At 42.5% G+C, this 69230-nt stretch overlaps 11 protein-coding genes across 12 annotated transcripts in view; all 11 read right to left on the bottom strand.

Annotated features, from left to right (window-relative positions):
• Positions 1-5970: 5970 nt before the first annotated feature.
• On the bottom strand, positions 5971-6393 carry LOC102254950 (keratin-associated protein 3-1). Its single transcript, XM_005861837.2, has one exon. The coding sequence runs from the start codon at positions 6357-6359 to the stop codon at positions 6063-6065; it is 297 nt and encodes a 98-aa protein (XP_005861899.1). The 5' UTR covers positions 6360-6393; the 3' UTR covers positions 5971-6062.
• Positions 6394-16090: 9697 nt separating this feature from the next.
• Positions 16091-16441, bottom strand: LOC102254653 (keratin-associated protein 9-3-like). The gene has a single exon (XM_005861836.1). It carries the CDS (start codon positions 16439-16441, stop codon positions 16091-16093), a length of 351 nt encoding a protein of 116 aa, XP_005861898.1.
• Positions 16442-18275: 1834 nt separating this feature from the next.
• On the bottom strand, positions 18276-18900 carry LOC106725345 (keratin-associated protein 9-3-like). Its single transcript, XM_014536119.1, has one exon. The coding sequence runs from the start codon at positions 18898-18900 to the stop codon at positions 18520-18522; it is 381 nt and encodes a 126-aa protein (XP_014391605.1). The 3' UTR covers positions 18276-18519.
• A 5699-nt stretch (positions 18901-24599) lies between these two features.
• On the bottom strand, positions 24600-25025 carry LOC102254062 (keratin-associated protein 9-3-like). The gene has a single exon (XM_005861834.2). The coding sequence runs from the start codon at positions 25008-25010 to the stop codon at positions 24600-24602; it is 411 nt and encodes a 136-aa protein (XP_005861896.1). The 5' UTR covers positions 25011-25025.
• Positions 25026-29432: 4407 nt separating this feature from the next.
• Positions 29433-29813, bottom strand: LOC102254362 (keratin-associated protein 9-3-like). The gene has a single exon (XM_005861835.1). The coding sequence runs from the start codon at positions 29811-29813 to the stop codon at positions 29433-29435; it is 381 nt and encodes a 126-aa protein (XP_005861897.1).
• A 3183-nt stretch (positions 29814-32996) lies between these two features.
• On the bottom strand, positions 32997-34610 carry LOC102245787 (keratin-associated protein 10-7). Its single transcript, XM_014536214.1, has one exon. The coding sequence runs from the start codon at positions 34608-34610 to the stop codon at positions 32997-32999; it is 1614 nt and encodes a 537-aa protein (XP_014391700.1).
• A 3406-nt stretch (positions 34611-38016) lies between these two features.
• LOC102253763 (keratin-associated protein 2-4-like) lies at positions 38017-38511 on the bottom strand. Its single transcript, XM_005861833.1, has 2 exons — positions 38280-38511; positions 38017-38186 (listed from the first exon to the last, which is right to left on the bottom strand). Exons 1-2 carry the CDS (start codon positions 38509-38511, stop codon positions 38017-38019), a joined length of 402 nt encoding a protein of 133 aa, XP_005861895.1.
• Positions 38512-42217: 3706 nt separating this feature from the next.
• On the bottom strand, positions 42218-42712 carry LOC102245486 (keratin-associated protein 2-4-like). Its single transcript, XM_005861980.1, has 2 exons — positions 42481-42712; positions 42218-42387 (listed from the first exon to the last, which is right to left on the bottom strand). Exons 1-2 carry the CDS (start codon positions 42710-42712, stop codon positions 42218-42220), a joined length of 402 nt encoding a protein of 133 aa, XP_005862042.1.
• Positions 42713-48895: 6183 nt separating this feature from the next.
• Positions 48896-49297, bottom strand: LOC102253460 (keratin-associated protein 2-4-like). Its single transcript, XM_005861832.1, has one exon. The coding sequence runs from the start codon at positions 49295-49297 to the stop codon at positions 48896-48898; it is 402 nt and encodes a 133-aa protein (XP_005861894.1).
• An 8769-nt stretch (positions 49298-58066) lies between these two features.
• Positions 58067-64462, bottom strand: LOC102245190 (keratin-associated protein 4-6-like). The gene is made up of 3 exons (XM_014536213.1): positions 64445-64462; positions 59426-59623; positions 58067-58448 (listed from the first exon to the last, which is right to left on the bottom strand). Exons 1-3 carry the CDS (start codon positions 64460-64462, stop codon positions 58092-58094), a joined length of 573 nt encoding a protein of 190 aa, XP_014391699.1. The 3' UTR covers positions 58067-58091.
• Positions 64463-65750: 1288 nt separating this feature from the next.
• Positions 65751-69230, bottom strand: part of LOC102244586 (keratin-associated protein 4-12-like) — a 10505-nt gene continuing 7025 nt past the window's right edge. The window contains exon 3 of one of the 2 annotated variants that reach the window (XM_014536116.1): positions 65751-66735. In XM_014536116.1, coding sequence (XP_014391602.1) covers positions 65753-66735 — 983 coding nt within the window. In that variant the 3' untranslated portion in view covers positions 65751-65752. The remainder of the gene's footprint in view (positions 66736-69230) is intronic. The other variant, XM_014536118.1, reaches the window with a different exon arrangement.

Genomic DNA, 69230 nt, shown 5'->3' with positions numbered 1-69230 from the left:
GCCCGGGTTGTGGGCTCGATCCCAAGTCGGGGTCATGTTGGCCTCGGCTTGCCTTCCTGCAGGATGGCAGATGAGGAAGTGGACCTGGATCATCCCCAATGTGGGATAGTCTATGATTCCAAAGTCTTCACATACTCCCCATGGTCAGCACAAAACTATTCAGATAGTGGAATCTAAATTACACAATTTGTTAGGTGGCAAATGGCTGAATAAACCCAAAGTACAGATTAGTTGGTGGGTTGTTTCTGAGGGCACATTCATGAACACCAGCATGGCCTGTTTAAGTGGGAAGAAAGCTGGCTAAACCAAATCAGTGGAAAATCTAAACAGCACTGGTAAATAAGCCTGTACAATTTATGAGAAAAAGAGCTTGTTACTGAAGTTGGTTCGATTTTTGCTTAAATATCAATATTTATCATAAAGTACATCAAATACAAAGGAAGGTTGGAGTCTCATAGGTACTTTACACTTCTGTGATCTTGATCATATTGTTTCTTAAACATGTCCTTCCCCAATTCTCTACTTCTCAACTCTTACCCCTCAAGCATCAGCTCAAATATCTCATAAAGAAACTTTAGGTGGTGGTTCTTGTTGTTTTCATTCTCTTCTGTGTTCTCACAAAGTGTGTTGCCCGTCTTTTCATGTAGTCCTTATTTTATTCTGCTCTATATTATAGTTTTTCACTTATGCTTGTCCTCCTCACGCCAATGCAAACTCCTCAAAAGTGGGAATCTTGTCTTAATCTTCTTTGTCTCTGTCAAGTACCTAGGACAATGCCTGATACATAGGCATTTGATAAATTTGATAAATGTTTATTGAATTGGATTAAATTATAGATTTTACAGCAGCAAAATGATTCATTTCACTTGTGAAGTACTTTACCACTGTCAAAACAGTTTTATATTCAAAACTTCACCTAAATTAGACAATGAAAAAAGGTGGCTCCGTTCAGTCTTTGGGGCCCCTTCTGTGAGTGTTGACCTCTACGTCAGTGTCTCAGCCTCTTTAAGGATGTATGTAAATTACTTAAAGAGGCAGGGGGGAAAATAAAAATTTAAAGTAGGCACTACCACTCAGAATTTAAAGTGATTCTAAGGTTAGAGCTTAATATATTTTATTATCCATACAATTTTCTTCAGGTATTTACATATCCCTGTGAGGCCTCCTTTCTGGATGAGATTTATATTGATGTCATCAGAAAGTGTACTTCCACTGGACACATTCATAGTTCATGATGTATGCATGTGTCAAGAGTTGTGGGGTCATTATAGCATTAAACATTGAGACAGTATGTGGTTTGGGGAGCAGTGGTAGTTATTTTAAAGTACTAAGGAGGTCATGATAGCATTTTTCTCTTCTCATTTGAAATCATCTTTCAAAAACACAGAACAAACACTGCAAAACTGAAGGCACAGAGTCAGAACATTTTCTTCCAGAGCTTCGAATTAAAGACCATTTGCTGAGCAGCCCTTAATGACTATTGCAGTCCCTTGAGGCAATGTGGGCAAGCCCTTTGAAACATCTTTAACTGGCACAAGGTGCTTCACACTCACAGGGCTGGATGCAGGTTGGGACAGAGATCACGCTCAGGTTTGGAGGAGGGTGGTGGCTGTGGAACTGCCAAACAATGGCGCTGGGAGTCAGGAACGCAGCAGGGTGGAGGGCAGGTGTCACAGCAGGTGGGCAGCTGCTGGGAAGGTTGTCTCCAAATTGACAGCACCGGTCAGTGGGGACCCTGTAGCATCCTTGGAGACAAGGCTCCCAGCAAGACATGGGGACAGTGGATCCGGTAGATTTTTGTTGCAAAGGGAGGTTTTGGTCTACAAAGTCGTCCTCGGTGGATCTCTTATATCCACTTGTGTCAGGGACCATGGCTGCCGTCCATCAGGACATCAGAATGTTTTCTTATTGTTTGTATTATCCCATACAGGTAACTCACGAGCTTGCTATTTATCAGCCATGGCATGAGCTCTCCTGCAGTTTTATTTGTGTTGCTATATTCAGACTTGCTTGTTGTTGTCACTCCCTTGCTGATGCTGGTGATTCTGAGGAGATGCAGTGATGCCATTTTTTTTTTAAATTTTATTTTTGGAGTGCAGGAAGAAGCTGGAGACTGGAATCTATTGCTTCTGTCAGATAAAGAACTGTTGCTGGGGCAACAAGACCCTTCATTCTTCCTCAGGCCTTGCAGTCTCTTTCTAGCACCCCGTATTGGTGGAACCTAGTAGAAAACCAGCCAAAGGAGAAACAGAGTCTTCACCTAGGCATCACAGAGTATCACAAATTGGACTTGGAGGTTGACAATTAACACATTCTGTCCCATGGACGGTACCTGGTGTAATTAGATAGTACAGCGTCCCTGTACACCCCTCACTCACTTTCCCTCAATGATGGTATCTTACAATACCATTGTGCATTTGTCAAAAACTAAGAAGCCAACATTGGTATATTGCTATTCACTAAACGTCATACTTTATTCAGATATCACTAGTTTTTTCACGAATGTCACTTTCTGTTCCAGGACCCTATCTGAGGCACCAATTACATTAGTCATCACATCTATTAGTCTTCTCTGGTCTGTGACAAGGTTAGAGCTTAATATATTTTATTAGTTTTTCAGTCTTTCCTTGTTTTTCATCACCTGGGCAGATTTGAGGTATACTCAGGTATTTTTTAGGGTACATACTATTTTTAATCTTATTTAACAGTTGAGGAACCTGAGGCATAGACAAGTTAAATGCCATAACCAAGGACCATAACTAGTGAGTGATAGGTATGGCAGCCTAGTTTTGGAGACCACTCTCTGACCCTTATATAGGGGGCGTTGCTCTGACTAGAATGTAGGCTGCATGTTTCCCCAAGGTTAGTAGCCAGGAAGATTTGTAAAAATGACTATATCAGGTTATCGAGGGCTTTAGAACCACACTGAAGATCTTAGCTTTGATTCAGTAAAAACAGACATCTTGAGTCGTCCTAGAGTTTTGAGCAATTCAGTTTAAACAATATCAGGGACAGGAGCCCTGTCTGACAGGAATATTGTTTGGGAGGAGAAAGGGGCAGAGAATACTGGACTCAAGGACAACTGGGAGACTGTGGTTGTCATCGGGGGAGTGGTGGTCAGGGTCTAGGTTAGGCTAGAGTCAGTGAAGGTGGAAGGAAAGATGTCAGGAATAGTTTGAAAGAAAAATGAAATGACTGGTTTTCTATTAATTGGGTAAATAATTATTTCTATCAAGGGTAAATAATTATTAACTTTAAGGTTAGTTTGTTTTTACCTTGAACTAGGTTATTAAAACTTATCAGAAAATGGAAAATGTGTCTGAGTTGCCGAAGTAACCTTCAATGTAAGGTTAAAGACCCAGCCAGTATTTCTCCTGTACTGATATCGCTAATCAGTATTTAAAGTCTGACTTTAAAAAAAAAAAAAGATCATTTGCTTTCACCTTAGAAATGTAAACAGTTTTTTTTAGACCCATTGTATACACTAGTTTTGTCTTAAGGCACAGAGAGAAAGATGAGTTACTATATACAACCAAAGACACAGTTCAGAGGGAGAGTGGAGAATGTTGCCAAGGGGCATATACATTCTCCTGAGTGAAGAGAGCCACATGTAATCATATTTCTGTCTGCAGAGGAGGCAGATACTTTGGTGAAGTGGAAAGAGAAGGGACTTTGGATTCAGGCAGTTTTAAGTTTAATCCCTTCTCTGTCACAGTTTGTGTAACGTTGGCAAGTAACTTTCTCAGCCTCAGTTTCCTCACCTGTAAAGTGAGGAGAATAATGGTAGGCACCTCTTAGTGTTTCTGTTAGAAATAAAGGACATATGCACATAAAGCACTTATTTGAGTGCCCAGTAGATTCGCCAAATGTTAGCTATGACGAATGAAAGCAGTACAGTTAATAAGGTGGGGTGGGTTTGGTTAATGGTGTGGGGTACTTGTTACTTAAAATGCTCAGGATAATCTAGAACCATAGAATGTCAAAACTAAAGTGACTTTAGAGAGAATCTGGTCAAACAACCCATTTTACTGGTTTAAGACCGGAGACCCAAAGAGTTCAAGGGACTTGCTCGGAGTCATAGAGACAGCCGAGGCAGGGCCCGGACTAGGACACCCTTCTCCTGGTTTGCAGGCGGCTCTTTAACTAGCCTTCAATGCCTGAAGGCCCACAGTGGCAGTCCCAGGACACTTAGAGTTATTTTCAGTATTAAAAATAAAGTCTAAACATTTATCCCTTACAAAGATGTATAACATCAAACTTCTTTGCTTTTGACTGAAAAAAAAAAAAAAGGTAACTTGGCACAGTAACAATAGTTCTATTAATCCTAAAACCCTCACTGATATTTATAAATGTATTTATGAACAAAAATGAAAAAAATGACTAAATTATTATTTTTAAAAGCCATTTGGGAAAATAAAACACTTTTCAAGAAATAAAAGGATGGCCCTAGCCGGTTTGGCTCAGTGGATAGAGCGGCGGCCTGCGGACCGAAGGGTCCCGGGTTTGATTCTGGTCAAGAGCATGTACCTTGGTTGCAGGCTCTTCCCCAGCCCAGGCCTTAGTCAGGGCTCATGCAGGAGGCTACCACATCGATGTTTCTCTCTTTCCCTCTCTCTTCTACTCTCTCTCTCTCTCTCAAAAAAAATCAATGGAAAAATATCCTCGGGTGAGGATTAACTAAAAAAAAAAGAAAACAAACAAACAAAAATAAATAAAAGGAGGTCTTTCGGTGATAAGGCTGGGAACCAGTGTGTGGCAGTAATGGTGGACCCTCTCCCTGTGTCTGGATTGCTGCTGTGGATGCTTTGGGCCATTTGATCCTCACAATAATCCTAGGACATGAGCAGAGAAGAGAGTATTATTTCTGCTGTAATAATGAGGAAGCAGAGGCTGAGAGAGAAGTAAATGGCCCAAGGTCCCAAGGCAAATACAAGACAATACACAACTAGACTGCATTCTGGGTACTTTCTGCAAAAGCCTTACTGCACTTGGATTTTTCCAGGACAACCAAGGAGATGAATTACTGGTCATCATAAAAGTTTGTTGTAGGAGGAAATGTATGTTTTCACTCCCATAATTGTGTGACTATTTCTGGTGTATAGAGAAGACTGCACTAGTCTGATGTTTTTAGTTCATTTCAATGACATGCTATTATATGTCATTTGGACTAGTGAGTTTATAAATATAGTTATGACTAATGGAAGCCAAGCCGAATTTCAGGAAATAAGGAATATTCTATAAATGCTAATATTCATAGAAGACAACATATATAAAGAAATGAATATATATATATATGTATGTATGTATATATATCTATGTATGTATGTGTATATATATATTCCCCAGAATTGCATAGCATTTTGAACTTGGAATTTCATTGATGACTATGACTAAAGGAATTAAAATCATTTCTACATACTAGCAAAGTGATTTGTTTAGTTAGTTAAGGAAGAAAAAAATCACTTTTAGGGGTTATAGAAATTAAAATAAATAAAATATTTAAAAAACATAATAATCTCTAGACTCTAGCATAGTGCTTGGTGCAGTGGTTATCTTAAAAAATATTTGTTGTATAAGAAGATTCTACAAAATGACCTACTGAATTTTTTACTTTTTAACCTACCACAAAGAGCCAGTATCTAATTTTTCAATGATTCCACCATGAAAGCTCTCATTCTGCTGAATGAGAGGGGGAGAGGGGGGGGGTGGGATGAATCTTGGGTAGTAGGATGACCTGCTGTTCAGGTTTAGGTAGGCATTCTACTTTCTCCGAGAGGGAACATGGAATAAAAACCCACAAGGCCATATTTGCTAAGCCAGAATGAAGTTTATTAATGAATAGTCAAAATGGTTATTTCTCAAAGAGCAGTAAAATAGCCTAAAAGACAGAACAAAGGTCTCCAAGTCTTCCCAAAGGAGGAAAGAATTAAGAAGTTGGACTAATTCACGAAAACATGGCCCAGGGAATAGTATGGCTTTAGCCCGCTGTAGCGTGGCGAAGGCTGGGTGATGTGTAGGACGTTGAGCAGCACATCACGGAACCTGTGCAAAGCCGTGGCTGCTTAACAGCAGGGCTCACAGGGATTTTGACAGCACGGCTGGACGCAGGTCGTCACGTTGATCCCGTACAGTCCGGGAGTCGGGTGGCAGGAGTTGAGCAGCCAGCAAGTTGGCACGTAGGTGTCAGGCTCACAGCAGGGCGGGGGGCAGGTGTCACAGCAGGTGGGCTGAAGGAGGCTGATGTCGTGTGGGCAGGTGCTGGGCAGGCAGACTCCACACCGGCAGCATTTGTCCGAGGAGCAGATGGTGGTGGCGGGGCCGGTGGGGACGCTGCAGCAGCAGGGAACACAGCAAGCCATGGTGTCAAGATTTGGGTTTTTGTTGGGTTGAGGAGAGAAGTTTCTTAGTGTCTCAGTGCCTCTCTCTTCTGCTCCGGCTCTTATATACCCACCTCCCTGGGCGTCACCCTATTAGCCAGGTTTTCTTCCCCATGTTTCAGCTTAAAGCTATCTCCATAAAAACCATCTAATTACTTAAGTGTTTATTACCCAAGACACACTCCTCACCTCGTAAAAGGGGGTTCGTTTGTTTTGTTGTCAAATTGGGATTCTTCACGTTGCTGTTTGTCACAGCACCAGCATTTCCTTTCAATCTTCAAAGGCACCAAGTGATTGTCTTCTAATCATTACGCATCCTTAATGACGGCCTGGCATGCTGGCTTTCTTCACGTCACCCCCATGTCTTCTGTCTTTTTTCACATGAAGAGAGAAGTAGGCTTTTTGATTGCTTTTCTTGCTTTTCTACCAGCAACTATGTGATACTTTTGGCTTTTTGGCTTAAAAGTGGTAAGGTTTGTAGATTTATTCTTTATTTATTTGTAGATTTATTCATTTTTGTATTTTAGTTTTCACAGATCAGCTTTATAAGTTAGTGTTCAATGGAACATTCTTGGGAAGATTCCCAAATTACATTTAAACCACTAAGACCTTAATAATACAATTATTGCCCTAGCCCCGTGGTCGGCAAACTGCGGCTCGCGAGCCACATGCAGCTCTTTGGCCCCTTGAGTGTGGCTCTTCCACAAAATACCACAAAATACCATGTGCGGGCGCGCACGTACAGTGCGATTGAAACTTCGTGGCCCATGCGCAGAAGTCGGTATTTTGTGGAAGAGCCACACTCAAGGGGCCAAAGAGCTGCATGTGGCTTGCGAGCCGCAGTTTGCCAACCACTGCCCTAGCCTGTTTGGCTCTCTGGATAGGGCGGCAGTCTGTGGACCAAAGAGTCCCGGGTTTGATTCCAGTCAAGGGCATATACCTTGGTTGCAGACTCCTCCCCAGCCCAGGCCCTGGTCCTGACTCCTTTAGGAGGCAACCAATCAATGTGTTTCTCTCACACCGATGCTTCTCTTTGTCTTTCCCTCTCTCTTCCATTCTCCCTAAAAATCAATGGAAAAATGTCCTCAGGTGAGGATTAACAAATAAATAAAATTACTTAATTTTAAAGACATAAAACAGTATGATGTTTTAGAATTACTTTAAAGTAGGAAAAACAGTAATTGGTAAAATTTTAGATATATGTTAATTTGAAAGTCTTAAAAGTATATATATTTTCTGACCCATCTTCAGATGAAATGGTGCAGGCTTTGAAAAATAATTTAAAATTGCTCAATATAGAGGAGCCAGCAATCAAAGGACATGCAAATCAACAAGATGCAGGATGCAAAGGATGCTTAACATGAAAACTGCTTTCATTTTAGTCATTTTCTTACTAGAATGATATTGCGGTTTGGGATCCCACTGCTGGAAATCAGCTTGTTGTTCACATTGCTTCAACAGATATCTCTTTGTTCAACCAAACACTCATTGGTTGGGCACCTGCTGTAAGTCAGTCAGCATGCAAAAAGGAAGCAAATAGGTTTTTGTCTTTGAGGAGGTCACAGAGAAGAAAACAGAAGTAAACTGCTGATGACAACACAGGGTTGTGCATTCAGGTTTTCCAGGTAAGAAGTGGGAATTTAGAGCTGAGGTCACGGCCTGAAAGATTTGGGGAGAACTTTATGAAAAGAAAACATTTGTGTGGATGCGGAAGCAAGTAAAACAGAGAAGCAAACTGCTATGGTATATGCCTGGGATGGCAGAAGTGTTGGTTGGCGGAGGCACAGATTCTGGGGCTCCGTTTGGGAGCTGTCGGAGGAGAATGATGGGAGACGGCATTGGAAAGTGGGTTAGTGCCACGGTGGAAAGAACTTCGACTGCGTGTAGTGTGCCACACTCAGGATTGTGAAAGACATCCTGTTGGCAATGAGCATTACTGAAAGGGTTTTGAATGTGTATGGGACATGATTGGGTTTGTATTTTAGAAAGACGACTGTAGTTTTTGAATGGAGGCCCATCATCATCATCGTCATCATTATCATCACTTACTAAGTATTAGGTCTTGTGCTGGGTGCTTTATACATATTACACATTTCTCACCACAGCCTTGTGATGTACGTAGTGTTACTTACTGCCTTTGCCATTTCACAGATGAGAAACTTGAGGCGCAGAGAGGCTAAGTAACTAGTGAGTAAGGGATGGAGCTGGTATTTGAAGCAAAGCCGATTCCACGCTCTTAGCCCCTGTGTGTGATTCCACGCTCTTAGCACTCCATGCTGGGTGCTAAGCATATAGAAATAAATAGGTCAGTTAAGGTCCTTGTTGTCAGGGTGCTCATTCTCATGGATGAGACAGAAAACAAACAAACAAATGAATAAATAAGAACTTCAGACAGTGACAAGTCCCAAAAGAAAATAATACAGAGTAAAGTGACAGAGAGTAAAGGCGGGGGGTAGTGCCCCTCAGGGAGCATGTCTGCTTCGGTTTGGGTGGTCAGGGACAGTCTTTGCCAGGTGGCTGGAGTATGTGAAAGGGAAGGAGTGTGTTAGGAGGCTGAGGTCAAGGAGGTGGGCAGGTGCCGGGACAGGTATGGATGTGTAGGTAGTTCTGCAGAATTCAGCTTATTCTCAGGGCATTGAGAATCCACTGGATGATTTATGGCAGGGAGTGGTAAGATGTGAGTTATATTCCATGGAAAAGGAACTGCAGCGGGGCCAGAAGGGAAACAGGCATAACAAGGAAGTGGTGCAGGTGAGAGGATGAACGGGGATGCCGGCGGTTGATGAATGGGTCAGAGGCGGGAGAGTTAGGAGGCATTTTTGTAAGTAGAGGTGGTATATCATGCTGATCAGGAGAGTGGCCAAGGACCATGCTTAGGTGTCAGGTTTACTCATGAGTGAGGGGACCTGAGCCCCAAAGCTGCCATCTAGGGGAGTAGGGGAGGGTCTCACGGTGAGTTCGGTGTGGGGCCTGCAGAGGGTGAGCAGCCTGAAGCCCATGAGAGGGAGCAGGGCTGAAGATTTGTGACTCTCCAGTGCACTCATAAAAATGTCCTTACTGCTAAGTTCCTGACTGAGATCAAAGGTCACTTTTATGTGTGTGAGTCACAGTGTGTCGTGGTCCTCTGTGTGACTTACCAACATCCATCTCCCAACAACTCGGCGGATTTCGGGGCTGCTGTCAGGAAAACCTCCCATGACGGCACCTCCCCCATCAGCAGGCATGTCCGTGTTGGGAGATTACACACTTCAAGAACTCTGTTTCCTTAAGCACTTCATCCCCTCACAAAAGCAGGACACAGGGACCTTTTCAGTTTGTCATCCTAATAAACATGCCTGTAAGTAAACACACTTGGTCTTTATTTCCTGAATTGCACCACCTTTTAAATTTCTGGTGAACTCCTTTATGATATACACACACAGGGAGAAGAAAGGCTGGTATCAGGACTGCCACCGACATCAATGCTTTCATGGCAGCAAGTCCCCCTGGCTGAGCGTGCGGGCAGAGGACTCCGGGTTTAGGTAGAACGGCAGACTTTGGGGGCCTCCTACAGTTGCATCGGGACATTTTTTCCGTGTGTGGTGATAGTGCATGAGCCGGCGCTGAAAACTACTCTCAACTGGATTTCTTTCAAATAAAAGTAGTGCTGGTTTGCCCCTTGAGGACAGCTGATATTGGCTATAGTTTCGTAGGTGTATGTGACCCAACGGGGGTGACCCTTGGGTGCTGCATCACTTGGACATATATGTTCCCATTCCAACATGCCAGGGCGGGTCTCACAGCATGTAAACTCACGGGGCACATGCGAGCTTAGCCTGGTTCCTGCTGGCTGGACGTGTTGCCTCTTTCTCTTGGGGATCTTACGCTTCCAGTTTAAACCTCATATTTTATTTATTGTAAGCTATAGGATATGCAGGTAGTAGCAGAGGCTTATACCCAGTTAAATAAGGTATAAATATATGTGTTCATTTAAATGAGCCTGGTTGAGCAAGTAGATGCTCAATAAAATTTGAATAATGATGATGGCAAGCAGGTTTCTTAAGTCAGAGTTATGGTTTTGGGGATAAGTCAGTAGTTAACAAAAAACACACACCATCTGCTGTCACATTTTGCTGGCACAGCTCATTTTACATGGACGGTTTTTAATAGAAATGGAACTTTTCTTAAGTACAAAGCTAAATGGTGCTGAGTAGTGTTTCTAGTTCCTCAGCCGGCTTCTGTCAGGCCTAAAATGTTGTCATGCTTTGTCTGCCACCTCCAAAGCTCAGGGACTAATTTCCCCCCTTGGTAATCAGCTGCTGTGATTAAAGGGAGTGAGTGAAAAGTCTGAACAGTGGTTCATGAAATAATCTGACTTTTAAAAGGCAGTAAGAGTTTCATAGTTAGGGTCCAGTCCCGAGACAAGAGCCATACCCATTATTTGAACGGAGTGAATTTTATACAGAGACTTTTAAACTAGGTTGTTAGCTAGGTAACTAACTAAAAGGATAAAAAAGAGAACCCTGAGATTATCATAAATGTAGGAAATGCAGAAAGCCCTAAGAGCGAGAGTTTCTTTAAAGGGAAGAGGGAAGGAATTAAAACTTAGGAATTTAGCTAGCGCCGTGGTCAGCAAACTGCGGCTCTCGAGCCACATGCGGCTCTTTGGCCCCTTGAGTGTGGCTCTTCCTAAGCCTTAGGAGTACCCTAATTAAGTTAATAACAATGTACCTACCTATATAGTTTAAGTTTAAAAAATTTGGCTCTCAAAAGAAATTTCAGTCGTTGTACTGTTGATATTTGGCTCTGTTGACTAATGAGTTTGCCGACCACTGAGCTAGGGGATTGCCCTGTGGGGCTGGAACTCAGGCGTTTTCCAGAGAACTGGCTGGTTGGTGCTGCAGTGACTCCGAGGCAGGCGCAGTGGTGAGTGTTGAGAAAACAGCAAACTAACTTTAGGTGTTGCTATGGAAAGCCAGGGAGACCTGCAGCAGGTGGTTTTTTGGCAATGTATCAACTTATCCCCATATCTGGAGCTGCTGTATGAAGAAGTGTTACTGGGGTGATCATCCTGGGACCCCATAGCGTACAGGAAGCCCTGATTAAACAGAAGGAAACACATAGGAAGAAACAAGAACCTCCTTCCTCCTCCAGCTTTGTCGTTTCCCTCTGTCACCCTCTAGTGGCAGAACCTGACATGGAGCAGCTGGCAAAGCTCTCACAGGGTTTGCAGAGCACCGTGGAGGCATCACAAAGCTGAGTATGGAGGGCCGGTGTGGAGCTGCGAGATAATAACTTAACAACTGGCATCAAGAGGAACTTATTCTGAAACCCACAGCTTCCCAAATAGCCATCGTTAAGCCAGCCGAACCTGCCCACACGGTTCTTTCCTTTCAGTCCCTACATTTCATTGTTTCTTCATGAGTTTTGGAGTCCGAGTTGGAGTCATATGTTAGTTTTTACTTATGAGCTGTGTGACTGTAAGCAAACTATTTAACTTCACTTATCTGTCTACCTATTTACTTAATAAAAACTCCTGATTGAGATATGATTGACATACAAAAAGCTGTATATATTTAATATATATAATTTGATGAGTTTGGGGATAAGTACACATGCATGAAACCATCACTACAATCAAAGCCATAAACATACCTGTCACTTCCAAATTTTCTTCCTGCCCTCTTTTTGGTGATAAGGACACTTAATATCTATCCTTTTAGCAAATATTTAAGTATACTACAATATTGTATTGTTAATCTTAGACACTATGATGTACAGTAGATCCCTAAGACTTACTCACCTCTCTACTCTCTGCTTCTATGTTTGACTATTTCAGATTCCTTATATAAGTGGGATGGTGTAGTATTTGCTCTTCTGTGTCTGGCTTATTTAACTTAGGATAATGTCCTCTAGGTTCATCCATGTTGCTACAAGTGGCATGATTTCCTTCTTTTTTAATGTTGACTAATATGGCACTGTGTGTAAATACTACGTTTTCTTTATCTGTTGATGGATATTTAGGTTGCTTTCATGTCTTGGGTATTGTGAATAATGTTGCAATGAACACGGGAGTGCAGATATCTCTTTGAAACCCTGATTTCAATTCATTGAACCTCCTTTAGACTTAATTTACTCATTGACAAAAATATCTATTTCACAGGACTGATGTAAGTATTAAATGCAGTTAGGTCCATATGAAGTTTACTTAGCTTGTGGTACAGCATATGACATTAAACAAGGGAAGGAAAAAAGAGAAGAAAATAACCAGGAAAATATACATAGAAAAATATTCATAGTTTCTGTAATCCTTTTTCTTTTTCTCATTGGTTACAAGGCTATAATTAATACTTAAACTCTCTTCTCCCACTACCTATTTCATGTTTTCTTCACCCTCAGCCAGGACCTCAGCTGGCTGGGGTTCTTTACTGCTGGTGTGATTTAAATCTTTTCTTGAGAGATCTGAGTTCACAGTGGTACTGACTTTTTCAGGTTATCAGTAAGTGGGTTAAAGTAGTATATGTTGAAGAAGCGTCAGGGTGAAGAGGAAGTGGGAGCACCATGTTCCTTTTTTCCTTTTATCAATAAAGGAAATTCACAGCTGACTTCTGTTTAGATTTCATAGGCCAGGGCCATATCTCTCTATTTCTATCATTTATTTTTTAAATTCATAAGCTTATATATAGTATTATACTACAGGCATCTGCAGGGAATAGCAGGCATGACATGTTGGCAACTTTTATTGTCTCTATAGTTTTGCCCTTTTCAGAATGTCATACAGTTGGAATCATATAGTATGAAGTCTTTTCAGATTGGCTTCTTACATTAAACAATAGGCATTTAAGATTCCTCCATACCCATTTGTGGTTTGAGAAATCATTTCTCTTTATCACAGAATAGTGATATCTATCGAATAGATATACCAAAGTTTGCTTATCCATTCACCTATGGAGGGACATTTTGGTGGCTACCAATTTTTGGCAATTACAAATAAAGGTTCTATAAACATTCATTTGCAGGTTTTTGCATGGACATAAGCTTTTAACTTATTAGGGTTGAAATACTGAGGAGCACAATCGTTGCACTGTACACTAAGTCTACGTTTTGTAAGAAACAACCCAACTGTCTTCCAGAGTGGCTGTACCATTTTGCCTTTCCACCAGCAATGAGTGAGAGTTCCTGTTGCTCCACCAACATTTTGCTACCTTTTGGTGTTCTCATTGCTTTGGTGTGTAGGTTGGCCTTTTTTTTAAAAAAAATTCTTTTTGTTCAGCTGTGGTGGCTCTTCTGGCTGGTGGGGGGAGGCTTCAAGTACAGCTGCTTTCCAGGGGAGCTCTGCCCTTCCCGGCTGCAAACCGTCTCACCAGCTGAGTAAGTTCGCCAATTCGGGGTGGGTGTTATTAGTTTCAGCTGCTTACTCCGTTTGCTCCGGGACAAGACCTGGGACGCGTCTGCCTATATCGCCGCCATCTTGCTTCTCCCCTAAATCTTTTCTTGAGAGATCTGAGTTCACAGTGGTACTGACTTTTTCAGGTTATCAGTAAGTGGGTTAAAGTAGTATATGTTGAAGAAGCGTCAGGGTGAAGAGGAAGTGGGAGCACCAGCAATGCGTGTTCCTTTTATCAATAAAGGAAATTCACAGCTGACTTCTGTTTAGATTTCATAGGCCAGGGCCATATCTCTCTATTTCTATCATTTATTTTTTAAATTCATAAGCTTATATATAGTATTATACTACAGGCATCTGCAGGGAATAGCAGGCATGACATGTTGGCAACTTTTATTGTCTCTATAGTTTTGCCCTTTTCAGAATGTCATACAGTTGGAATCATATAGTATGAAGTCTTTTCAGATTGGCTTCTTACATTAAACAATAGGCATTTAAGATTCCTCCATACCCATTTGTGGTTTGAGAAATCATTTCTCTTTATCACAGAATAGTGATATCTATCGAATAGATATACCAAAGTTTGCTTATCCATTCACCTATGGAGGGACATTTTGGTGGCTACCAATTTTTGGCAATTACAAATAAAGGTTCTATAAACATTCATTTGCAGGTTTTTGCATGGACATAAGCTTTTAACTTATTAGGGTTGAAATACTGAGGAGCACAATCGTTGCACTGTACACTAAGTCTACGTTTTGTAAGAAACAACCCAACTGTCTTCCAGAGTGGCTGTACCATTTTGCCTTTCCACCAGCAATGAGTGAGAGTTCCTGTTGCTCCACCAACATTTTGCTACCTTTTGGTGTTCTCATTGCTTTGGTGTGTAGGTTGGCCTTTTTTTTAAAAAAAATTCTTTTTGTTCCATTTAGAATGACCTCAAGGCCCTCTTCAAAGATCACCTCCCTTGGGAAGTCTTCCCTAATGCTGCCCCCAGCGTAGCCCTTGCTGGTCCTGAAGTGATGCTACTTTCCACAGCAGGGTCCACCCAAAGCCTCTCCACAGTTTCTGAAGGTTCCTGGGGCATTACTTTCCTGCCATTCCCCTCGCTCTGTCTAGCTCCTGGGCTGTCATTCCCTTGAATCAACCCAGACATGAAACTCAGCTCCTTACATAGGACAATTGACCACCCACAGATTGTGTGAGTGTGACAGCTTAATGTGGAGGGATCACAGAGTAATATTCATGGCCTCTCTTTCTTCTTTTCTCTCCTCCCTTTCTGCAATAGGAAATATTTCTCTTTGTCTCATGTGTAATGTTTAATGCCCTTTTCTTAAGCTTTTGGGATTGCCAACATGCATATCCCATGTGGATGAACCTATTTTAAGTTGAACTGTTGAGGCATCTTGGTCACAAAAGCATCTATCCCTAAGGTAGAGGGAGTTTTTTTTTTTCTATGAACTGCTAAGAAAATATAGTTTTTCTCATCACACTGTATGTAGCTATTTTCACACATTCTTTTTCTTTCTGGATAGTAAGGCCCTCCAGGATAAGAATTAATTTTTCATCTTTCTGATTTCCATAATCACTTCATTGAAGTGGTGGTCAATACATTTTTATTGAATGAGTACACTACATATGACTTCAGTCTCTTTTTAAAAAGAAACAAGTGTATTTCTTACAAGTGGACATTCTTGAACTATAAGCAGTTATGTACAAGTGGAGACACTGACCATGATTTCTTTGCCCAGTATATAACATTTATTAAGAAATGACAGAAGACACTGTATCACAGGTATAATTAAAATAGCCAACAGGAAAGATCGTTATGATCCCCCCAAAAGGGGTGGAATCAGATTTTGAAATATGGGAAAGTCTTCTTAGAAGCTGAATGTTGGGTGAAGAGCTTCCATTCTCTCTGGTGACATCTGAGGAATGTCGCTTGGCTATACTTTGGTGCCTTTAATGTTGAAAATTTTTTTTAGGTAAATAGAAGCTAAAAATAGATCACAAAGCAGGGGAAAAATAGACTTGTGGACAGCTCTCAAGGATAAAATCCACAATATGGCAGCAATTTTCAACCCTGCGGGAAAATCGGGAATAGTGGATCCAAAGCAATTTGATGGTCAGCGGGTGGGCTCACAGCACTTCTGCGTCCGCAGTGGAGAGTCAAGGTATTCATTGTAGAGTGGAATCTGATAGAACTCATCGACTTGATAGCCCCCATAAGAGCCCATAACAGAAACCCAAATAGAAGTCTGAGAACTCGTTAGTGGCCCACGGGTTGTTGAGGAGACATTATTCAGATAGTGTGTCCTGGGCAGTTAAAAATCAGCAAGTTGGCTTTTTAGCAGGTGGGCTCGCAGCAGTAGCAGCAGCAGGCTGGGCGGCAGCAGGACTGTCCACAGTAGGATGGGCGGCAGCAGGCGGCCTGGGCATGGTGCAGCTGGCAGCAGGTTGGGGGTGTGCAGCTCACCACACAGCAGGGGGGCAGGCAGGTGTCCTCCACGCGGCAGTCAGGGCGGCACCACCTGGTGCGGCAGCTCACACCTCCACAGCCACAATCCTGGCCACAGCCAGTGCCACAGCCGGTCCCACAGCAGCTGGTCTGGCAGCAGGTTGGCTGGCAGCAGCTGGGGCCACAGGTCCCACAGGAGCAGCTGGGAAATCCACAGAAGCTAGTTTGACAGCAGGCCATGGTGTCAGGAGTTGGGTTGCTTGGAGGTTTGGTGGTGACTGCTATGTTGGGCCTTTTATATATTCTGACCAGCTGGTATTTATACAGTTTTTAACATATCTTCCTTGTTTTTGTTTAAATTTGCTCCTCAGTGGGCCTCTGATTGGCTTACACATAAATACTTATGACACATTATGAGCAGCAGTTTAGAAATTACTTTGTTTTATAGTTTATTTGGACTCCTCGGATCGGTCTTTTGCTCTTTGGAATAGGTTTGTGGTTTTCAGAGTCCTCCTATTTTTGTCCATGTCAACACACGTGCTTTATAGAGGTATTTATTCCACGTGACACTCTGTCCAGACCTCTAGGGCTAAGGATAATTGTGCTCCTTTAAAAAAAAAACTATTATTTTTTTTGCCTCTGGATGTATAGACTAAATTCTCTTGAATTTAGGACATCAGGACAACCACTGAGTTGAAAGCATGCCTTCTGCCATGCATAATTTAGTTTCCAAGTAATTTACTCCCAACATCAAGTCAGATTCCCATTATAGTTCCTTTTCACCAATTTGAAATGTGCAAATATTATTTGTGTTTCAGGCCAAAAATCTTCTCGTGTGAACCAAATGACATAGTATATATAAAAGTGTCTGGTGGAGTGCTTACCCACTGGTAGTATCTCAATGTCTGTTGAATATGATTTTGAATGGGAGGAGTAAAAGGCATGATTCATGGGTGCCTGTACCACTTAATGATTGAATAGAACTTTCAAGCTTAGTACCTCTCATGAAGGAGTCCTTGTTATTGTCAAAGGAGACAAGGAAATGCTGAAAATTTTTTTTGCATTTGATAGTTGAACCAAGGCTCAGGAAAAGCATCTGGGAGTTATGACATTTTGAAGAATATACTGCCACTTACTTTATTCTGCTACTAATTAAATGGTAGAGGTAAGTGCTTGGAGCTTGTAAATAATTTGGAAAAGATGGCTTAAAGTGTCTGATATTTTGTCATGTTGTATTTTGTATGCTGCACTCAAATTACTTAAAACTTAATTGGTAAAAGGTATTTTGGGTCTAGATTTGTGCTAACTTCTTAAGAGAACATCTTTCAAATTGGATTGCAAAGTGCAAAATATATAGTTGTTTCATTTTTCTGATACATGTGTCTGACATGTCGTGCTGGTGGAACTCAGTGGCTATCTACATAGCTGTTTATTCTAATTTCGTTCAAACCAGTGATGCACCTTATACATACTTATAATGGAGGGGAGTGTTGGGAGTTGAAGCGTATAGATCAATTTGAGGGTCAGTGGGAAGAATATATTAGGGTAAGGCATAGGAATTAAAACCTAAATGCTCTTGGAAAATAGTGTCTGATAGCATCTGGTAGATACTTTCAAATCTATTTAGTTGGGATTACAATTTCTTTAGCTATTAGGCATACATGAAGGAGAACATCTAGTAGATTAAAGGGAAGGAGATTAAAAGTCGTAGAAGTACATCTAGGTAGAAATCCCATAGCTTTGATCAACCTGAACATTTTAGTTAAAAGTGGCCTTATTAGTTTAGACCTAACCATAATAGATTTGGAGCATGTACGTTTTTGGATAACTGCAAGTATTATTTAATGCATGGAACATCTCATTAACTGATGGGTGAAAGCATAATATAACTTGTATTTTTCTGGTTTAGACTTTTTGTTTATGCCTTAGGATTATTATCAAACTGCAAATCCACTTCTCTTGAATTTCAGCTGAAGGTGGACAAGCTAAATGATGGAAGAAAATGACTCAGTTTGCTTAGCACAAGTAAACATTTTATTTTAAATTAACAGCGTATTGAAGGAGAAAGCAGGTCTGAAAATGTGTGGGGATCACGAAATAGGGAGGAGGACAGAGCTGTCATTGATCTGACACTGGTTAATACATGTTTTCAGTGGGAAAATTCAGCACACTCAAGAGGGGCCTAAGACTTGTGATTTCTGAGCGGCTTAGAAACATCTCGATACATAGCATCCAAGTAAAGTTGAACACTTCTTTAGAGATCAAGGCAGTTTTCCTGAGTTGCTCCTTTCATTCTTAGGTAATCAGCAACCTTCCTTTTAGCAGGTGGGCTCACAGCAGTAGCAGCAGCAGGCTGGGCGGCAGCAGGACTGTCCACAGTAGGATGGGCGGCAGCAGGCGGCCTGGGCATGGTGCAGCTGGCAGCAGGTTGGGGGTGTGCAGCTCACCACACAGCAGGGGGGCAGGCAGGTGTCCTCCACGCGGCAGTCAGGGCGGCACCACCTGGTGCGGCAGCTCACACCTCCACAGCCACAATCCTGGCCACAGCCAGTGCCACAGCCGGTCCCACAGCAGCTGGTCTGGCAGCAGGTTGGCTGGCAGCAGCTGGTCTGGCAGCAGGTCGGCTGGCAGCAGCTGGGGCCACAGGTCCCACAGGAGCAGCTGGGAAATCCACAGAAGCTAGTTTGACAGCAGGCCATGGTGTCAGGAGTTGGGTTGAGAGGTGTGTTGTTTAGAGAAGTTTCTGAGTTTTGGTTGCACCTTCTACATCTGGCCTTTTATATAGTCCCCAGAGACACCTATTTTCCTAATGTTTAGCATCTTTCCTTGAAACTATTTGCAAAGTCAGTCTCTGATTGGCTAGTACCTGAGTTGTTTAGAAAGTTATAAATAGCATTTCAATAGCCTGCTTTGGTCATTTCTCAATTAAGTCTCATTACATTTCTTCTTTGCCCTGTGGGGCAAGTGAAGACTCATTGTGGGAGCCAATCATGGCAGCTCCTCTTAGTGTTAGTCACATGAGGGACCAAACTTGAGCCATCCACTGCCCTGGCTTGCTTTGTCAAATCTGTCTTTTGATAACTTTCAAGCAGAGTCTATCTAAATGAACATTTTCTTTGTAGGTGGTCACTCAATTAGGTTCATGATTCATAAACACGTTGTCTAGACTTGAATAACTAACATTAGTGTCATCAAGACATGAGCAGTCACTTGGTTCATCAGTATCCAAAAGAAGTATGCCTTTCTGTGATCAGAGTGTGCAAGTTACAGGATCCTCAGAGCTCTAGCGGGCATTTGTCTTCATCGTCAATGTACATATTCCCAACTGAGACCCTAATGACTTTAGCTTGTAGATTGTTTTCTGACTGTACTCAATTAAGAATATATGCCAGTAATGAACACACACTTTAACAAGTCAAGCAGTACCAAAAGTTAATATTTTCCCTCCCTATCCCAAAATACACACATCCCTTCCAAAAGTAGTATTCCAGGAGATAATGTTAAGTTTGGTACCTGTTCTTCAATACCTTTCTTTCTGTTTTTGTAAACATGAAGCAGCATCTATGCACATTGATCTTCTAATTTAGTAGTCAGGGTCTCCTATACTTCTTATTTTTTAAAATATATTTTTATTGATTTCAGAGAGGAAGGGAGAGGGAGAGAGAGATAGAAACATCAATGATGAGAGAGAATCATTGTTTGGCTGCCTCCTGCACGCCCCCTATTGGGGATTGAGCCCGCCCTTGACCGGAATCGAACCTGGGACCCTTTGGTCTACAGGCTGACGTTCTATGCACTGAGCCAAAACAGCTAGGGCTATACTATTTTTTAAACAACTTAATTGTAAAATACACATGAAATTTATCATTTTAACCATTTTTAAGAGTACAGCTCACTAGTGTTATGTAAATTCACATTGTGAATTCTTTTTATCTTGCAAAACAGAAATTCTATATCCATTAAACAACTTTCTCCTTCTCTCCTCCCCAAACCCTTGGCAACCACCATTCTACTTTGTGTCTTGATGAATTTGACCACTCTTGTTACCTCATACAAGTAAGATCATCCAGTATTTGTCTGTTTTGTGACTTGCTTATATTCTCAAGAGTCATCCATGTTGTAGAATGTGTCAGAACGTCCTTTTTAAAATTTTATTGTTGACACTATTACAGATGTCCCCTATTCACTCACCCCTGTTTTGCCTGTCTCCACCCAGCCCCTCCCGACTCCTCCTTCTGGCCTTCACCACACTATTGTCTGTGTCCATGAGCTATGCCTATATGTTCTTTGGCTAACCTTTTCACCTTCTTTCATCCAGTCTCCCCTCTCCCACCCCTCTGACATCTGTAATATCCATTGCATGTATATACCTCAGTTTTTTTAATCCATCCATCAACGGACACTTGGGTTGCTTCCACCTTTGGCTATATGATTAATACTCTTTTGGTTTGCAAACTGGCCCGCATACACAAAGGGCAAGGAGAAACCAAAGAAAGAGCAGACCATTCCATATTAATAGGTGGCAGATTTAAGAAGCAACAAATAACATACGCTGGCAAAGATGTCGAGAAAAGGGAATACTAGTACACTGCTGGTGGGAATGCAGATTGGTGCATCCACTATGGAAAGCAGTATGAAATTTACTCAAAAATTAAAAATGGAGCTATCATTTGACCCAGTGGTCCCAATTCTAGGAATATATCCTAAAAAGCCAGAAACACCAATCAGAAAGAATATATGCACTCCCATGTTCATAGCAGTGTTATTTACAATAGCTAAGGTCTGAAAACAGCCCAAGTGTCCATCAGTAGATGAGTGGATAAAAAAGCTGTAGTACATTTAACGGAATACCATGCAGCTGTAAAAAAGGATTTCTTACCCTTTGCAACAGCATGGAGGGATCTGGAGAATAATATGCTAAGTGAAATAAGCCAGTCAGAGAAAGACAAATATCATATGATTTCACAAGTGGAATCTAATAAATATAATAAACTGATGAACAAAATAGGTCCAGAGACAGGGAGGCATGGAACAGACTGACATGTCCCAGAGGGGAGGGCGGGGGGAGACAGGAATTGATTAACCAAAGAACTCATATACATATACGCATAACCAAAGGACACAGACAATAGTGTGGTGAATGCCTGGGGTGGGGCAGGGGCTGGGAGAAGGTGGGTAAAGTGGGGATAATTGGGGGACCTCTGTAATACTCTCAACAATAAAATAAAATTTTATTAAAAACACGTCATCTTTCACCATTGAGTATGATGTTGGTGTGGGCTTTTCATATATGACTTTTATTATGCAGAGATAGTTTCCTTCTGTTCTTAGTTTGTTGAGTTGTTTTTTTTTAATCATGAAAGACTTAAATTTCATCAAATGTTTTCTCTGCATCTATTGAGATAAGCATGTGTTTCCCCCCTTCATTCTGCTATGTGATGTATTGGATTGAATGATTTTTATATGTTGAAAATCTACTTGGTCATGGTGTATATCCTTTAATGTGCTTTTGAATTCTGTTAGATAGTATTTTGTCAAGGGATATTGCATCAATATTAATCAGGGATATTGGTCTGTAATTTTCTTTTCTTACAGTGTCTGTCTGACTTTGGTATAGGGTAATGCTGGCTTCATAGAATGAGTTTGGAAGTGTTTCCCCTTCTTTCATTTTCTTTAAGTGTTTGGTAGAATTCATCAATAAAGCCATCTGATACTGGGATTTTCTCTTTTAGGAGGTTGTTTATTACTGATTCAGTCTCCTTCTTAGCGATAACTCTGTTCAGATTTCTATATTTCCATGATTCAGTTTCGATAGAAATTACCCATTTCATCCAGATTATCCAACTTGTTGACCTATCCTGTACATACTATTATTGCTTTTAAATAGCTATGTGGTATTCCTGAGTATGATCACACCACACTCTCTTCAGTCATCCCCTACTGATAAAATCTCAATTGTTTTTAGTTTGTGCTTTTTGAATTTTAAAAAATTCATAGAATTTTAAGCTGAAAGTAACTTTAAACAAGTCCAGAGTTAGGTGATTAGAGATGGTCACATGATGTAGGGAACTGAACTCTTAACTGAGAAATTAATTCAACCAAAGAGGCTTCTCAAACTGGTTCTACCATTAAGTGACTGAACCTCAGAAAAGTCACTTAGTCCCTCTGAGCATTGGTTTGTTCATCTGTAAGATGAGATGCTTTCTCAGACACCTTCAGGGTGAAAATTGTGCTATTGCTCCACCAGATCATTGGTTCCTTAAGGGCATGATCTGCCCATGTCTGGTTCGCCTTGGTTTCCTAGATAGTACCTTCTGCACCATCTGCATGTCCATGCTCTGTATGCACTTGCTGAATTAAAGAGGGAATGAATGATGAGCAGTGTATGGTAATGATAAACGTCCAAATTTGCCTCCTACCAAAGTCACTTGTCTGTTTGTTTGTTTGTTTATTTATTTATTTGTTTGTTTATTGTCTTCCTTTCTGGAAGGGGTGTTTTCTGGATTGGATTAGGTTTCTAGGTGCTGCGTCAGGGTAAGTGATTCTTTGCTTACATGTTATTCTTTATTCATGCTTTCTAGTTACTTGATTTTTATTAGCCTATAAATGAATAAAGCATTGGAATTTTAACCAAAGTAACATTCTTTATTTTTTATCCTCACCCGAGGCTATGTTTATTAATTTTAGATAGAGAGGAGGGGAGAGAGAGAGAGAGAGAGGGAGGGAGGGAGAGAAAGAGGAAGAAACATCATTTGGTACCTCCCATATGCAACCCGATGGGCAATTGAACCTGCAGCCTAGGTATGTGCCCTGATTGGGAATTGAACTTGAAACCTCTTGGTGTACAGGACAACATTCCAACCAACTGAGCCACCCAGTCAGGGCCAAAGTAATATCTATACTAATAAAAGGGTAATAAAAGGGTAATTAGACTGGATAGACTGGACATCCTTCCCGACAAAGCCACAGTGGTTGTGAGGGCTGAGGAGGGCCGGCACAGCCGCAGCGGCTGGCAGTGGCAGCAGCAGCAGCAGCGGGGTGATGGGGGCGGCACCTTCCCTTGATTGGCTGGGTCACCTCCCACAGAGGGAGGCCAGACTGCCGCTTAGACCCGCTCCCCACGGGGAGCGGGCCTAAGCTGTCAGTAGGACATCCCCTGAGGGCTCCCGGACTGTGAGAGGGGGTAGACTGGGCTGAGGGACACCCCACCTCCAGGGCACGAATTTTTGTGCATCAGGCCTCTAGTTCTTAATAAAAAAGAATACCTTCAGTCTCATCCAGTTCTAATCCCAAGAAACCATGAATTAATCCTGATCCTTTCCCAAAAATTTGTGAAATATTCTGCGATACTTGTGTTTAAATTCATTGTATATATGTATTATATATAAATGCATGTATGTGTATAATACATATGTATTTTTGTTAAGCGTTCATTTTAAGCCAATGTACAATATGTTGATTCTAAAAATAGAGCAAAATCTTTGTTATCCTCACTTTCAGTTTAAAAATTAGGGAAGAAAAGTTTTTGGAGTAAAAATCTCCATCTAGTTAAAAGCATATTTCCCCAACTTGTAGTTCTCTTGCTTTATTCTGCAAGACCACATGTAAATGGAAGAGTGGGATTTACTAGCATACATTACCAGTGTTTGAAGATTGCCTGAAAGAGCATTCCTTTAACAGATGTGAAAAAAATGACTCATATTCTGGCGCTAGATTCAGAGGTCCTGGCTTCTGTAGCTTTCTGGTTGTGAAAGCACTGTGTGAGGTCAGGACTTGGTCATAGAGCTGTGCCATTTCTGAGGCCCTAGAACTGCCTTTTCTGGATGTTTTTATGGGAATTAACCTCCATTGGATCTCATCAAAAATTTTCCTAACATTGTGTAAGAAGAGCAGTGTGGGGTAGCAAAACCAGATTAAAATATTTTGCATAACTTTCTATGAAATATACCAGTACATCATGAGTACACTCAATGAAGAACAAGAGATATGTCTGCTGCACCAAATAAATGTAATTTATTAGGCCTTAGTATAGTATTCCTCTTTTATGGGAAGTGCAGTTTGAAGGATGGTAGAGTAGAGGAGGTGAACGCGTCTGAGAAGTATAGATAGTTCTTCCCAGGCTTTGGCAGCACTGAGTCCTGGAGTGTGGGATCGAATACTTGCTGAAGGTCAAGCCCAATGCAAATTGGTTTTCCCATTTCTTGAGTCAAATTTGTATTTTGGCAGCCTCAGTCGGGAGATCAGGTCTGCGAGGCTCAAGTATTTGCTAACTCCCACAACAAAAGTCAAATAAAAGTTCCAGAACTTGTTAGTGGTCCAGGAATGGTTGAAGAAATAATTAGTTCATGGATTGAGTTGGAAGTTGAAACTTCAGGTTGAAAATCATTAACTTGGCTTTTTAGCAGGTGGGCTCACAGCAGTAGCAGCAGCAGGCTGGGCGGCAGCAGGACTGTCCACAGTAGGATGGGCGGCAGCAGGCAGCCTGGGCATGGTGCAGCTGGCAGCAGGTTGGGGGTGTGCAGCTCACCACACAGCAGGGGGGCAGGCAGGTGTCCTCCACGCGGCAGTCAGGGCGGCACCACCTGGTGCGGCAGCTCACACCTCCACAGCCACAATCCTGGCCACAGCCAGTGCCACAGCCGGTCCCACAGCAGCTGGTCTGGCAGCAGGTTGGCTGGCAGCAGCTGGTCTGGCAGCAGGTTGGCTGGCAACAGCTGGTCTGGCAGCAGGTTGGCTGGCAGCAGCTGGGGCCACAGGTCCCACAGGAGCAGCTGGGAAATCCACAGAAGCTAGTTTGACAGCAGGCCATGGTGTCAGGAGTTGGATTGAGAGGTGGGTTGCTTGGAGAAATTTTTTAGGTTTGGTGATAGCTTCTACATTGGGCCTTATATAAGCCTTGGCCAGCTATTATTTACATAATTCCCAAAGTCTCTTCCTTGTTTGTGTTTAAATAACTTGTTTCTGAATGATAATTGCCCTGTCCCTGAGTTATTTGTGCAACCTTCTGAAAGCCTTTAAAGGTTTATTTTATTTGGTCTTCAATTAGTATTCTTTACCATGGCCCAGTAGTCATTAGCGTTCACTGAGTACATAACCCCTAATTTCTCATATTCGTTACAATCTGCTCATTGCCCAAAGAATAATTGGCTGATGCCTCACCTTTAAGGAGTGTCAATATTACTCAATGTTGACCCTAATAATTGAGCTCTTGGGTCTCACATGACAGTTTGATGCTCAGCCACGTGGCCTCCAATGTCGACAGCTGCCCCTTCCCTACCCTTTCTTTTCTTCACTTTGCCAGAGCAGCAGAGTGATTCAGCGGCCAGAACGGGATGCTTTCATCGGGGGCTGGGAAATATGGATGAGTTGGTACTGAAAACATTTTTGAAACACTTATGTGTCCAAACAGTTCTGAGTACTTTGCTTGCATCAATTCATTTAATTTTCACAGCAACCCTACAGGGTAGGTATCATTGCTTTTATACCATTTCTATGAGGACAGTGAGCCACAAACAGATTTAAGTCATTCACCCAAGTTCACACTAACAAATGGTGAATCTAAAATTTGAACCATGCCATCTAACTCCAGACTAAACTTTCAATCATTACAGTCTTTTCCATGTAAGCAGGTGTTCTAGGGAAAACCAATGGAAATTTGCCCTATTTCTTACAGGCTTTTGGAGAGTAGAGGGAGGAAAGACAGTTTAGCATGAGTAATAACTCTGCGATTAGAGATTTCTCTGGAGATTTTATTTAATTTAACTTTTTTTATTGATTTCAGAAAGGAAGGGGGATGGAGGGAGTGATAGAAATATCAATGATGAGAGAGAATCATTGATCAGCAGCCCCCTGCACACCCTCTACAGGGGATCAAGCCCACAATCCGGGCATATGCCCTGACCAGGAATCAAACTGTGACGTCCTGGGTCATAGGTCAATGCACAACCACTGAGCCACGCCATCTGGGCAGGAGATTTTATTTTTAAAAACTATATAATAGGTATACTTCAAGAAAATCTTCAGTGCTGAAAGAGTTAACGTGACTTGTGACTTCATCCAATCTTTAATTTTAGGCTCTTCTGTAGATTTAATTGTTCTTTTCTTAAAATTGAGATATGATTGACATATAATATTGTATTAGTTTTAAGTGTACAACATGATGATTTGATATCCTATATAATAAAATGCTAATATGCAAATTGTCCCCTTGAGTGGGAGTTCAACCAGGGGGAGGGGCTGGCTGGCCAACCACCCATGGTTCCTCCCCCAGGCCGGCTAGGCCTGATCAGCCTGATTGGGGTGGGCTGGCCAGACCCCACCCGTGCACGAATTCGTGCACCAGGCCTCTAGTATGTATATATTGTGAAATGATCACCATAGTAAGTTAAGATCCATCACCACACATAGTTACAATTTTTTTCTGTGCTGAGAATAAATGCTCTTAACTGCATAAAAATCACACTCTTAATATATTAAAACTGGAGTATGTGGCGTACTGTGGTGTATTAGACCTAGAGTATGCAGTTTACTGTAGTTGCTAGAGACAAATCCAGTGCCACATAGGGGGTTTGAATCAAAATGGCAAGTGTTAGTTCTGTTTCTCTAGAAATGACAGCTTTGAATTCAGATCATAACTCTTCCCAGGTGAATTAAGACATTTTCAAATTCCACATCAAATGTGAATTGAAAGGTATGGTTCTTTGTGAATATTTTTGCTTCTTCTCCTTTAGCAAATTTGTATAACTGATTCTTTGATTAGCTAATATTTCCACGTTGGATGTTTTAAATATGTGGATTTCTCGTTACTACCATCTCAGGAGCTAATTTATACCTAAATTTAGCGGAATCTTTGATACTAAAATGATTTACCTTCCCTTGCACACATTTCAGATGTTTGAAGAGTTAAAATTCATATTGACAAGGGCACTGGCGACAGAGTAGCATTATATATTATATTTCCATTTCTGTGCTTCTCTACCATGGCATTGCTTTCAACACCTTTCTCACTGCAAAATTTAACTCAGTTTTCATGTTGCTAATCCTTAGTTGCCCTTAGAGAATTATTAAGAATAAGATGTTTTAGTCAGGATTCTCCAGGGAAAGAGAACCAACAAGATACATAAATTTAGGAGTGGGCAAAAGCAGGTTGTGAGTGACATTTTTTTGAGTTAATAAAGCTATTATAGTAATCATAACTGGAATGTCTTTTTCCATATGAACAACTGTAAACCTACTTTTGCCCACCCCTGTACATATTAGTGAAAATATATGTATTTATTATGCGGGATTGGCTCATACAACTATGGAGGCTGAGAAGTCCCACTAGGAGCACTGATCTGAGGGCAGAAGAAGACAGATGTCCCAACTCGAGTAAGAGAGCAAATTTGCCCTTCTGCCTTTTTTGTTTTATTTGGGCCCTCAGTGGATTAATTGATGACTGGCTGTGTTGGTGAGGGTGGTTCATCTTTTTTACTCAGTCTGCAGGCCAAATGCTAATCTCTTCTGAAAACGCCCTCACAGGCACACCCAGAAATAACGTTATCTGCTTATCCCTTAGCCCAATCAACTTGAGACATAAAATTAACCATCACATAATGTATGATGCTTAAAATTTGACAATTTTACCTCTCTGCCACAGAATGAAGACTAATCTGAACATTCCCTTACATTTCCTAATAAAGAAAGAAAATCAGGATTTTTGTCTTACCACTTACATCCATCGATTCCTGATTGGTTCTCATACAAATAGAGTAAGAAGTTTAATCATTTGTGGTCTCCCCTGTGTAGATTTTCTATTCTGTTTCAATGCTGGATACTCTATTGCTGGTCTTTTTTTGGGGGGAGGGGAATACCAGCTTACACTTAAAGCTTTTTAAAATTATTATGCCCGTTCCTTTTGATTTTAATTATTTCATTTAAGTTATGGTGCCCAGAGAATTCCAGAACTATAAGAAGAGAGGATGTTATTCTCAAATTTTTATAGATACTAATATATTGAATTATTTTTCTTTAAGATGTCAGGGTTCCATTTTCTAGTTATAAGTTTTGGTTATTCTTTCAATTTCTTAAGCTCCATTTAATCAGTTCTCTGCATCAGCTGCAGCTGCCATCCTTAAATGCCTGAGAGGTAAGACATGGTTGATGCACCAAACAAATGAACACACTCAACTTTTTATCCTAAATCATGTAATTAGATTTTTCTCTTTTCTCCTGAATTCCAACCTGGCTCATTTTGGTGTTTCTGAGTTGAAGCCATTGTAAGTAAAAGATGCATCTAGTCTAAATCATCCCAACGTGATGGGAGACAGGAGAGTGGTAGAGGAGGGAATAGAGGTGTTGTATATGCATGTGTAGGTTGTGCCCTGATGGGGTGTTATGTTCACTTAGAGCAGTGGTTCTCAACCTTCTGGCCCTTTAAATACAGTTCCTCATGTTGTGACCCAACCATAAAATTATTTTCGTTGCTACTTCATAACTGTAATGTTGCTACTGTTATGAATCGTAATGTAAATATCTGATATGCAGGATGGTCTTAGGTGACCCCTGTGAAAGGGTCATTCGACCGCCAAAGGGGTCGCGACCCACAGGTTGAGAACCGCTGACTTAGAGGAAGGAGAACCTTATTCTTCACACAAAGAGCTGTAGGCTCAACAAGCTGCGTAATTCTTGTAATGTTGTGCTAGTGGAGAATTCTATCTCTTTGACTTTTTAAAACATTGAGGTGAAATTCTTTTAATCATATATTTTGGCTGCAGAATATTGGACCACTTAATGGCAAAACAAAGAAAACCCACCTTTTAAAAGACCATTATTGAAGGCATAGTAATGAAAACCCACAGTGCTATGCCACATTTATTGAGATATTTGAAAATCCCAGTATCAATAACAAGTTTAAAAGAAAAGAACTCTTCAACAATGACTTCATCACTGAAGAATGAAAATTTTTATTAAATTCCAAACCCAATGAGCTGTTGAAATATTTCAGGAGATATTGATGGTAATCCATCATGCCCTCTTTTCAGATTGTAGGACTCCGGTTGATATCCAGGTCTATGAAATACTTTGGTCTTCTGTTATACATTACTTTACATCTTAGGGAAATTATGCAGCTTCGTGACAAGAGGTTGCAAGCTGGGTTATGAGTATTTAGAGTTCAGAAGTTTGTTGAGACTCTAACATTGGTTAGTTTGGATGTGCCATTTTCTCAGGATTCCCATCAGAAGGAGGTTTTTCAGCAGGTGGGCTCACAGCAGTAGCAGCAGCAGGCTGGGCGGCAGCAGGACTGTCCACAGTAGGATGGGCGGCAGGCGGCCTGCTGGGCATGGTGCAGCTGGCAGCAGGTTGGGGGTGTGCAGCTCACCACACAGCAGGGGGGCAGGCAGGTGTCCTCCACGCGGCAGTCAGGGCGGCACCACCTGGTGCGGCAGCTCACACCTCCACAGCCACAATCCTGGCCACAGCCAGTGCCACAGCCGGTCCCACAGCAGCTGGTCTGGCAGCAGGTTGGCTGGCAGCAGCTGGTCTGGCAGCAGGTTGGCTGGCAGCAGCTGGGGCCACAGGTCCCACAGGAGCAGCTGGGAAATCCACAGAAGCTAGTTTGACAGCAGGCCATGGTGTCAGGAGTTGGGTTGAGAGATGGGTTGTTCGGAGGAGTTTCTGAGTTAAGGCTGCTTGTTCCACTGGGGCCTTTTATAGGCTTTGGCCAGTTCTGTGTCATGGATAGCATTTTTATCTTGTTACTCTTCAAACAAGCTTTCCCAGGGCCCTCTGATTATTCAAATACTGAGTTATTTTAAATATATGTTCAAATTGGTTTTCCTTATTGCTGAGCTGGTAGTACTCACCAAATGTGTCCAGTGGACCTTGGTAGAGTTGTTTTTTTGTTTTGTTTTGTTTCCAAACAATGCTGTAATTATTACTTGACAAAGTGACTCTCATTCACCAAAACTCAAGTCTTCAGGAAAAAAAAAATTTAGCCGTTGACTGTTATTGTTAACCGTTGCCTTTGTGTAAGGCTATCTTTTTTCCCCCCTAAATATATATTTTTAATTAATTTCAGAGAGGAAAGGAGAGGGAGAGAGAGATAGAAACATCAATGGTGAGACAGAATCATTGATCGGCTGCCTCCTGCATGTCCCGCAGTGGGGATTGAGCCTGCAATCCCAGCCATGTGTCCTGACTGGGAATCGAACTGTGACCTCCTAATTCATAGGTCGATGCACAGCCACTGAGCCATGCTGGCCGGGCTATGTAAGGCTGTCTTTATATTTGTTTAGAGTAATAAGATGTCAGTCTCTACAATCACCCACATAGAAACTCTGATAAACTCCACTTCATAGAAATTCATAGATCTTTCTAGAAATTGGATCTTTCCAATTTCTATGCTCTCTCCTGAACTTCAGCCTTGAGGAAATATTTATCACTCAGGAGGATATATGGAACAAAACCTGTTCCATTCCAATTTACTATGGATATTTTGTTATCAAAAATTTAAAATAAGGGCTAAAATTCATATCTAGTAATTAGGAAAAAAATCACAAAAATTTTTAAGTGTAATTTATATTTCTATGAAACATAAAAATCATTGCTATACAGTTTATCTGGATAGTATTGATTTCTCAGAGGTGGGATTCATGTCAGTTTATGCCATTTTATTCAGCTACACCTTGTGTCTTATGGAAGAATATCAGACCAAAGAGCAAAACAATTTAATTTATAAGGGCGAACCAATAAAAGAAATAGCAGGAACTTGGAAATACTTTTTCTGGATCACAGTGCTTATAAGGCAGGACAGGAATTGGATGATCAAATATTGTTTAATATGTGCAAAGTAAAATGGAAACAATTCCTGGTAGTTGCTAAAAGAAAAAAAAAATGATGTTTATGGTTACAGGGGGAGAAATGAAAAAAAGTTATGGCCAAAAGAACATAGTGTTGCTACTTATGGCAGGCTTATTCCTTCCTTCCAATCATGAGTAGAAGTACATAGTTAGCTTTTATGGGGTAAAGGTATTGGTTAGTACAAGGATAGAATTAAAAAGTGATTCATGCCAGTGTCAATAAAGATGTTCATGTCATGATAACCATGACTGTAGGTATGAAGTTGAAAATGGTTAAATGGAATCATTACATATTAGAGATCAAAACCTTAATAAATCATGTTCAACCATTTAATTTTATAGGTACAGAAACTGACATCATTCTTTTTATAAATAGCACATGTTTATTAAATCCTATTATGTATGAGGTACTAAAAGGTTATGTAGAAAGCAAAACCTAATCTGCTTGCCTCACATTTTTCTCTAGTGCACAAATCAGTATAGTATTGATAGGAAGGATTAATCAAGGAAAAGAGTCAAATAGAGACCCATTTAATCTCAAAGTTCTAAATTGGGACATTGGTGCTAATGTTATGAACTACTTTTAATTCCCTCTGAACACCAGTTGATGTTAAAATACCATTGAGTCTAGGAATGGCTGCATTTTGGAGAGGTTATTGACTTGCTACATTCACATAGCCAGTACGTAGCCACATTCACATAAGCAGTACATAGCCAGAAGAGCTGGGTATAAAACGCTTATCTTTCCCTTCTAAATCTGTTCATTTTATTTTCTGCTGCTGTCCAGAATTAGAGTTAGTAAAATTCGTTGTCTTCTGTTTTAAAAATATTTTACAATAGCTCAAGAATGTGAATATTACTGGAAGGCAAAATACATGGTGGAGTAGTGATTTTAAACACACAGTAAATGAGCATAAATATGTTAACATTCTTTCAGGTGTCTGCTGATCAAAAGAGTTCCCTCTAGAACTGCAATAAATCACATTTGCTTCCTAATTGTTTCTTATTTCCCACATTGAGACTAGCTAAGAGTTTCTAGGTCTGCCATCCTCTTTGTCTTCTTTATTCTGTTGCCATCATCTTAGTTCAGCTCTCAATTTGTTCCTGTATAGTCATCATATGTATAGCCTGTGGTCTTCTGTTTTTATAAGCAGTGACCATAGGAACTGCCCCAACGTCAAACTCCTGTCGTGCCATTCCCCTGCCTCAAGGCTTTCAACAGCTCCTTAGTGCTTACTGCCCTAAGGGTGTACTCATTTGGTTAATATTCAAAGCACACAAATTATCCAAATTTACCTTCCACTGTTAGTCTACATATATCCAGTGCTCCCAGGCAACTCTCCTGTGAACAACCTGTCTATACCTTTGTGCATACTGTTTCCATAGTTGAGAATGCCATCTTCCCTTAGAACTGTACCCCAAAATCTTAACACTTATAAAATGCTGGGTTCTCCTTCCAGTCTTTCTTGTTCTCCAATAGTGACTTCTTGTTGATACCAAACAGGGTGTTGTACTTTGTTTTTTTTTTTTCATATTCTAATTTTTAGTTGAGTGATTATTAATTTGATTCACCTTTCTGGAACTTTCTTGAAGAGGGGAACATTTTAAAGTCAATTTTACTTTCTATTATATACCATACCGTGTGTAACTTGCAGATGGTAGTCAATCAGCACATTTATTAAAATTTAATGAACAAAATTAGAATGAATAAGTAAAACCAAAGCCGTGATTGCTAGGCCAAAGAAGAGAAGTTTATTAGAAACCAAACATGCCAGAAAGACCTGAGATCTAGGATGGAAAGAAAGAAGTTGCTACTAATAGAAAGACTTGAGAACAGCCCAAATCTTAATATTCGAGTTTGGATCTCCATGCAACTTCTGGCTGACTTGAGGTCTTAATGGCTCAGGGCAGGAGTTTTGTTGGGTAGGGAAGGTTGATTGCTTGCTCTAGGCAGCTCAGCAGCAGCAGGAGGGGCAGGTCGTGCAGGTGGTGCGGCAGGGGGCAGGCTGGCAGCAGGGGGGCCGGCAGCAGGGCGCCTGCACACAGATGGGCTGGCAGCAGGTGGAGGCCCAGCAGCAGGGGCGGCAGACAATAGCCGTGCAGGATGTGGGGCAGCAGGTGATGGGGCAGCAGCAACCCTCCTGCAGGCCACAGGGCTCACAGCAGATACGGTGGCGACAGAACACAGCCGTGCAGGATATGGGGCAGCAGGCAATAGGCTGGCAGCAGCCCTCCTGCAGGCCACAGGGGTCACAGCAGATACGGTGGCGACAGAACACAGCCGTGCAGGATATGGGGCAGCAGGCAATAGGCTGGCAGCAGCCCTCCTGCAGGCCACAGGGGTCACAGCAGATACGGTGGCGACAGAACACAGCCGTGCAGGATATGGGGCAGCAGGCAATAGGCTGGCAGCAGCCCTCCTGCAGGCCACAGGGGTCACAGCAGATACGGTGGCGACAGAACACAGCCGTGCAGGATATGGGGCAGCAGGCAATAGGCTGGCAGCAGCCCTCCTGCAGGCCACAGGGGTCACAGCAGATACGGTGGCGACAGAACACAGCCGTGCAGGATATGGGGCAGCAGGCAATAGGCTGGCAGCAGCCCTCCTGCAGGCCACAGGGGTCACAGCAGATACGGTGGCGACAGAACACAGCCGTGCAGGATATGGGGCAGCAGGCAATAGGCTGGCAGCAGCCCTCCTGCAGGCCACAGGGGTCACAGCAGATACGGTGGCGACAGAACACAGCCGTGCAGGATATGGGGCAGCAGGCAATAGGCTGGCAGCAGCCCTCCTGCAGGCCACAGGGGTCACAGCAGATACGGTGGCGACAGAACACAGCCGTGCAGGATATGGGGCAGCAGGCAATAGGCTGGCAGCAGCCCTCCTGCAGGCCACAGGGGTCACAGCAGATACGGTGGCGACAGAACACAGCCGTGCAGGATATGGGGCAGCAGGCAATAGGCTGGCAGCAGCCCTCCTGCAGGCCACAGGGGTCACAGCAGATACGGTGGCGACAGAACACAGCCGTGCAGGATATGGGGCAGCAGGCAATAGGCTGGCAGCAGCCCTCCTGCAGGCCACAGGGGTCACAGCAGATACGGTGGCGACAGAACACAGCCGTGCAGGATATGGGGCAGCAGGCAATAGGCTGGCAGCAGCCCTCCTGCAGGCCACAGGGGTCACAGCAGATACGGTGGCGACAGAACACAGCCGTGCAGGATATGGGGCAGCAGGCAATAGGCTGGCAGCAGCCCTCCTGCAGGCCACAGGGGTCACAGCAGATACGGTGGCGACAGAACACAGCCGTGCAGGATATGGGGCAGCAGGCAATAGGCTGGCAGCAGCCCTCCTGCAGGCCACAGGGGTCACAGCAGATGGGGCGGCGGCAGGGCTCACAGATGGGGCGTGTGCAGCGGGTCACACAGGTCACAGGGCGGCACACGGTGGTCTGGCAGCAGCAGGGGCGGCAGCAGCAGGGGTCTCGGCAGCAGCAGGGCTGGCAGCAGCAGGGCTGGCAGCAGCCTCCCCCACAGCCGGAGCAGGTGGAGCCACAGCAGGAGCTGGTCATGGTGGTGTCTGGGGCTGGGCTGGGTTGGACTGGTGAGAGGAGTAGGGTGTTCTCAGGTGTGAATGTCTTCCTCCCCTGCGGGGTCCTTTATATACCCTGGCCTGGTGCTGATGACCCCTCTTGTTTATCTTTTGGCCAATTAAGTAGAAGTTGTTTTGACTAATGGTTGCATTGCTCATGACAGACTCATGATCTCATTAAAGAACTATTTTTGTACATTAAATATTGGTATATTCATGCTGTTTATCATCAAAATTTAAACAGTCACAGTCGTTTCAGGTGATAGCAACTCTTGATGCTCATTTTGAGTAGATAGCGCCTGATGAATCCTGGACAAATGGCTCTGTAGGAATTGTAATTTTTAAAAGAAATTAAACGTAATATAGGGGTGTATAGAACAATGACTAGATCCTAACCTTGACCCTCAAGAGCTCTCTGAAAAGCCTTCATGTTAATCACACAGGTATTGCACATGTCCTTCCTTGGAACTACATATTACTTGCTATAATGGAATGTATATGTACTTTGAATAAGACTTCAGCTCATATACTTGTATGGGAAGTGCAAAACTTTGTTTTTGTAAACCACGTAAGTATTGGAATAAAGCATCCAAGGCTGCCATCTATTTTTTATCTCTTTTCTCCAGTTCATGCTGTGCATATCTCTGGTCCTTCTGATCACAGAAAGCTGATCATGAGACATGGCATTTTAAAAAATATGTATATATATTTTTTTATTTCAGAGAGGAAGGGAGAGGGAGAGATAGAAACATCAGTGATGAGAGAATCATTGATCGGCTGCCTCCTTCACGCCCCTTGCTGGAGATCAAGCCTGCAACCTGGGCATGTGGGGAATCAAACCGTGACCTCCTGTTTCATAGATTGACGCTCACCACTGAGCTATACCAGCGGGGCAAGAGATATGGCATTTCTTTATACTTGGTTTTCTTGTGTATGTGATCAAGAATGATGTCATGAGAAGCTTTTTCTTAATTTACCTGCACGTGGTGCTATGACTAAGAAGTGACAAGATGGGGGTTTCCCACCAGCAATGCAAACATGTGCAATACCTTATTCAGAGGCATTGCCTTGGGAGGCCACACAGCTGCTCTGCGATGGCTCTGCTAGACATGTGATGGACATGCTTCTCCTGGAGGCAGAGGCAGAGGCAGTGAGGAATTGCCTGGAAACAATCTCATTACTTTTCTGTGTCACCCCTCCTATTATTCACTAGCCAGGGTTTGGGATCACTTCAGCATCTTTCTCGTTATTCAAAAGAATGTGCCTTGGGCCCCAGGAGCTAAAGCTCCCTAAATGGAATTTCAAACATAATTTCAAAACTTTGAAAGGAATGTAAAATGACTAAACATATAGTCACCCCTGGGGAAAACAGAGGCGGGAGAAGTCAAGCGGTCTCATCAGTGAAGACCTTTGCGTCACTCACATGTCACATTCTTTCTCTTGTCCATAGACACACGTGATTTTTTCAAAGCAGTAACCAGGGCCTGGATCAGTGATGGCGAACCTTTTGAGCTCGGCGTGTCAGCATTTTGAAAAACCCTAACTTAACTCTGGTGCCGTGTCACATATAGAAATTTTTTGATATTTGCAACCATAGTAAAAAAAGATTTATATTTTTGATATTTATTTTATATCTTTAAATGCCATTTAACAAAGAAAAATGAACCAAAAAAATGAGTTCGCGTGTCACCTCTGACACGCGTGTCATAGGTTCTCCATCACTGGCCTAGATAAAAACATGTATATTCTGCTCTTCCCTCCCCCCAGGTTTATTAAGGTATAATTGATCTATAACATTGCATAAGTAAGTTGTATATTGTGACGACTTGACACATACATGTTGCAGAATGTTCACTCCAGTAAGGTTAATTAACATATTCGTCACCTCACATGATTATTTTGTTGTGGTGGTGGTGGTGAGAACATCAAAGCTCTGCTTTCATAGCAACTTTCAGGTATACAGTATAGTATTGTTAACTACATTGTATTGTATGCTGTACATGTCGATCCCCGAACTTACTCATCTTATAACTGAAAGTTTGTGTCCTTTGGCCAGCATCTCCCCATCTCTCCTACACCTCAGCCCCTGGCAACCACCTTTCTGTGCTCTGTTCCCATGAGTTCTATGATTTTGGTTACACATATAATGCCATTACTGCCCAAAGTTCAGAGATAAGCAGCCCTTGGGAGTTGGTGTGGATTTACAATCCACAAGAGTCAGCACTGTGAATAACATTCTAATTAATAATCAGATCATTAACATCGCAGGGAATGCATTGTCCAGGTGCAGTTACGCTTGGTCACAGAAGATGGGAGAGCTCCTCTGGGCAGAGGAACTACACTAAAGGGCTTATCGGACTTAAAGGCTTGTTGTCGGGGGGCTTGCCTCTCCTGGGTCTTTTCTGAGCCTTGGTGATTATAATTACACTGGGGGCCTGGTGCACAAAATTCATGCACAGGTAGGGTCCCTAGGCCTGGCTGGCAATCAGGGCCGATCTCTGGGGCGACCGGCGGGGTGATTGGGGGCCCCCCACTGGCACCCGCCTTGGCCACATTGGGGCCTGTGGGCTGGGGGCAGCTCCTGCATTGAGAGTCTGCTCCCTGGTGGTCAGTACGCGTCATAGCAACCCGGCGTCACAGCGACCAGGCGTTCTGCCGTTCAGTTAATTTGCATATTAGGCTTTTATTATATAGGATTAAAATTATATTAGTCAGAATTTATTTAATCTCTCATTGCTCCTCAGCTTCAAAACCAGATGATTGGCCAGGTGTCACCTAAGATTCCTTTTACCTCTAAGGTACTGGGCTTTCTATGCTGTGCTAACAGGTGCCAGGTCAGTGAAAGAACCTTCGGACTGGGACTCCATATGTCAGACAAGAGCAGCCTCCTTACTGATCATTCGGAAGGTGTTTTGTGTGTCTGAATAATGAGCACAAGTAACTCTATACGTGATGAAAATATAGCCATGTCCACCTTCCTCATCAGCTCCTGGGCCTTATAAATGCCGTTTACAGGGATAACAAGGAAACTAAGCAGACGTAGATTATTGCATAAAACAATGTAAGAGGCTTATTTGGCATCTTGTTTTGAAGTTCACTGGTCAAAACAGAGAGACAGAAATCCACTGAAAGGAAATATCACAAAGACCATGATTCCTATGCTGTGAGCACAAGGTTTATTAGAAAACAGACACCATGATTTGGAGCTAGACCAGGATCTTGAGAAGACAGGGTGCTCTTCTTTGGTAGTTAGCCTGGAAAGGTGTCCCCAGTGTCTCTATGAGAAATGGTCTTCTCAAGAAAAGCCACGTTGATCTGCAGTGAAGGTAAGGGACAGCAGGATGGACCCGGCCATCTACTGACAGGCCTTAGGGATGATGCACTGCTCAGCAGCAGGAGGGGCAGGTCCTGCAGGTGGTGCGGCAGGGGGCAGGCTGGCAGCAGGGGGGCCGGCAGCAGGGCGCCTGCACACAGATGGGCTGGCAGCAGGTGGAGGCCCAGCAGCAGGGGCGGCAGACAATAGCCGTGCAGGATGTGGGGCAGCAGGTGATGGGGCAGCAGCAACCCTCCTGCAGGCCACAGGGGTCACAGCAGATACGGTGGCGACAGAACACAGCCGTGCAGGATATGGGGCAGCAGGCAATAGGCTGGCAGCAGCCCTCCTGCAGGCCACAGGGGTCACAGCAGATGGGGCGGCGGCAGGGCTCGCAGATGGGGCGTGTGCAGCGGGTCACACAGGTCACAGGGCGGCACACGGTGGTCTGGCAGCAGCAGGGGCGGCAGCAGCAGGGGTCTCGGCAGCAGCAGGGCTGGCAGCAGCAGGGCTGGCAGCAGCCTCCCCCACAGCCGGAGCAGGTGGAGCCACAGCAGGAGCTGGTCATGGTGGTGTCTGGGGCTGGGCTGGGTTGGACTGGTGAGAGGAGTTGGGTGTTCTCAGGTGTGAATGTCTTCCACCCCTTCAGGACCCTTTATATACCCTGGCCTGGTGCTGATGACCTCCAGGACATAGGGTTATTTCCTTGTTTTTGTTTATTTATTTTGAAATGGCACTGATAGGCTAGTAAATTCTTTAGACACTGTTTTTGGTGCTCAGGTACTCATAAAAGACTGCTTGTTTTCCTTTTTTAGTCAAGACTCATTATATTTTGCTATTTATGGTTCAAATCTGAACTTAATGACATTAACTTCAAAGTCTCCAATTATCTTTATAATTTAGCGATGCTTTTACCAATTGGTGTTTTGATAGCACAAAAGTAGCTGTCGTGCTCTTAGGGTTACTTACTGAGCATGGAAGTGGGTTCCCCAAGTTGAGTGTCCTTTTGCACTGCTAAGCCTCCTGGGCAAAACAAGTTCAGAAAAATACTAAGGAATGTTTTTAAAGTCATGGTTTGTCAGGAAAAGAAGAATTTTTCAGTCTATGTTTTGGAGCTACAGAAATGCATCTTCATAAACTTCTATCATCAATGTTTCTTTTTATTCCATTTTTTAAAAATATTTGGTAAAATCCATGTGACATAAAATTGACTCTCTTTGCCATTTTTGTGTATACAGTTCAGTGGCATTAAATACATTCATATTATTGTGTAATCATTACCACCATCCATCTGCAGAACTCTTTCATCTTGTAAACTAAAACTCTACCCTTAAACACCAACTGTCTTGTACTTGGCAACCACCATTGTACTTTCTTTAAAAAAATTATCTTCTCTTTCCCTTCAAACCCAGTCTATGGTAACCACCGTTCCCTCCTATGAATTTGGTTTTTTTAGTCTTAAATTACATGCTCATTGATTTTCATAATTATATATTCCCATACCAAGGTGAATTTCATTATTTATAACCTTCATGCTAGCCACTGTCACTGAGTCTAATTCTGTTCCAAACATTATGCAAAAGCAATAAAGGCATTTACTTTATTCTTTGTGCAATCCTATGAGGTAGGTATTATTATAGTCCTCATTTTACACATAAAGAACTCGAAAAGTAGCTTCCCTAAGGTCAAGTATTGTATAGATACCAATACTTACTCCAAAAAACATCTGTGGGAACATTATTTGTAAGCCCAAGAAACTGAAGAATGGAATTGTGGGTATCATATTTCTTGTCATTAAGCAACGTCTGTTTTTATTTAGGAATATTATCAGTGAGTTTATTTTTATATCGTTGTTATATGTGAAATGGCTAATTTTTCTAGTCACCTGAAAGGACTCTATGTCTCACCAATATTAGGAATTGGGGGAATGATTTCCCAGGCAGCCTTCTCAAAATTCCTAAGGCGATAGTAATAAAAATTGGACATAATTGAGTAGCCATGGGGCACTATGAACAAAACCACAAACTAGATGCAATCCAGCATGACAAAATCCCCGGGTAGTGACCCTAGCCAGAGGTGGTCTCCAAGCCCGCCTAGTGCATACCCCAACACCTCTTGCTCCACTGTCTCCCCCTGTACTATGCTGAGCTTCTTCCTGCCTACAGAACCAGCTGTGATATTCAGTTGTCTCAAACTGTCACAGCCTGTAGGAGAATCTTGTCACTCAGCAACTTTTCTGCTTCTGCTTCTGGATTTGCTTGGTTCTGACCTTTTGCTTTACAACGAAGTCTGTTCTAGGTCTGCGGCTGAGGCTCCAGCTGAAGCCTTATTCTTTTTTTCTTTTTTAAAAAAATATATTTTATTGATTTTTTACAGAGAGGAAGGGAGAGAGATAGAGAGCTAGAAACATCGATGAGAGAGAAACATCGATCAGCTGCCTCCTGCACATCTCCTACTGGGGATATGCCCGCAACCCAGGTACATGCCCTTGACCGGAATCGAACCTGGGTGAAGCCTTATTCTTGATCATTCTGCTCGCACAGTCCCTTGCCACTTACCTAGACCTGCACCAGCCACCATGGTTGACCAGGCATAAAGTTACTGTGGAAGCAAACATGATCCAATAATAATGATGACCCTGGGAGGAAATTAAGCAATCTAAATCCGAGAAATTATTGGAAGATGAGGAAGTCTCTGGAAGGCTAACAAGAACAATTCTGGGATGAAGGAAAACAGATGAAGTTAGAGAATTTTAAAAATGGCAGTTAAGAATATGTAGAAGGAAATTGGACCTGTGAGCCTATTCATTGGTAAACTATTAAACCCTTAGTAAAGAGAAAACTCCATTGTGCATGAACTGACAATGTTAATATTTTAATATAATGGAATTCCTGTTGAGAAACTTTTACCGTATTTTAAGGAAAATACTGTTCCTCTGGAGATGGCTTATTGTGTTAATGTAAGAATGCCCATGTCTAGCATGAGGAGATAGTTGGAGTCACTCTTCCAACCCTTAGAATTTATTCAATGATTCAACAAATAATTTCTGATCATATACTATGTGCCAAATACTGTGTAGGTCAGTGGGAATCCAGTAGTGAGCAAAGTCAGTTAAGATCTAGGCCTTCACAAAGCTTACCTTGCCTGACTGCCCTCACTGGGCAGTAGATATGTCCAGGTATACAGACAGCACATTCCAAAAAACTCCTATAGATCAGATGTTGGGAACTCAATACATATTTCTCAGTAACACAATAATAGTTTTCCTGGCCAGCCTCAAAGTTTTTAACAACATATCCAATGTGGATTTATGTTACCACTATTTCAACTGCATTAGCATTGTTTTAATGGTAAAACTATTTGGAGTTCTAAATTGGAATGTTTCCAACCAAGGGACATTTCTCTCTTTCTGCCCAGCAACAATGACTCCACTGAAATTGGAATTGACCATAGTGGTGCTGGTGGGAACCATGGAAAAAGCTAGGATATGGTCCTTCTAGCATAAGCACTCAATTATTAGGGATTCCCAGGTACCAAGGGACATTAATCACTGTGTGGTTTCTAAATCGGGGAATTAGAGTTCTGATTTAGGCTTCCTCCCCCTTCCCTCATGTGCCGATGATTCATGAGTCAAGTTCATGGTCAGAGAGACCTGCTGAAGTCTTTCCTCAGCATCATCACAAAACCTGTGGCTTGAAATATGAAGGTACTTAACATAAGATGTTCTGAATTATTTAAATTGCTATTAAAATTACAGACTGTGTATTGGAATTGTTTCTAAAGCTAAAAATATGGCCATGGAAAATCCTTTTTCCTTTGGTTCTTCTGCATACTATAACTTAAACAAAAACTAAGCTTTTGAAGATTAACAAGCAATGAAGAGAAACACATTTGCTTCCCAGAAGTAAAATTTTATTATTTTACCATGCAAAACACCAGCATAAATGTAATCTATTCATAGAAAAATATCCCATCTGAAACAGAGGAATGATGATGAGTCAGTAGGGTAGAGTCTCATTCAAGAGGAACTTTGGTCTTTGTTTACTCATTTTTTTTAAAGCTACAAACTCAAATGATGAGAGTTGGAATCTTTCTAAAGATTCTCAAGGAGGGCCAGGATGAGCTCTATAATTATATGGAAAATGGATAGACAGTTACTGTTGAGTTAGTTGTTGAAGAGCAGGTAGGTTGCAAAGGTACTATCTCTCATCTGACCCATTGGGGTGGGAAAATCTGTACATTTCTGAACACTTGGAATGTTTCCTGTGGGCAGCTCAGCAGCAGCAGGGGCAGGTCCTGCAGGTGGTGCGGCAGGGGGCAGGCTGGCAGCAGGGGGGCCGGCAGCAGGGCGCCTGCACACAGATGGGCTGGCAGCAGGTGGAGGCCCAGCAGCAGGGGCGGCAGACAATAGCCGTGCAGGATGTGGGGCAGCAGGTGATGGGGCAGCAGCAACCCTCCTGCAGGCCACAGGGCTCACAGCAGATACGGTGGCGACAGAACACAGCCGTGCAGGATATGGGGCAGCAGGCAATAGGCTGGCAGCAGCCCTCCTGCAGGCCACAGGGGTCACAGCAGATGGGGCGGCGGCAGGGCTCACAGATGGGGCGTGTGCAGCGGGTCACACAGGTCACAGGGCGGCACACGGTGGTCTGGCAGCAGCAGGGGCGGCAGCAGCAGGGGTCTCGGCAGCAGCAGGGCTGGCAGCAGCAGGGCTGGCAGCAGCCTCCCCCACAGCTGGAGCAGGTGGAGCCACAGCAGGAGCCGGTCATGGTGGTGTCTGGAGTTGGACTGGTGAGAGGAGTTGGGTGTTCTCAGGTGTAAATATCTTCCACCCCTTCAGGGCCCTTTATATACCCTGGTCTGGTGCTGATAACCGCCAGGACACAAGGTCATTTCCTAAAGCTGTGGTTGCCCATTGAAATGAGAACTCCAGATTGGTGGATCCAGTTGCTGAGGCAGCAATTCCAATATCACTGAAGGATGCTTTTCTTTCTTCCTGCTTTTCTCCTTGAAATGAATACTTGATGGTTTATAGCTTTAGAAAAATTACTCATTGAATAACCAGCTTTTACAGACCATGTGACATGTTGAAGAATCCAGTGTTGCCACCTATCACAGTTTTCTCTTGTTCACTATCCATGACCAAGTGTGAGACTATAATATTCACAGGCCTGATTTCTTGCAATGAGGCAAGAATTCCTAAAAAAACAAAACCAAACCAAAAAACTGAAATGGCTCATAAAAGATGTGTAGCAGTTCTGCTATGAAAAGAATGGTGCAGTGCTTCAGTAAAACAACATGTTGCTTCTCCTTGTTTACATGGAAATAACCACCCAAACCACGAGAGTGGCATGGTTATTGGCCATTAGAGCTGGCCTATTACTTAGTGACTCATGAGACACTTACTATGTAAACAGTGCCATACTCTTTGGGGGGTGGAGAGGGAAAGGAAAGAAAAATAAGTCCTAAGTAGTTTCTGATCACACAGTAATTACACATTTTAGGAAGGCAGGACAAAGGCAGATACAGCAATTGAAGGAGAAGAACTCTTCATGGGACAATAAGGCCAAAATAAATGTGGATGTTATTGATTTTGTGTCTGATACGGTTTTAGAAATAAAATTTAAATTGAGGTATTCCTTGCTTTTTACGTGTGACATAAGCACGCATATTGAGTTCTTCAAAGTATATTGAAAATATTTGTAAAGGAATCAATTATATTTCAGTAGTAGATGCTTAGGTTTGTTGGCTAAGGGTTTTGTTCCTTATGAAGGATGAAGTTGGGCTTCTGAAAAAGGCAAGGGGCATTAAGTGAACTGATAACTGATAACATAGCTTTGTCTTTTTTAGCCACGGCTTAGAAAAATGGGGGCATAGAAAATAAATGTATAGTTGGAAGTTAGGTTAAGATAACATTGTCCAAGGGATGCTGATGGCTGTCAGATGGAATTTGTCTCCAAATTATATTTGGTTTGATTAAATCATTTTATACACTCTTTGTTCCACCAGAGTCCCAGTCCTTGAAGGCCTGTGACTTTGTGGACCATCGTACTCCACCACAGTTGTCGGAAGGCCAGATCTGTGAGATGATTTCTCAGAGTCACTCAGATAAGAGAGTGGCAAAGTTTTAACAATACTACAGGGCTTTGTGGAGTATAAACACTGGCCAGCCAGCGTGGCTCAGAGGTTGAGCATCAACCTCTGAACCAGAATGTCATGGTTCGATTCCCGGTCAAGGGCATGTGCCTGGGTAGGGGGCTCGATGTCCAGTACGGGGCATTCAGGAGGCCACCCATCAATGATTCTCTCTCATCATGGATGTTTCTATCTCTTCCTCCCTCTACTTTCCTCTCTGCATGGTTCGATTCCCGGTCAAGGGCATGTGCCTGGGTAGGGGGCTCGATGTCCAGTACGGGGCATTCAGGAGGCCACCCATCAATGATTCTCTCTCATCATGGATGTTTCTATCTCTCCCTCCCTCTACTTTCCTCTCTGAAAAAAAACAAAACAAACACTGGTGGTTGACTCCTCGTCTTTGCCCAATTCTGAGTCACTTCAAAGTAGTGAAAATGTACTAGTAGTTATCAGAAATTCTATCCCATCTAGTGAAATAAAATAAGAACTTGCTTGATTTATGGTTTAGCATATTGTTGTCTGGCTTAGACTATATACAGAGATCCAAATATTAGGAACAGGAATATATCTGTTATTTTGTTCAATGTGATTTGTATTTTTAACTAACAAAAATGCGTAGTACTAAGAAATCTTGCATTTTAAAATTACAGACTGTCAGAAACTTGGCTGTCTGAAGTCACCTCTGTACGAGCCCACCATTTCCTGACCAGGATCTTAGTCGCCTTAACACAGAGAAACAGCCTTCGTATCCCACCCAGAGGCAGAGTTTCAGGTAAGAGACCTTCAGACATGATACATTCGCATTTATCTTAGCTACACAGTATCTGAAGGAAGTATCTGAGTCCTTTTCACAGGCCAGTCCTGATGAAAGGACTGGCCTGTGAATTTGTGCTAATTCTTTTGCACAAAGCCCTATTCTGCTTTGAGCCGAGCAAAACACCATTTCATGTAATTTCACCTACATCCACAATTTCTCAGAATCCTACAGAAAACTTTCCTCTTCTTTTGCTCAGTGGTCCTATACTGTGTGATTTCCTTCACTATAGCACATTAATGGGCCTAAGTTTATGGGACAAGACATGTATTTCTGGTCTTCATCACAGGGGCTTTTTGTGTCATATCATTCAAATTACAGGTTCTGCAAGAACATAATTGCCAGACTGGGAGCAAGTAAATGTTAACTGTAGTGGTGATCAATTGTAGGATATTTTGTGGTTGGATTGAAAAAGAATGTAGTGTTGATGATTTTTTGTGATGCTCACCCGTGCCCTCATCCTAATAGTTTCCTAAGCTGTGTTTCGGTAGGAACTAGTTGTGGGGCCACTGGATGTTAGGACACTTTTAAAATTATGAAAACAGAATATGCATTCCCTGTCCTTCAAAGTGACCTTTAAAATATCCTCCAATCATAAGAGTTAGAAATAGGGATGGGGAAGATTAACGGGAAGGGATGGGAGGAAAATGGGGAAGACAAAGAAGGATTCAGATCCTTCCTCCACCACCAAGCAGTTGTGTGACTTAGAGCAAGTGCTTACACCCTGCCAGCCCCAGTTTCCTCATCTGTGAAATGGCAAGAATTCACAGGCCAGGTTTATCATAAAATCTACACAAACATGAAAGACGGAAGAGATGGCTATCATTCATTGAGAAGAGAAAATATTTTAGTTGGAAAAAACAGAAAACTCTAGATGATCAGGGAAATGGTGGGATTCATTTCTGGAATTTAAGGAAGAAATATATCTTCTAAGTGGCTTAGATATTCATCTGCCTAAAGCCAGGGAAAATGAAACCAGGTCATCTTTTGGCGTCTCTTATAGTTTGGGGTTGTTTGATTCCTTTGGATGCCTCAGGGTGAGAGGAAAGTCTGTCTGATGCATATATTTTCCCCCGGCTCGTTTTCGCTCCCAATGCTAAACCCCTATTTGCAAATCCTGTAATTTAGGACTCTTTCCTGTGGACTTGTAGGTCAGCTTTTAAAGAGCCCTTTCATTGCAAGACAGTCTTGATTTGATGATGAAGTTTTTGGCCTTCTCTATTATATTTATTAGGAAATTTATTTCTGCCAGTGGGTGTGGACTATCCTGGAAAGAAAAAAGCCTTCCATGAATACTTTCCCACTCTCCATGACATGATATATAATAAATATCACATATTTTGAGCCCATATGATATAGTGATGCTCATATGTGCAACAAGGAATATAAATGAACTAGAGGCCTGGTGCACAAATTCATGCACCAGTGGGGTCCCTTGGCCTGGCCTGCGGGATCAGGCCGAAACTGGCTCTCCGACATTCTTCAAGGGGTCCTGGATTGCGAGAGGGCGCAGGCCAGGCTGAGGGACCCCACCGGTGCACAATCGAGGCCAGGGAGAGACATGGGAGGTTGGCCAGCCAGGGAGGGACCGTGGGAGGGCTCCAGGGCATTTCGCTCAGTCCCAATCGGCCGGACCCCAGCAGCAAGCTAACCTACTGGTTGGAGCGTCTGCCCCCTGGTGGTCAGTGCACATCATTGCGAGCGGTTGAGTGGCCTTAGCATATCATTAGCATATTACTCTTTGATTGGTTGAAGGGCCTACCAGTCAACCAGACACTTAGCATATTAGGCTTTTACTATTTTTGACTTCCCCAGCAATCTACATTGATTAGCATTAATTTTCCTGTTTTGCAGATGAGGAAACCTGAGGGTGGGAAGAGTTAAGTTATGCCGATGCTGAAGTGTTTGCTTTAAGTAAATATCTACCTTTTAGAATTCTTGTCATAAAGATAATTCCCTTCTAATTTAGTTTGATTCAACAAAGAGATTCTATTCTAAACATTGAACTCAGTGCTGGGAGCCAAAATGAATAAACTGGGTTTTTTCTTGGAGGAAGAGAAGTAGATAATCTCAATGCAATGCCTTATGGGGCGGGAGATAAGCATGGGATCACAGAATGCTATTGGCATATGTTAGGGCACCTAACCGATTCTATTCTAAACATTGAACTCAGTGCTGGGAGCCAGAATGAATAAACTGTTTTTTTTTTTTTCTTGGAGGAAGAGAAGTAGATATTCTCAATGCAATGCCTTATGGAGAGGGAGATAAGCATGGGATCACAGGATGGCATATGTTAGGGCACCTAACCTAGCGTGGTGTGTGTGTGTGTGTGTGTGTGTTTGTATGTGGTAGAGGGGTTAGGAGAAGACTGAGTTGAACTTGGAAATGGATCAGAGTTAGGTAAGTGAAGAAGGTGGAGGGGAGAGGAAGGTGAAAAATGAAAGAACATGATAAAAGCAAAGACAAATAGAACTGCATGGCATGTGTCAGTTACTGTGAGAAATTTAGTGTTGCTTAGTGAAATTTAGTGAGGAGTGTTAAGACATGAACCGTGAGACAGGGACAAAGGACAGGCTTGGAGGGCCTGGTGTGCATAGATTTCCTACCAATGTGAGCAGCCCGAGGACTAGCCTGGCCATCCTGTACCACTGCTCAAGACTCATACCAGGATTCCTAGCACCTCTCTCTCTTTCCCTCTCCTGTCTGTCTCTTTTTCCTTCTTCCTCTTCACTCTCCTTCCTGTTCCTCGTCTGCTCATCTGTGCACACTAATAAATGAATCAGGTAGCTGTGAGGTTTACAGGAAAAATTAGTTTATTGAAAACAAGTGAGCAGCACATTACAAACGATGCTGGGAGGCTTTGAGCAGCCCCCAGAGTTCAGGATGGGTTTGCCAAGTCCACTCCAGGGACTTGTAAAGGTGGGCTTGCCATCCATGGTGACTTCTGCTGATGGGGACACTGGGAATTTGGCTGAGAGTGGAGATAGAGATCTGCTCATGTGTCCAAACGGTAGGATATAAAAATGACAATTGTCACTTTATGGAAAAATCTGTTTTTCTTTCAATTTGATTAAAATGCAGAATAGGTGCTTAGGCTTCAGTGTATTGATCTGTGGGGACCATGGAGTTTCACCAGCAGCAGCTAGGGCATGTCCTGCAGGTGGTGCGGCAGGGGGGCCTGTGGGCTGGGGGCAGCTCCTGCATTGAGAGTCTGCTCCCTGGTGGTCAGTACGCGTCATAGCAACCCGGCGTCACAGCGACCAGGCGTTCTGCCGTTCAGTTAATTTGCATATTAGGCTTTTATTATATAGGATTAAAATTATATTAGTCAGAATTTATTTAATCTCTCATTGCTCCTCAGCTTCAAAACCAGATGATTGGCCAGGTGTCACCTAAGATTCCTTTTACCTCTAAGGTACTGGGCTTTCTATGCTGTGCTAACAGGTGCCAGGTCAGTGAAAGAACCTTCGGACTGGGACTCCATATGTCAGACAAGAGCAGCCTCCTTACTGATCATTCGGAAGGTGTTTTGTGTGTCTGAATAATGAGCACAAGTAACTCTATACGTGATGAAAATATAGCCATGTCCACCTTCCTCATCAGCTCCTGGGCCTTATAAATGCCGTTTACAGGGATAACAAGGAAACTAAGCAGACGTAGATTATTGCATAAAACAATGTAAGAGGCTTATTTGGCATCTTGTTTTGAAGTTCACTGGTCAAAACAGAGAGACAGAAATCCACTGAAAGGAAATATCACAAAGACCATGATTCCTATGCTGTGAGCACAAGGTTTATTAGAAAACAGACACCATGATTTGGAGCTAGACCAGGATCTTGAGAAGACAGGGTGCTCTTCTTTGGTAGTTAGCCTGGAAAGGTGTCCCCAGTGTCTCTATGAGAAATGGTCTTCTCAAGAAAAGCCACGTTGATCTGCAGTGAAGGTAAGGGACAGCAGGATGGACCCGGCCATCTACTGACAGGCCTTAGGGATGATGCACTGCTCAGCAGCAGGAGGGGCAGGTCCTGCAGGTGGTGCGGCAGGGGGCAGGCTGGCAGCAGGGGGGCCGGCAGCAGGGCGCCTGCACACAGATGGGCTGGCAGCAGGTGGAGGCCCAGCAGCAGGGGCGGCAGACAATAGCCGTGCAGGATGTGGGGCAGCAGGCAATGGGGCGGCAGCAGCCCTCCTGCAGGCCACAGGGGTCACAGCAGATGGGGCGGCGGCAGGGCTCGCAGATGGGGCGTGTGCAGCGGGTCACACAGGTCACAGGGCGGCACACGGTGGTCTGGCAGCAGCAGGGGCGGCAGCAGCAGGGGTCTCGGCAGCAGCAGGGCTGGCAGCAGCAGGGCTGGCAGCAGCCTCCCCCACAGCCGGAGCAGGTGGAGCCACAGCAGGAGCTGGTCATGGTGGTGTCTGGGGCTGGGCTGGATTGGATTGGTGAGAGGAGTTGGGTGTTCTCAGGTGTGAATGTCTTCCTCCCCTGCGGGGTCCTTTATATACCCTGGCCTGGTGCAGATGACCCCCAGCCACAGGGTCACGTGCTGGTTAATTTCCTGGCCAATTAAGTGAGGATTTAGCATTGACTAATGGTGCTTTTGGTTACCCTCGCCTCATACCTGTACACGCACCCATACCACAAATGTTTTTCCTTTTTCTGTATTGTTTATTCTCACCAAATCTAGACATTGGATTAGATTCTGATGAATTTCCTTGCAAATATTTCTAAATGAAAGAGAAAAGAATGTGTTTTCTAAACCAGTATAGTTTCTAATCACTCTGCCCTGTGGCCCTAAAGTTAGTATTTTATTCATGGACTTCAAAGACTCTCATAATTACTCCCCAAACAGTGACTTGCCTTCTCTACACGCATGCACATGACAGTACCAGGTTAATAGCAGCACCCCAGTGCCGACCGACAGTCATCTGCTTCCCAGATGTCTCTTCCCACCACTCACTGAAAGGCAGGTTTTCTCAGGAGGAGGGACCACATGGCACCCTGGATCTCTGCCACCCTGGTTCAGTAACTCCTCCCACCCTGGGCTGTCCTACCGTGATTGTAATGCCTCCACATTCACCTGGAATGTTGTTCTCATCCTTCCAACCCCAAATCAACATCTAGCTTGATTGCAAAACCCTCACCGAGGATCTGTTGCAGTTTGTGTGTTTGTCATTTATTTGGGATTACTCATTGCATGTGTGCAATCCAGGAAGGGCCTGTGGAGGATGTGTAGGCCTATCCCCTCATTTTACAGGAGGGGTTATGGTCACACAGTTAGGTCCGGGATCCAGGTCTTCTCATTCCTCAGAGAGCAGCCTCCATGAGATTTATGTTGACCAGGCTCCACCCGAGTCTTGGGATGGAAGAGAGACCGACTCAAGCCTTGACGTAAGTAGTGTCATTAAAAGTGATAAGGGAAGATTATTAGGGAAATGCTTTACCCCATGACAGCTGGTCAGACCTGTGCATGAGCACAGAGGTTTCTCTCTGAGGATCAGCAGAGCTGGACTGTGGGGTGCGGGGTGGGGGCCGCTTCTTTTCTGTGCGTCAGTCTGGTTTCCCTTGGGAACTCGTCATGGCACGGTGAGATAGGCATGTGCTTGTCTCATTCCTTCTATTGTTATTTATCTGTACCTTCACCCTATATCTTACCTTTATAATGAGTGCCATAAATTTACTTCTTACCAGTGAAGTAGATCAACATGTTTATTTGGATTTGAATTAAAAAAAAAAAAAGAAAGAAATCTGTCCAGTCAATCCCACTTACTCTAAGTGAAAAAAGGAGGGCCAAGAGCTTGCAGACCACCAAGCCAATGCTTTTTAATAGTCGTTTGTCCTAAAATTACCTTCTCTGCTTCAAGGGGAAAGCTTTTTATTCTTGTCATGGGTAATTAGTTCTATTTTTGCTTTGATGATATTCTGGAAGATATAGATGTGAATTATACCAAGTTCATTCTCTGTATTCCTTATGCCAAGATTTTCTCTTGGCTTCTTTATAACATTCGTTGATTTTTTTTACTGTACAGATTAAATAATTCTCTGAGGTAATGTGGCTAGAATTACATGCAATATTCTAGGCGAAGTCATATTTATAATCTGGTATGAGGATAATATTTTCTGATTTGTTTACAAATAGCCTTTTTATTTAAGACCAACATTCTATGGCCATTTTTGGCCTCAGCCAAAACAGTCCTTTGAACCGATATCAAATAGCATAGTTTTATAAGGTATTTTCTTTTATTTTCTAACCAGGCTCTTACTGGAAGCTTACACCCATTTTCCTCTAAGTACAGTTTATTATAGTACTATAATGTTTTGTTTGCTGATATTGGATGTCAGCTTCCATTTTTCTTCCCACTGTGTAAGAACTTTAAGTTATGATTAGGGAGTATTTGGTATGTTCCAGGGACTGTGGTAGGTATCCTTACCTACCTTGTCAATCATCATAACAATCGAGTTAGGTATTATTACCTTCACTTTATAGATGAAGAATCTGAAACTTATAGAGGTTAACTAATTTGCCCAAAGTTATACAGCTCAAAGTCTGGATTCAACTTAAGCATTTACAACTCTTAAGCCTGTGTTTTAACAAATATGCTTGCAAAAATGCATGGGATTGCCCTTCAGTATAACATAGTATTTCACTTTGTATTATTCATAAAAATGTAATTTTATCTATAAGCCCAGAAATTTATTAATCCATGTCCTTCAGAAAGTTTATTAAAATAAAACCAACCCTGGCACAAACACTTGGGCACTCCTTTATTTTTATCTTCTTTATAGAAAACTATCTGCTTAATCTTTTCATACTGATTGATTATTAAGCTAGTTTCTCATTGCCACCATAGTTGCATTAGTCAGCTGTTGCTGCATAACAAGCAACCACAAAATCTCAGAGTATACACTAACAAGTATTTATTTCTTAGTCATGTGTCTGCAAGTCAGTTGGGTTTTGGCTGTTTAAGGCTGGCCTTGCCTTTTGGCTATGGGTTGGTTTTGAACTTTTTTCCGAGTTAGAGTTGCCAGATTTAGCAAATAAAAATACAGGTAACTCAGTTAAATTCTGATTTTAAATAAACAACAAATACTTTTTTAGTAACAGACATGTAAGTATTCATTGTTTATCTGAAATTCCACTTCTGTGAGCTGTGTCCTGTATTTTCACTGACAACCCTACTCCCTACAGCACCAGCACCAGGGAGCAATCCCAGTCATGCCAATATATTTCAGGTCTTTGCTTGGGTCATGTCCTCTAACATCCCATTGGCCAAAGCAAGTGACTTGGTGAAGTTCAAACCATGGGGTAGGGGGTGGGAGAGGCTACTACTCCTTCCAGGGGGTGTGAGGGGAAAAGAGGAAATATTAATGAAGAATGATATAATCTACCAGAGCAGTGAATTAGTTAATTTAATAATCTTTGTTGTGGAGGTTGGATACAGCCTCCTAGAAAATCAAGTTAGATTATGTTTACTAGGTCTCCATTTACGAGGTTACTTTTATTCATTGTCTTCTTCTTTCTGGTCAGCCAAGAAATGTCATCAATTAAACAAAGACTGCCTGATTTCTCTATAAGAAATTCATGTTGTCAGTCTCCTGTTAGTTTATATTTGATTAGATGTCGAAAAGAGAAACACCAATTTTATGAAAATGTCTTTTGAGTTAATCAAATATTTAATTAGAAATTATATTTCATTGCCTAATGTAAGTACCACTTATTCCAATGACTAACAGGTGAAATTTTCTTTTGGGAAAAATTAATGAAGGACTTCAGTAACACAGATACTAATCAAGTATGAAATCCCCTTCTGAAAACCTATATATGGAGATTCTGGATATAAGTTTTAAAGTAATAAATTTCTGAGCTTAAAGGAAAGAAAATAAAAATCCCCAGGTGCCAGAATGAAGAAGGAACTTAAGATCAGACTGTTCCATCTGGGATCTGGTGCTGCAATTTTCTTAGGATATGAGCCAATGACTCCGGGCCAGGGTTTTAACTTCCTCCCGGGGCCAAAAGCCTTTACTTGGGGACCATGAAAACCTGAGACTCTGGAGGGATCTCTCATCTGACATAGGAGAACTGGAAAATCTCAATAAGAGAAGCCCAGTTCATCTTGTTCTTTGGTGAATGTCAATTGAAGAAATAACAATTCTATATTCAGAATTGAAAGCTTACAATTTAAGTGAGTTTGGATTCCAGTTTTAGACTTCTCTGTGGTGTGGGAATCCCAAGCTGAGGAAATTATTTGTCTCATGCCAGAGAAACCCCTGGGACTCCCAGCAGTAGCAAACTCAAAACCATCATGAGGATGGAGGTCCATTTCCCTGCGTGATACGTCATTTTTTTAAATCATGAGTTAATATTCTTCAGGAATTGTTTGTATTATAAGAATTTCATTTTCCTTGGATGTGGAAGTGCCCTTATGCTTTTATTTTTTATAAATCAACCAATTATCAGTCTTATGTCTGAATAGTGCGACTTCTGCTCTTCTTAGTTTGTTTGGTGTTATGGTGACAAATCTGACTTTTCTCTACTTCTTCATCCATGTGATTGCCTACCCTTTTGCCCCCGAACCTCTGTGGTTCATTTGGATGACAGTGAAATAGTGGCTCCCCAAGCCTTTGCATGGCATTCCTTGATCAGATCACTTGGTTGGGGGAGGAGATGGAGGACACTGGACAGTAATTATTCCTTTAACCCAAAGTAAAGATCATCTTTGGCAGGTGACCCAAATGTAGTATGTCTTCCTAAATTAAAGATATGTTCTGAATTCTCTGTCTTTTGAGAATCACAACTCTACCTCTGGGTCTCTTTTAGCTTCTACTGCAAAATTTCAATAGTCTTAATTTGTTTATAAAAAAAGAAGCAAAAAAGATGGTACTATCTTATCTGCCTCTTGACATTTTTACTTTTTTTTTTTTTTTTTTACCATATCATATCTCTGGTGTGTAGGGGCTACACCGTCTCTGTCATTACAATGTGTTGATAAGAAATTCTCCCAACCCAGGAGTAGCTGATGTCAGCTGGGGTTGTTTTGCAGTCTGGAAGTTCTCATTTTCCCTATTTCTTTGTTTTACATATAAAGAGCTGTCATTACCTGTAGCCCCATCTCTGCCAATAATTGTAGCTAAAATTTGCTGATTGTAATGCATACACACGAGGATCCAACATTCCTGCATAAACGCTTTTACTTAGCATTCGGATGAATGTACGATAGGGAGAAAGGGATCCTCAGGACTGACATTGGCTTGGCGGGACTTCCCCACGCGGGCCAGCAGTGTCTTGTAGCTCTTTCCATCAGGAGTTAGATTCTACTTCTCTACTCTTTGCGTCTGGTTTGGCCTTGTGTAATCCATCATTACACAACGTGGTGGACGAGTTGTGTAAGTTCTGGAATTTAAGCCTCAAGAACCTTTGAAACTTCAAAGTGATTTCAACATGGGTTGTTCTTTCCATATCTGCCTAGTTACTGAGTAAAATGACCATAAAAACAATAGGGAACAATGCCAATGACTTCTTATGTGCCAAAAAAGTTTATTAGAAAGCAGAGAAACAACAAAACATGAGAAATTCACTCTAGGAGAATATACAGGGTATAAATGGACCCCAGGTCTGAGAGTGTCAAATCAGTGTCACTCATGGGTTGCAGATGAGGCCCGCCTTGCTGGAAGGATAATCTAGAGCCCCCAAAGAAAGATAAGAATGAGAAATTTGGAGGATTGGGATAATTTCCTATCTGGTGGATTACAAATTAATACAGAGTTGGTCGAAATCAAAAGGAAATGATAGCAAGGGAGAGAGTTTTAAATGAACCAGAATGTGCTCACAAAGGCATTGGGGCGGTGGTGAGCTCATTGGATATGAAACCCAGCCCAGTGGGTGACATCAGCCAGATCCCATGTGTCCTAAGGGCCATCACAAGAAGCCTATACCCCTGTGCGGACAGACGTACATGGAGATGACGGTTACAGAGAAGGGGGCTCAGCAGTCAGGGACGGCACAGCACATGGGGCGGGGGCAGGTGGAGATGACACAGGTGGGGCGATAGCAATTGGTGCAGCAGGAGACCTGGCCACAGACTGGGCGGAGGCAGCAGCAGGGGCAGCAGCAGGGCCGGCAGCAGCTGGAGCCACAGCAGCTGGAGCCACAGCAGGAGGGGCGGCAGCAGCTAGAAATGCAGCAGCTGGGGCGGCAGCAGCAGGAACCACAGCAGCTGGGGCGGCAGCAGGTGGTCTGGCAGCAGCCTTGGCCACAGCCCTGGTCAGAGCAGATGGAGCCACAACAGGACATGGTGTTGGAGGATGGAGGTTCTGGGTGAGTTTCCAGGAGAGTGAGGTTCGTGTGTTTGGGGGTCTCCTTGGCCCACACCTCCTTTTATACCCTGCTGAAGAGCTGCTCTCACTATGTCATTATTTCCTTATTTTTATTTACCCCACTAGAAAGCTTAATTATTTAATTTCATAATTGTGTGTTTCTGGTGAAGTACTCAAAAAATGGAAGAAATAGCACACTTCCCTTTTCTGGTAAGTTTCTGTGTTCCAATTAAAAGACTTGTCACATTTTTTTCTTAATGGGTGTCACCTTTGTTTCTGACCGATGCAGTGACTTTTACAAGGCACTTGTCACATGACTCTGACATTTTGTTTTTGAATGGGACATTTCCTCCTATCTGTACTGCTCCATGAAAATCATGGAGAATGGTTCTTACAATGCTAATCTATCTTTTGTCGGCAAAGATGAGGGGAACGCGTGCTGGTCAGGGGAATAAGAACAATCTATAAGGAGGATAACTGATTCTGTGTGGGCATCTTGAAGGGTCAGGGAAATAGCTGGACCCTAAGGAAGTTTCAAATTCTGTGTCTGACTTTATTTCACTGTTTCAAGCTGAGGTACTTAGCATTGGGTCTGTTGTATGTTTTTCACGATAGGCATTGACGGTGGGAAATTTTTTATTTATCTTTTGATTGTTAAACCTTCAAAATGGGTATTTTATTACAGAAGCATTTGTTGTATAAACAATATTTGCAATTATCAGGCCTTCAGTACCATGTTTCTATGACAAAACCGAGGCTCTCTTACTCTGGGCACATCATGAGAAGGCAGGCTTCTTTGGGAAAGACAGAAATGCTGGGGAAATAGAAGGCTTCAGGGAAAGAGGAAGAAAATATGAGATGGATTGACTCCATAAAAGAAACCGTAGGAATGAGTCTATAGGAGCTGAGCAGGCCTATTGAGGACAGGACACTGTGGACGTCACTCATTCATAGGGTCGCCAGGGGTCAGAGCTGACTCAACAGCATGGAACACACACACATACCCAAGACATTCTGTTGGGTACAATGGGGGCATGATGAAAACCCCTCATAATCTTTCCTGTATAAGAATAAGACATGTATGGGGAACAGAGTTTGGCATCAATTAAAATAATGGGACTTATTTTAATTAAGTAATTAAAATAAAAATACAGTATCTGTGTAAGTAAAGGTGGAGGGAATATTAACATCTCTCATTTGTGAAGTATTCACTCTGTACTAGGCATAAAGCAGCAGTCGGCAACCGGTGGTCCGCGGGCCACTGGTGGTCTGTCAGGTCCAAAAGGTTGGCGACCGCTGATATAAAGTACTGTGTAGTCATGTTACTCTCTTAGTGGAATAGGCAAAAGAAACACAGAGAAAGTACGAGAAAAAAAACTTGTGTAAGCCCAGCCGGCGTGGCTCAGTGGTTGAGCGTCAACCTATGAACCAAGAGGTCACGGTTCCCGGTCAGAGTATATGCCTGGGTTTCGGACTCAGTCCCCATAGGGGAGCATGCAGGAGGCAGCTGGTCAATGATTCTCTCTCATCACTGATGTTTCTATCTCTCTCTCCCTCTCCCTCCCTCTCTGAATTCAATTAAAAAAACAAAACACAAAACTCTGTAAGATTAAACAGAAAGTAAGCTTGTCTTAATCTCAGGGCAGCTGAGGAAGGTGCCAAGAGTAACACTTCCAAGCCTTTGCTGAAGCTGACTCATCCTCCCGGAATGTTTCTTCTTTCTTGTCAGCTCTTCGGACTCCCATCATCTGCCAGAAAGCCAGCTGACAGTGCCTCCTCCTCAATGATACCCTTTTTGAAAAACTACCCCATGCACATGTGGTTGTTCCCTGCATTGTGCCCCTAATTTAGCGCTCTATCAGTTTTTACTTCCGTCTCTCCCCCAGTTGCAATGCGGACGCCCTGATGATATGAGCGATAACATTTACTTTGTCCCATCATGTTCCAAACAGGGCTGGGGCAGAGGACACTAGTGACCAATGTCTGTTGAGTAAACGAAGGCTTTTGATGGCATAGGAGCATGTAATGGTCCTCTTAAAATATGTAACTTTTGACTAATGGAGAAAAAAGGGAGAAATATTCCAAAGGGATCATAGTTACACTCAAGGAAAGTCACATTTATTTATTTATTATGTATTTTTTAGCTGCATTTTATTGGTGAATAAAGAACCCCGAAAGATGGTGTTTTAAAAGATCATGTTTTATATTCAATCTTTGTAAAAGACTTGTTTTTAATTTTTAATACATTCAATCTTTGTAAAACTTTCTTACTATAGTCATGGGTGCACCATGACTTCAGTTGCATTTTCTCCCCTAAAGACCAGAAAATGATTAGTTGACTTGCCTAAGACTAAAAAGGTCTCTAGAGAAAACTGGTGACCAATGACATTTGACCTCTGTTGGAGGTTGACTAGTCTCTGCTGTCTGTCCAACAGGTACAGGCAAACTACAATTACCCAGGACCCACATATAAAACCTTTAAAAAAAGAGACTAAAATCACATTTAATTTTCAGTGCCCAGAACAAAGAGGTTTATTTCGGTATAAGAAAATCTTTGCAAAGGAGTACAAGAAAAAGGGTTCACTGGACTTCCATGTCAGAGGACTTAGAATCTGTGGCCCCACAAGTGATGGAGACAATCTTCAAATTCCTTAAGCACGAAGAATGGATGTCTTGGAGATAAAGGGAGAGTTGTTGGGGGAACTTAATTTATTAGAAGGTTCTGAAGGAAGGAAGGAAGTTTGGACGGAAGTTAGGATGTAAACAGAGAATCAGTAGGGCTGGGGTTTGCTACAGGATCCAAGAGATCAGTTACACATTTTTTTGAAAAGCAGAGTCTGCATCTCTGGGGAGGGAGGCAAGGAGGAAGTGGTGTGTTCAAAGCAGAGATTCAGCAGTCAGGGATGGCACAGCACATGGGGCGGGGGCAGGTGGAGATGACACAGGTGGGGCGATAGCAATTGGTGCAGCAGGAGACCTGGCCACAGACTGGGCGGAGGCAGCAGCAGGGGCAGCAGGAGGGCCGGCAGCAGCTGGAGCCACAGCAGCTGGAGCCACAGCAAGAGGGGCGGCAGCAGCTGGAGATGCAACAGGAAGGACGACAGCAGCTGGAGCCACAGCAGCTAGAGCCACAGCAAGAGGGGCGGCAGCAGCTAGAAATGCAGCAGCTGGGGCGGCAGCAGGTGGTCTGGCAGCAGCCTTGGCCACAGCCCTGGTCAGAGCAGACGGAGCCACAACAGGACATGGTGTTGGAGGGTGGAGGTTCTGGGTGAGTTTCCAGGAGAGTGAGGTTCTTGAGTGAGATCTCTCCTTGCCCTCTGTTGCTTTTATACCCTGCTGAGGGCTGCGGTGACCATGTGCAGGCCCCTTCTGGTTCTTGTTTATCCTCGTTGAAAATCAGTTAGTTTTAGTAAATTAGATAATTGTGTTTATCTGGTAAATGTTCCTATTTATAGGAACGGCACCATTTCCTTTTCCTGTAGTATAATGAGCTGTCCAGTTTGGTTAATGCAGGTGAATCAGCGCCCATATTTCTCTGTCCCATGTGTTTTCTCAAGTAGACCCATTACATGACACCACTTCATTGGATTTTGCAAGAGTTAATTTTTCATTTCCCTATTTGACTCCAGAATAATATGTTTTAATGGGTTTATGGTGCTAAATCTCTGCTGTCAAAGAGTAACTCATATCAGGTACTGGTAGTAACGTAGGTGGAGGACCCATCTTGGAAAGGGGGGGCAGTTACTTGTCTGCAATTAAGAATACTGTGATTCCTGTGCATTTCCCGGATTGTCAGTGAGGTATGAAGGATCGAAGCAAAGTTCCTATCTGTTTTTTCTTATTGAATCTGTTTGATTTAAAACAGTTTGAAAATATGGCAGACCACCTCTCACCTGTTAGATTGTCAAAAATTCAAAATTTGACAACATTCTCTGATAGTGAGATTATGTAAAAACAGGCACACTTCCACTTTTCTCAGGAAGATTTGACAATAGCCAGCAGCTCCAGGCCATATCCATCTTCAATCCCGGGACCTGGTGCCTCATTGGAATTATGAGGCCCAGTTCAGTTGAGCGACATCAGCCCCACTCCATGTGCCCTAACGGTCCACACAAAAGGAGGGTCTGCATCTGTGAGGACAGAGGTAAATGGAGACGGTGGTTACAGAGCAAGGGGCTCAACAGCCAGAGGAGGCACAGCTCAGGGGGTGGGGCAGGTGGAGATGACACAGGTGGGGCAATAGCAAGTGGTGCAGCAGGAGACCTGGCCACAGACTGAGTGGAGGCAGCAGTAGGGGCAACAGCAGGGGGGACAGCGGCTGAAGCCACAGCAGGAGGGGTGGCAGCAGGTGGTCCTGCAGCAGGTGGTCTGGCAGCAGCCTTGGCCACAGCCCTGGTCAGAGCAGCCAGAGCCACACAGGAGCTGACCATGGTGTCAGAGGAGGAGGCTTTGATATTGGTAGGAGAGTGAGCTGAGCAAATTTGAAGTCCCTCTGCTGTATGTCCTCTTTCATACTATGCCGAGGTGCTGTGTCCAGGTCCTGGACCATTTTCTAGTTTATTTTTCTAAATAAATATTAGTCTAAAATTAGAGCATCATGTTTTTCTGGTTAAAGATTTTTAAGATGAAGAAAAATACGATTTCTTTTTTCTGATGTGTTAAGATTTTCCAATCTGGTCTTTCTCAGAATCGTCTTTCCTACTTTCTTGTTGGTCAAGAAGGGCCATCACATGATTCAGGCACCTGTGATCTGTATATCATTCCATGATGCTGTTTGGATCAATTATTCTCATTATGCCGAGATCTCTTTGATGTTAAAAGAGAGGCAGAATTACAGTAGGGAATAGAAAGAAAAAGGCTCACCTTTGTGAGTTACCTGTGTGCAATGAGGAAGACAGAACCTATCTGTGAGACATAGATGCTCATTAGATAGTGGACTCTCTGGCTGCCCCAAAATATGTACCAAGTACTACTTCCTGCATTCAATTGGAAACCGTTGCCAATGACTCATGGTTTTTAAATATTAAAAGATACTCTCACTCAATATGGAGCAGTATAAGCACCAAAATGAATAATGGCAGTAATGGATTTTAACTCGTTAAATAAAATAAAAATCTATGACTCCATAGTGAGACTAATTAAATAAAAAATATTTTTTAAAAGGAAGATGAGACAACTATCTATGACAGTAGAATATCAACTAATAAATGTAGAATAAAAACAGAGTTACCAAATCATCATTTACAACCCTCATAATAAAGCTTGATTCCAGTAAATATTATCAATGGATGCTATAACTGTTGGGTAAAAGTTTGACAGGTAATAGGCTATTTGCACACTTTCAAAATAGTTCTCCATCGATTATTTATTAATTTCAAAGGAAGACATACTAGCTGTTCTGTGGAGAAACTTGAGAGCATAACCTTCAGCATGGGATCAACGTTAGCATTGTTAATATGGCACAAACTGACAGTGTCATTTAGATGTTAGACATATGTTAGGTAATAGTAAGGTGTCAACATTTAATTTGCTAACTGTACTGTGGTTATGCAAGAAAATGTTCTTAGTCTTAGGATATAAATCTATCTGTATCTAAAGCAGATCATTATCTGTCTGTCTACTTACCTGCCTACTCATCTCTCTCTATAGGAGAGAAACAAAATGTGGCAAAAGGTTGTTGAATCAGGGTAAAGGCTAATGGTATGAAAGAGTTATTTGGCACAGCTCTGTATATTTGAAAAATTTCAAAAATAAAAAGTTAAAAAATATCAAAGGGGATTGGGATTGAAAATGTTTTTTTTCTGCAGTATTAGTGTATTAAAAATAAGTACTCTGTGTCTTTGGGGGGAAATATGAAAGTATTTGATACAGTTTACTTTTTAGGAGCCTCTACTCCAAGATCCCTTTCTTATATAGGGTGTCCCAAAATTCACGCAAGAAGTAATTTTGATAGAAAACACAGGTTTATAATTAAAAATTGTACATATCTTATTGATTCATAAAGTATACAGTATAGAGTTGTGTATAAAATATCACATCGGGTAAATGGCCTCCAAAGCCGTGGTCTTCATTGGTCTTCATTGTCCCTGCTCCTGGGCCACAATTGGTACTTGGTAATGCTTATCAAATTGAAGGGATTGAAATCAAAGGGCAACAGATATTTGAATCTGATTCAATAAACCAAGTAAAATTAGGCTTTTATTTTTTGTTGTTGTTGTTGTTAATGCTCACGCAAAATTCAAATCTTGCGTGAATTTTGGGACACCCTATATTTCTAAACAGTGCAGTAAACTTTCTTCTTCTTGGGTCCCTGATCATATAGGACTTCTGGCAGCGTGGCTGAATAAGCTGCTATGGACAGGTCTACTTTCTGGTACAAGTGAATAGAAATGCTTTAAAAATATTTTTAAAATATTTCAGTTACATAGCTGAACTTAAAGAGAAGAAAGGTTCTCACTTTCCAGATACAAAAAGGGAACTCACACTGCAAAGAGTAGCTGATGTCCTATGGCCTTTGGAGGATTAGGATCTAGTTACAGGCTCTCAGAATTGGGGGCTGGTAGTCCAAACCCAGGATGATGCCAGAAATGCTACCTCAGGCTGTCACAAGACCAGATTCAGAATAAAGTTTGCATTCTTCCCTTGTAAGTAAGATGGAGACAAGAAAAACTTAGTCCGCCCACAAGGGATTATAAGTGGTAATCAAGGCTCCCATGAACATCTCAACCACGGAAACGTCACCAAGCTTTCTGTTTTACACTATATGCATAGTGAGGAACCTCAAGGAGAAGAACTGACTATTGCAAAATAGTGAGTGTCCTTGGACTCATCAGAAACACAAGTAAAAATCACAGCACACAGAAATTACCCCCATAAAAGTACAACTTGAAAAAGCATTAACCACAGAACAGATAACCCTCTAAGAAACCATGCAGAGACTGTATGTAATGTCCATAGGGGAGATGTTATGAAATACACAGAAAATAACCCAACCTAAGTAGCACAGTAGATGCAGGAAAAGGAAGTATAACCTCCAAGAATTTAGATAATTGAAGATCTGAAGGAGACTGTACATTAGGGATCAAAAAGGGTCTTGAATCTGTGGCTTGAAGTGTTTCAACGGTTTTGTCAAATTGCCCATCACTGTCTCTTCATTCAGAGCTTCTGCCCTGTTCTCTCTTCCTGGGACCATGGCTTACACATAGCTCAGACCTTTCCCTTGTACTCCACTGTCTCATGTTCTTGTCTGTACCTTTTACCTTTTCTCTCTGTACTTCAGTGTGGATATTTTCTGCTTCCAGTTTGTTCTTTCTCTCTTCTCTTCTGTCTGACCTGCTCAATCTAGTCTATTCCGTCTAATCATTTATTGAATTCTGAATTTCAGTTTTTGAGTTTTTTAGTTCTAGGATTTCCACTGGACTTTCATTTATCTTATTTATTTATTTTTACAGATTCCAATTCTCTGATGAAATTTATTATTTTTATTATTTCAAACGTATTAATCATAGTTACCCTAAATGTAGTTTTTAACACCTATATAAGTATCACCTTTGAATCTATTTCTATTATCTTTTCTTTGCCTTTTGCCCTGTTTTTAGTCATTTAGTCCTTTATGTTCTGGCAAATCTGGTAATTTTTCAAATTGAATGCCAGACATTGAACATGAAACACTTCAGAGGCTTAACATGATTTATCTCCCACCGGAAATGATTTCATTGACTTAGACCTTGGGCTCTCAATCCTGCCTACATAAGGTCAGTTTCCAATGCTTTAGAACAATTGTTTCTCAATTTTCTCCAATTCTCATAGTTAGTTTCATTGAGCGATTTGTATGATACTAGCTGCTTTGTGTTAGCTGGACATGGAATCCTGTCCTTTAACTTTTCTAGTGGCCGCTGTCTTTTGAACCCTGCATGCTGCTAGTTGTCTTCTCACTTCTCTGGCTAGTCCTTTCTGATTCCTTGTGGTTGCTGTCGCTCCGTTTTCAATTTGCAAATGTTGGTGTTTCTTGCAGCTCAGGTCATATTCATCTTCTCTTCACTTAACTTCCTGTGACCCAGGGCACCCCCTACAGGCCCATGTCATTAGAAACCACGTTAGACTGTAATCTCCTCTCGCAGCCTTTCAGAGGGCCTCCTGCCTCCCCGTGCTCATGTCCTTGTGTAATCCCCTCCCCTTCAGTGCGAGCTGGATACCGTGACTCACTTCGAATGAATAAATGGAATAGAGAAGTAGGAAGAGTAAGTAATTTTCAAGATTAGGTTATTATAAGAAGACTGTGGCTTTCATCTTGGGTTTTCCTTCTACTGCTCTGGCTTTCTGAGATCCCTCTCACTCTGGGGGAAGCCAGCTGCCATGTTGTGTGAGCAGCCCACATGGGGAAGAACTGAATCCTCTTGCCAACAGCTGTGTGAGTGAGCTTGGAAATGGGTTTTCCTCTGTTCATATGAATGCAGCCCTGGCTGGAAACTTGCCTGCAAGCTCATGAGAGACCCCAACACGCCACTGCTGAATTTCTAACCCTCCGGAAGTGTGTGAGATAATAAATGTTTGTGCTGTTAAACTGCTAAATTTTAACTGATGCTAAATAACTAATACACATACCAATTTCATACATGTGAAATTCCCCTAGATTTTCCATGAAGACAGATTATCTGCAAAAAATGTCCTTTTTGTTTGTTTGTTTGTTTTCTTTTCAATTTTTTCCACTTCTTTACATCTTTCTGGGGAAAAATGTACTGATACAGCACCTCCCCCCCAAACACACACACACACACACACACAACAAACAACAACAACAAAAAAACCCACACACAACAACCAAAAAATGTTTATGCTGAAACCAACTGAAGGTACAACCAATTCTCATTTGCCATCTCTGGTCTATTAGGAGTTCTGTGCCTTGAGTAGGGTTGGAGAGTAATGCCCCTACACAAGTTAAATTATTTTTTCATTATCTTTATTACCCATGTGTAGAATTTATGGAAGTCAAGCATATTCATGATTCAACACCACTATATTACTTATTAATCCTACAACTCCTAGAATATGCATTTCACACAAAGCTTTCTAAATATTTCTCCTACTTTCACTAGCATGTATTCCTCTGATACTTATTTTTACCTTATTTTTCCTAGGATAGTGTTCATAGGAATTTGGGAGTCTTCCAGGTTTACCTAAGAACCAAACTAGTCTATTAATTGGTTTCTTGTCAGTCCTCACATTCCCCATAGAATTTGTTACCAAAGTGCTCCAGGCCATACTGTCAAATCCACATCCCAGAAAAGCCAAGCAGATCGGAAAATATTAAAATTTGAGTGTTTTCCATTTTCTGCTATCCCCCAACTTCTCAGGAAGGTTGATTTTTTCCAAAAGAGAACTATTTTGTTGTTAATGGGTGGAGCTGAAATTAGAGAAGCTGAGAATGTAATAAATTGGGTTACATGAGAAATGTATAAGCCTTGAGGATGGCTCTCTGGTTTTCCAAGAAAAAGATACAAGGGTAAAATGATGGATGTGGGGAGGGGAAGGGGGAAGGAGAGAGAGAGAGAGAGAGAGAGAGAGAGAGAGAGAGAGAGAGAGAGAAGGAGAATGAAGGCAACTAAGAGAGGAGTGGAAAGATACGCTCTTAAAAGTCTTTAAGAAAGGTTTGCTGTGGGATATAACCCCACACATTTTAAATAAAAATCTTTATTATTCTTTAATGCTTTTGGAGTCATCTATGTATTGTTATTATTTCTGGGCTTGTTTGTTTGCTTTTAATGTTAATACATGTTAGGGTTTTCCTGAAGGTGAGAACAAGAATTACAAAACCTAATTCAGTTGTGTGTTGGATATAATTTCCCTGGAAATGAGGACAATCATTTCAATTTTTTTCATTTCTTTATATTTTTCTGGGGGAAAAAATGTACTGATATAGCCCCCCCCCCCAAACACACACACACCCAAACACACACACACACACACACACAACAAACAACAACAACAAAAAAACCCGCCCCCAACAACCAAAAAATGTTTATGCTGAAACCAACTGAAGGTACAACCAATTCTCATTTGCCATCTCTGGTCTATCAGGAGTTCTGTGCCTTCAGTGGCACAGAAGAGACACAAGACACAAGAACAATGTATTTCTAAGCCAGGAAAATAGAGCTTTATTCAGAAGCAACAAAAAGATACTGAATCATCCCTCTTAAAGGAAATACAAGATAGGGCCCTCTAAGGTGTTCAGATCTGAGGTTGTGACATCAGTGGCCCTACAGGCCCTGCAGGGATTTCCATATTTTGGACAGGATGACCAGGAACCCAGAAATCAAAAGATCAGATACAGAATGTGCATAAATATAATAATCGCTTATTATAAATGCCACCTAATTTCATACTCTGGATCCACATCAGAGAAAAGTCAGCTAAAGAGAGAGTTTGGCCTGAGGCCAGGATATGGACACAGAGTTGAAGGGAATGGGCAGTCCTAAGGCATCTCTGAGGTGCACAGGGTCTGCTTCTTTGATGAGCAAGATGCAGGAGAGAGAGTGGGTTCAGGGAAGGTGCTCAGCAGTCAGGGATGGCACAGCACATGGGGCGGGGGCAGGTGGAGATGACACAGGTGGGGCGATAGCAGTTGGTGGGGCAGGAGACCTGGCCACAGACTGGGCGGAGGCAGCAGCAGGGGCAGCAGGAGGGCCGGCAGCAGCTGGAGCCACAGCAGCTGGAGCCACAGCAAGAGGGGCGGCAGCAGCTGGAGATGCAACAGGAGGGGCGACAGCAGCTGGAGCCACAGCAGCTAGAACCACAGCAGGAGGGGCGGCAGCAGCTGGAGATGCAACAGGAAGGACGACAGCAGCTGGAGCCACAGCAGCTAGAACCACAGCAGGAGGGGCGGCAGCAGCTGGAGATGCAACAGGAAGGACGACAGCAGCTGGAGCCACAGCAGCTAGAACCACAGCAGGAGGGGCGGCAGCAGCTGGAGATGCAACAGGAAGGACGACAGCAGCTGGAGCCACAGCAGCTAGAACCACAGCAGGAGGGGCGGCAGCAGCTGGAGATGCAACAGGAAGGACGACAGCAGCTGGAGCCACAGCAGCTAGAACCACAGCAGGAGGGGCGGCAGCAGCTGGAGATGCAACAGGAAGGACGACAGCAGCTGGAGCCACAGCAGCTAGAACCACAGCAGGAGGGGCGGCAGCAGCTGGAGATGCAACAGGAAGGACGACAGCAGCTGGAGCCACAGCAGCTAGAACCACAGCAGGAGGGGCGGCAGCAGCTGGAGATGCAACAGGAAGGACGACAGCAGCTGGAGCCACAGCAGCTAGAACCACAGCAGGAGGGGCGGCAGCAGCTGGAGATGCAACAGGAAGGACGACAGCAGCTGGAGCCACAGCAGCTAGAACCACAGCAGGAGGGGCGGCAGCAGCTGGAGATGCAACAGGAAGGACGACAGCAGCTGGAGCCACAGCAGCTAGAGCCACAGCAAGAGGGGCGGCAGCAGCTAGAAATGCAGCAGCTGGGGCGGCAGCAGGTGGTCTGGCAGCAGCCTTGGCCACAGCCCTGGTCAGAGCAGACGGAGCCACAACAGGACATGGTGTTGGAGGGTGGAGGTTCTGGGTGGGTTTCCAGGAGAGTGAGGTTCTTGAGTTTGGATGTCTTCTTACCACATGTCCCCTTTTATACCCAGCTGAGGGACTTCTGTGATTATGAAAATACTATTTCCTTGTTTTTGTTTATATGACTACAAATGCATTTAGTAAATTATATCATTGCACTTTTCTAGTAAAAGCTTTCATTATATAGAACACAGTTATTTCCCTTTTATCAAGTTCCCCAGTGTTCCCACATGAATCACCTTTGGTGTTTTTCCCTTGTTTGCAGTGTCATAAGATTTCACTCCCTGGGTATCATGTGACACAGGTGAGCCACTATCTCTTGTCTGTTCCTCGCCTTGACATAATTGTGGGAGCGCTTCTGATGGGGCTAGGTTTTCTGGTGGAAAATGTTGTGTTTCGATCAGATGGAATGCTGATAGGAAAGAAGGAAGTGAGCTCATTTTTTTGAGTTTGAGAAATAAGGAAACTTATGATTCATTGTGTTTTCTGGGTGTCCATGGAGCTAATAAAATTACTAGGACATTCCAAGCTGTGTTATTTTTCATCACCCTGATGCACTTTGAAACAGTTAGCAGTGACTCAGTGTTTTTAAATAGCAAAGAGTCAACTGGTATTGATCACTTTTGATCGTCATAAATCTCCTCTCAGGTCGGGTAGAGTAATTGGGACAAAATTTTTTTTATCGGCCTTTCAAAATATCATGATATATCATGGTTATGCTTTATGGACGTTTTCTTAAAATCTTTTTAAAACATGCTGACCTAAAAAATCTAGTAGTTTTTGTAGTATCACTTATATTTAAGATTTTCTTAGATAAATTAAGAAGACTATAAATGCCATATTCATCATTATACATGCATGTACACAGAAATTGCATCCATAAATGGTTTTGTAACCAATGCCTATATGATTATAGTCATAATAAGAGGTCTTCTTCAGTGCCACAGGCATTCAGGAAAAAACTAATTCGAGGAAAGAACAAATTACCCTCATGATATTCCCTCTTCCTGCAAAGTCTCTTGTGAGCTCAGCATTCTCCTAGTTATCTTTTATTGGGAAGTTCAAATGCCATCTTCCTCCATTGTCTTTCTTGGCCAATGCAGAGCAAAGTTCTTCCTTCATTGACCTTCTGTTGTGCTTTGTGTATGTGTGGGTTCTATAGCATTCTCTGCCAGAAATGTATGTATATAGCTAGCTCTCTCTAGAATGTCAACTCCATTAGGGCAGTATTTTACCCATCTTTTTATCCCGCAGGCTTGAAATAGAACACATTTTTGATAAAGGAGTATTTTTTTTAGTAAGTGAAGAGTTTGTCTAGGCCATAAAAAATGACACACTGATGTTGAGAACATGTTATTTACATATATAGACAGAAAAAGGATTCAAAAGAGAAACAAATGAGAGTAGGCATAACTCTGGCTCGTGATGATGAGAGTGGTATATCTAGAAGGTCTATTTTAATAAATAGTGAGAGATATGGTGAGGTTGCTAGAATGTGGGAAGGATTGTGATATAGCCTTGAATTCCACAAGAAATTGTGAGGATCTATTAAAAGCCTTTAGGCAAGAAGTAATATAATATATTTATTATATGTGATTTATTTTAATTTTTTATCTGCCTTTAGAAATGCCAAAATACACTTGGATTTCTGGGGAGAGATGTTGCTTAAAAGTTTTAAGTGGGGCAGGGTGGGCGGTGTGTTCACAGCATCAGGTGATAAAATGAGTATAATAGTTATTTCAAAGAAAGAATCAGAAGAGAATTGGGCCAAATTGAAAATGGAGATATAAGGAGGGTTTTTCAGAAAAGTTATAAAAGATACCTTAACTTAACTATTTATTTATATGTTTTGTGACTAGCTATGTGTATAATTTATGACACCTACTTCCTAAAAGCCCACAATTAAAAATTTTAAAGGATAAATAAACGGTGCTCTAAATGTCCACCAACCAGATGCTCTCTGAACAGCATTCTTCTGGGTTTTTCTGGAGGCTTCATACTGATAACCAGGATGCGGAGCCAAGGTTTTTTTTTTCTCTGGGGTAATGTCTTATGAAGCCAATTAAATTGCAGACCAGAATATTGAAGCAAAAGTGTGGAAAATTTATTACAAAGCAGATTCAGACTTCCCGCATGGGGAGGGGGCCCAATAATGGGTTTCCCATGAAGCTTTGTGGTCTAGGAGTATATATTGGCTACAGGCCTGATGTGTATCTATCCGTGTCCTCACCTGATTGATTCCCTCAAATATTCTTGCCCAGCAACAGACCTGAACTTTCCCTGTTTCTATGCGTCAGTTCAACTTATTGTTGCAGACCCTCCCTAGTTTCACACGTCTCCCGCTTTGAGTCTAGAAACATTTTATTTTTCTGCATGGTTGGTTCCTGTGATTAGGCTTTGCTCAAACTGCCGTGTCTGCCCCTGCC

This window comes from Myotis brandtii, unplaced genomic scaffold (genome assembly GCF_000412655.1).
Source record: "Myotis brandtii unplaced genomic scaffold, ASM41265v1 scaffold157, whole genome shotgun sequence".
In the NCBI taxonomy this organism is placed as follows: domain Eukaryota; kingdom Metazoa; phylum Chordata; class Mammalia; order Chiroptera; family Vespertilionidae; genus Myotis; species Myotis brandtii.
The sequence above is the reverse complement of the archived record's forward strand: the minus strand, read 5'-3'. Positions and strand labels throughout refer to the sequence as shown.

Coding starts and splice junctions, on each gene's coding strand:
- LOC102254950 (XM_005861837.2), bottom strand. CDS start 6,359: ATGGCTTGCTGTGTTCCCTGCTGCTGCAGCGTCCCCACCGGCCCCGCC.
- LOC102254653 (XM_005861836.1), bottom strand. CDS start 16,441: ATGGCCTGCTGTCAAACTAGCTTCTGTGGATTTCCCAGCTGCTCCTGT.
- LOC106725345 (XM_014536119.1), bottom strand. CDS start 18,900: ATGGCCTGCTGTCAAACTAGCTTCTGTGGATTTCCCAGCTGCTCCTGT.
- LOC102254062 (XM_005861834.2), bottom strand. CDS start 25,010: ATGGCCTGCTGTCAAACTAGCTTCTGTGGATTTCCCAGCTGCTCCTGT.
- LOC102254362 (XM_005861835.1), bottom strand. CDS start 29,813: ATGGCCTGCTGTCAAACTAGCTTCTGTGGATTTCCCAGCTGCTCCTGT.
- LOC102245787 (XM_014536214.1), bottom strand. CDS start 34,610: ATGACCAGCTCCTGCTGTGGCTCCACCTGCTCCGGCTGTGGGGGAGGC.
- LOC102253763 (XM_005861833.1), bottom strand. CDS start 38,511: ATGACCAGCTCCTGCTGTGGCTCCACCTGCTCCGGCTGTGGGGGAGGC. Junction 38,187..38,279: donor CCTGCAGGAGGGCTGCTGCC/AGCCTATTGCCT, acceptor AGGGTTGCTGCT/GCCCCATCACCTGCTGCCCC.
- LOC102245486 (XM_005861980.1), bottom strand. CDS start 42,712: ATGACCGGCTCCTGCTGTGGCTCCACCTGCTCCAGCTGTGGGGGAGGC. Junction 42,388..42,480: donor CCTGCAGGAGGGCTGCTGCC/AGCCTATTGCCT, acceptor AGGGTTGCTGCT/GCCCCATCACCTGCTGCCCC.
- LOC102253460 (XM_005861832.1), bottom strand. CDS start 49,297: ATGACCAGCTCCTGCTGTGGCTCCACCTGCTCCGGCTGTGGGGGAGGC.
- LOC102245190 (XM_014536213.1), bottom strand. Junction 58,449..59,425: donor GCTATTGCCCCACCTGTGTC/ATCTCCACCTGC, acceptor CCACCCTCCAAC/ACCATGTCCTGTTGTGGCTC.